The sequence below is a fragment of the Populus nigra genome, chromosome 19 (assembly GCF_951802175.1).
Source record: "Populus nigra chromosome 19, ddPopNigr1.1, whole genome shotgun sequence".
Lineage (NCBI taxonomy): Eukaryota > Viridiplantae > Streptophyta > Magnoliopsida > Malpighiales > Salicaceae > Populus > Populus nigra.
This window is the reverse complement of record NC_084870.1, coordinates 9,527,398-9,593,343: the sequence shown is the minus strand read 5'-3', so window position 1 is coordinate 9,593,343 and position 65,946 is coordinate 9,527,398. Positions and strand designations below refer to the sequence as shown.

At 34.9% G+C, this 65,946-nt stretch overlaps 7 protein-coding genes and 1 long non-coding RNA gene across 14 annotated transcripts in view; 5 read left to right on the top strand and 3 right to left on the bottom strand.

The window, feature by feature from the left end:
• The window catches only part of LOC133679113 (uncharacterized), a 3,827-nt gene extending 1,522 nt beyond the window's left edge, over positions 1-2,305 (top strand). Inside the window, exons 3-6 of the long non-coding RNA XR_009836105.1 lie at positions 749-851; positions 1,067-1,676; positions 1,776-1,862; positions 1,977-2,305. This is a non-coding gene — a long non-coding RNA (uncharacterized LOC133679113). The remainder of the gene's footprint in view (positions 1-748; positions 852-1,066; positions 1,677-1,775; positions 1,863-1,976) is intronic.
• Positions 2,306-14,921: 12,616 nt separating this feature from the next.
• On the top strand, positions 14,922-16,604 carry LOC133680682 (U-box domain-containing protein 26-like). The gene has a single exon (XM_062103717.1). The coding sequence runs from the start codon at positions 15,162-15,164 to the stop codon at positions 16,401-16,403; it is 1,242 nt and encodes a 413-aa protein (XP_061959701.1). The 5' UTR covers positions 14,922-15,161; the 3' UTR covers positions 16,404-16,604.
• A 2,989-nt stretch (positions 16,605-19,593) lies between these two features.
• On the bottom strand, positions 19,594-26,309 carry LOC133680586 (E3 ubiquitin-protein ligase MBR2). The gene is made up of 7 exons (XM_062103603.1): positions 25,905-26,309; positions 24,213-24,337; positions 22,167-24,029; positions 21,448-21,498; positions 20,334-20,432; positions 20,114-20,257; positions 19,594-19,987 (listed from the first exon to the last, which is right to left on the bottom strand). Exons 3-7 carry the CDS (start codon positions 23,925-23,927, stop codon positions 19,856-19,858), a joined length of 2,187 nt encoding a protein of 728 aa, XP_061959587.1. The 5' UTR covers positions 23,928-24,029; positions 24,213-24,337; positions 25,905-26,309; the 3' UTR covers positions 19,594-19,855.
• Positions 26,310-31,612: 5,303 nt separating this feature from the next.
• Positions 31,613-33,167, top strand: LOC133680529 (caffeoyl-CoA O-methyltransferase 1). Its single transcript, XM_062103533.1, has 5 exons — positions 31,613-31,823; positions 31,926-32,005; positions 32,118-32,262; positions 32,372-32,503; positions 32,663-33,167. The coding sequence occupies exons 1-5, from the start codon at positions 31,731-31,733 to the stop codon at positions 32,954-32,956; spliced, it is 744 nt and encodes a 247-aa protein (XP_061959517.1). The 5' UTR covers positions 31,613-31,730; the 3' UTR covers positions 32,957-33,167.
• A 5,973-nt stretch (positions 33,168-39,140) lies between these two features.
• LOC133679809 (protein IN CHLOROPLAST ATPASE BIOGENESIS, chloroplastic) lies at positions 39,141-43,102 on the top strand. 5 transcript variants are annotated; one of them, XM_062102510.1, is made up of 13 exons: positions 39,345-39,462; positions 39,597-39,763; positions 40,538-40,670; positions 40,851-40,958; positions 41,092-41,166; positions 41,274-41,316; positions 41,444-41,501; positions 41,736-41,903; positions 41,967-42,029; positions 42,116-42,210; positions 42,305-42,386; positions 42,486-42,596; positions 42,715-43,102. In XM_062102510.1, the coding sequence occupies exons 3-13, from the start codon at positions 40,571-40,573 to the stop codon at positions 42,853-42,855; spliced, it is 1,044 nt and encodes a 347-aa protein (XP_061958494.1). In that variant the 5' UTR covers positions 39,345-39,462; positions 39,597-39,763; positions 40,538-40,570; the 3' UTR covers positions 42,856-43,102. The 5 variants fall into 5 exon arrangements, with proteins under 5 accessions (XP_061958492.1, XP_061958493.1, XP_061958494.1 ...); XM_062102511.1 differs by having other exon boundaries at positions 39,348-39,462; positions 40,837-40,958; XM_062102508.1 differs by lacking the exon at positions 39,597-39,763 and having other exon boundaries at positions 39,141-39,462.
• A 269-nt stretch (positions 43,103-43,371) lies between these two features.
• On the bottom strand, positions 43,372-48,061 carry LOC133679808 (filament-like plant protein 7). 2 transcript variants are annotated; one of them, XM_062102507.1, is made up of 6 exons: positions 47,475-48,061; positions 47,069-47,187; positions 46,584-46,725; positions 44,565-46,458; positions 44,398-44,455; positions 43,372-44,225 (listed from the first exon to the last, which is right to left on the bottom strand). In XM_062102507.1, the coding sequence occupies exons 2-6, from the start codon at positions 47,165-47,167 to the stop codon at positions 43,743-43,745; spliced, it is 2,676 nt and encodes an 891-aa protein (XP_061958491.1). In that variant the 5' UTR covers positions 47,168-47,187; positions 47,475-48,061; the 3' UTR covers positions 43,372-43,742. The 2 variants fall into 2 exon arrangements, with proteins under 2 accessions (XP_061958491.1, XP_061958490.1); XM_062102506.1 differs by having other exon boundaries at positions 47,069-47,178.
• A 2,313-nt stretch (positions 48,062-50,374) lies between these two features.
• LOC133679303 (probable E3 ubiquitin ligase SUD1) lies at positions 50,375-56,453 on the top strand. Of its 2 annotated transcripts, none has more exons than XM_062101849.1 (9): positions 50,375-50,811; positions 51,263-51,955; positions 52,431-53,198; positions 53,300-53,511; positions 53,616-53,975; positions 54,661-54,818; positions 54,908-55,071; positions 55,148-55,294; positions 55,653-56,453. In XM_062101849.1, exons 1-9 carry the CDS (start codon positions 50,488-50,490, stop codon positions 56,151-56,153), a joined length of 3,327 nt encoding a protein of 1,108 aa, XP_061957833.1. In that variant the 5' UTR covers positions 50,375-50,487; the 3' UTR covers positions 56,154-56,453. The 2 variants fall into 2 exon arrangements, with proteins under 2 accessions (XP_061957833.1, XP_061957832.1); XM_062101848.1 differs by having other exon boundaries at positions 54,658-54,818.
• A 1,376-nt stretch (positions 56,454-57,829) lies between these two features.
• On the bottom strand, positions 57,830-61,974 carry LOC133679868 (polyadenylate-binding protein 8-like). The gene is made up of 9 exons (XM_062102586.1): positions 61,422-61,974; positions 60,912-61,030; positions 60,141-60,797; positions 59,980-60,057; positions 59,818-59,907; positions 59,510-59,644; positions 59,182-59,355; positions 58,905-59,108; positions 57,830-58,264 (listed from the first exon to the last, which is right to left on the bottom strand). The coding sequence occupies exons 1-9, from the start codon at positions 61,654-61,656 to the stop codon at positions 58,025-58,027; spliced, it is 1,932 nt and encodes a 643-aa protein (XP_061958570.1). The 5' UTR covers positions 61,657-61,974; the 3' UTR covers positions 57,830-58,024.
• Positions 61,975-65,946: the final 3,972 nt, after the last annotated feature.

The window sequence follows — 65,946 nt, the reverse complement described above, 5'->3', positions numbered from 1 at the left end:
TTCATTGTTAAAGAATAAAATAAAATAAAATAAAATCAATTAAGAAAGAAGACCCAAAAAAAATAACTCGGATTAACAAAGATTAATCTATCAAATTTGCGACTTGAGTTATAAAAACTAGAATAATTCAATAAAAAATAAATTATAAAATATAGCTCCCACTCAAGTTAAATAATAAAATAAAATAAAAATCAAGCTAACCGTTTAATTCTTTCTCTTTACTTAAGTCTGCAGTAACATGCTTGTTTTATGCTAATAAAAAAGCAGAGGAATCTCAGTTAGGTCATGACCCTAAAATAAAAACTTAGCCTGGGGGATGAAATAATAATGTTGATGGTGCTTTGCATTCGGCCAACGTGTTTTGTAACAGTTGCCCATAGGTATAATTGTCTGGCAGATGTGTTATGAAACAGATGATGGAATAATTAAACCAAGTACTCTTTGTAATATGTTCCTAATCTTTTTGGTGGCTAGTATAACAGACATTGAAAAGTAAAAGAATTGTGGCTCACATTTCTTTTTGATGATCATATAACTAAAGATTTTCGAATTACTGTGGCTCGTTAATTGGATAGTCGAAGCCGCTGAGGAAGATTATTGTAAGGAGGTGTTTTAGTTTGTTAGACAACCGCTTGACTAATGCCAATATTTTCTTTTTCTCCATTGATCTGGTCTGTTTTTGCAGTTGTTCATGCGTGGCTTTTTCTTTTTTAATTAACGTATACTTAAAAGTGGTTTTCTCTTGCAGAATGGCATTAGAGAATTAATTAATGCTTGATATGTACGACTTCCAGAATGACATCTGGTTGTGCCACTCCTTCGGAGGAAACTGCTACAACATTGCAGCTTTTGTAATGTTCATAGAATGCTCTGGTACCCACATAAAAGGCATTCCATTCATCTCACATAGACGTCTGATACGCAAGACTAGTGAATCTGTTTTCAGATTTTGGAAAGATGAGACTAAAGTTTTCTAAAGATTTCAGGATTAATGCCTGACCATTTATATATAGTTAGTTGTTCTATAAAGTATTGGTCAATCTGAACTTTGCTGTTCCGGTTCCAGCAACCAGTATTAATGTTCTGAAAGAGATTCAAGCATTTCACGAAGCCAGCCCATCAGAAATCATCACCATTTTCATCGAGGACTATGTTACATCACCAAGAGGCTTGACAAAAGTGTTGGATGCCGCTGGCCTAATGAAATATTGGTTTCCTGTATCTCAGATGCCAAAAAACAGTGGCAAGTGGCCAACAGTTGATGATATGGTCCGGAAGAATCAGCGTCTAGTGGTTTTCACTTCAAAGTCTGCTGAGGAGGCCTCTGAAGGAATTGCCTATCAATGGAGATATGTTGTGGAAATCCAATCTGAGTCCTATTATTTTCTTGAATTTGGAACAATTCACTGGCTAGTGAGAACAAATCAACATTTATGGGTGGGGAGATTGCAGGTGAAGATGGTGAAATGATTGCTGGTTCATGTCCAAACCGCGCAGAATCGCCTGCCTCGGTCGCAACATCAAGGTCACTAGTTTTAGTAAACTATTTTCCTGACAAGACAGATGTTACACAAGCCTGCAAGCATAATTCTGCTCCCTTGATGGATACGATGAACACATGTTATCAGGCTGCGGGTAAACGGTGGCCTAACTTCATTGCAGTTGATTTTTATAAGGTACGTACACTTCACTTTATCATTCGTAATCTGTAAAATTACGTGAAGAAAGCAAACCCAGTTAGATAGCCGTGAACAATTTTCATATGCACATTTCAGAGGAGTGGTGGCGGGGGAGCCCCAGCTGCTGTAGATGTCTCGAGAGGTCATATAGTTTGCGGATGCGGAAATGTTGCCACTTGCAAGGTCTGCTTCAGTCTGAATTCCATTTATTTTACCTGGTCGAGTTCAGATTAAAAGCTCAGCAATTTTGATATTGATTTGATGAAAAATAATTCACTAACACTTCTTTATTTGCAGCCAAATATGACCTTTGGTGTATGTAACCTAACCTGCCCGAGCCAATTATTGCCAATTCAAGCTTTGCAAACCTACCTGGTGGCATTTTTCTTCTCGTTGCCGATTTAAATTCTGTACCTGTGTTCTTTGGATGCACTAATTACAGAAAAGATATGCCTTTCTAGCCAATAGGGACGTGTACGCAAAAGTTCTGTTATTCCACATATTTTCATTTGGATGCACAAGTGTTTCAATTGCTAGGGTTGGCTGTATTGAACATGTCTGTTGGCCACCTACCTTCCTTTCCGAAACAGATAATCTGGTGAATATTGAATTGATAACCATCACTACTGCCTGCTTTCTGCATGTTCTTAAATCAATAAAAATGACATATCATCATATTCATGAGCACCCACCATGTGATGGTAGTAACCTTCCAAGCAGGGCATGCTTAAACTAAGAGCTACTTGGACAATGATCCAAGACCCTCATTTAATAAGACTTCAAAAATAAATACAGTATATTTTTTGTTACGGAATTTATTTCAATTATAATACGGTGGTTGCATGCTCCAACCACCTAATTTCCCATATTTAACAAGGGCGTCTTAAGCTATTGTACAAGTTGTTGAATCATCGAAGTAAAGTTGATATAGTAATTTATGAAGCAAATTAGAACCACGGCACTGGTTATGCAGATTCAACAACATAAAGCTTTATTATCTCCAGAAACCAAGTGGATGGAAGGAGAGAAAATCTGGGAGTTTACACTTTACACAGTGACATTCATTTACTTGGACACACAATAATATTCTTCTTTTCTATTTTACTAATGGCCAATAAAAGGCAAGATGGGTTCTGTTATATATCGGGTTTTAGTCGGTTCTGATGAACGTTTGAGGAACTCCCATTTTGTGGGCTGGTCTGGTTTGAAGGTCAAGCCACAGGCCCGCACCAATGCAAACTAAGTTGCAACTTTTTTAAAGCAAACCACTGAACTTTTTAGGCGTAACCGAACTTAGCTTATGGTCCAAAAAGGGAATGGTTTGGCTACTTTTCCCAAAAGTCTGAATCCCCACTTATTTAATTTTCATGTTGAGGGGAAGTTTGTGATGTTGAAAAAGTTCGATGGTCACTTCATTTTTACTTTATCCCAAAAAAAAAACCCTTGAAATGTCAAATTCATAGGGCGGTGCGGTAGAGTTAGACATAAGCACTGAAGCCTCCGTACCGATCAACTAGGCTATTATCCCATGTTATTTATTATCCCACTACCTTTCATTTTATTTATTATCCCATGTTATTCACAATGATGTTATTTATTATCCCACTACCTTTCATTTTATTTATTATCCCATGTTTCACAATGATTTTTCCTGAAAAAACAGAGACAGAGCCTTTTCTCTTGGGCCTGATTTCAAAACAAAGCATCGGCTAGTTTACAAGCCTAGAATGATCAGGTTAGTGGACCTCAACTTGGACTTTGACCCCTATGAAAGCCTGCTCAGCGGCTAGAAATACAAGCAAGTCTAGGCTAATCTTTTGTCCGAAGAAAAGAAAAGAAAACAACCTGGCATCCTGGGTCACCGTGCCAGAGGTAATCATGGGCACTCAACTTTAAACAAGCATTTTTTGTAGCCGGTTTGTGCATGTCTCAAGGCACCATAGTCTCTATAGTTTAAGCCATCCAAGGTTAATGACACATTAACATATATCATGCCTTACTCAAATCTCTCTGATCAAGCTCTCTAATCAAAGCAGTCAGCCCCTTATCACTGTCCTTTACGTATTAAGAAATGGAATATACGATTTGTAGGTTGATAGGGGAATCCGGCTAAAGTGTGTCTTGTGGCTAGGGAATAAACAATATGATGGGAAGTTGGCGTTTTCCAAACATCTTCGTTATCTTGTATTTTAATTGAACCAGAGTTGCATTTTATACACGTAGTGATCCTTTCGTTTCTTGTGAATCTAATCTTTGACAAACAAAACAGTGTACGAACAAAATGTTTTGCCTGAATGCTCCACTGGATTGGATTGTCTCACATCTGCCTTGGTGCCTTGTGCTCATAGGTCTAGATGACCGCATCAATTTGCTGCAGCAGCGGCCCTAATCGTTGCTAAGGCTAAGTTCCATATATTCTGCTTCGCCGTGATTATTCCAAGACTCTCAAGTTATTGGCATCTACCATGCATTTACAACTTAATTTCCCAAGAATAATGAGAGCATGGGCCATTTGAAATATTAGATTTTGCAATATGGTGGGAATGCCAAACATAAATAGTAAATCAGAAACAAGGAATGTTAATGCACTGAAGTAATCCAACAAGTTCAATTGTGGCTGAAAGTAAGCGTGAACAAAGTCCATTTGCACCGCTCTGTCAATATTATATATATATAGTCTCTTTATTATCTTCTATCTCGAGTGTGAATGAAATCTTAACTGTTTGAAGCGTGCATTCAAGGTTAAACCCAGAAAGGAAAATCTGCTTATTTTGAGGGTTAATTTTATATCATCTGACTAGGAATTTCTGCTGAGTACCTTGAATATTCCTTTGAAACAATAAAAAAATATCCCATTATATCTGTTGTGCCATCGAAGCCTTTGATAATTCACGGATGTAGATGTGTCCAATTTTATTCTATTTGAAAGATCAAAACCATACATATATCAATATATATTCAGATCCAAGCCACCATTTTTCAAGCATGGTTAGTGGAATATGTAAAATTTCCACCGGCTTAACATTAAATATAAAATGAAGTCTGTGGAGAAGAAAAACTCGAGATTCGACGCCACCAACATCTTCTTCTCTTGATCCCTCGCTAGTGTTCTTTTCACTTGAAGGAGTAACTTCTGTTTCCCGTATAGGCGTGCGCTGAAGCCAAAACTTTAGGCCATTTCTTGTGATTTTGACATTAATGGGTGTTCTGTATGTGTAATACATTTTTGCTGAGATGATGTATTGATGATGAAATATTTATTGAAAAACCCTAGCGTAGCAGCGGCGACACCAGAAATTGTCGTGTCGGGCAATATAAACGCATGTCCCGCTGAAAAAAAGTTACGCGCATGCCAAATGTTACAAATTTCGGGCAATTAAAAAAAAAAGTTGTGATGCAAAATGCTCACACTTCCATCTCATTCATAATTAACTTAGTGACTAGAGCTATATTTTCTATGACTATATTCTATTGTTTTAATTGAAAAACTTGCTTGAATTATACGACAACGTCATCAATGATTAAAAAGAGATTATCATTCGAAATATGTAGAAGTTTAAAATAGGAGGGAACACTATTGATCATTGGATGAATTGTAATCATGTTGAGTTTGTTTATCCATAAGAAAAATAAGAAAATACAATAAAATAAAATGATTGACTGTCTCCTTTAATTAAATTATTGAAATGGTTTTCTAATTATCTTAAATCCCTCAATTCCTAAATTTTTTCTTTTTATTAATTTAAAAATAATTAAGAATATTTAACTTATTATTTCCATAACACTCTATTTTTTTCACGCACACCTTGAATTTATGATAATTTCAATTTTCATAAATTTAACATATATTAACGGGGCTTATTATAATTGTAGCCTCATATACTTATCAAAAAATCATCATTAGTAAATAATTTTAATTAATAAATAAATAAATTTTAGGTTTAGCTTATAGCATGTATTTGCTACCATTAAAAAAGCTGGTAAATAAAATATTAAATAAACAATAAAAATAATAAAATCGAAGTGTTTAAAAGTAGTCGGATAGGTGGCTTCAAAATGCTTGGTGGTAAGGCATAATTAAGCAATAAACTTAGAATTAAATCAAGGTTCAATTGACTTGCTTTGATAATATGCAAAAAAATATATATATTATTATTATTTAAATCTGATAAAATATTAAGTAAGACTACACCAATGATTTTATATTGATTATTTTAATATATCCTTCAAGCAAGTTTTTGAAATTTAAAATTTAAACGGAAACATTAACATATATTAAAATTGTAATTTAATTTAACTAGGAAGAATGAAAGTAGTAAAATCTAAATTCGTGATTATTTATTATAAAATACATTAACTTTTAAAATTTATACGAGTTAGTGAGAAAATTATAAAAATAAATCACATGATTTGTTAGAGTGGTTAGAGAAATTGACTGATTTATTTTGTAATAATATGTTTGATTTATTTCCATTTCTTTATTACCATCCATCGATCCCAACATCTTCAATGTTTCACCAACTGAGAAACAGTATACAGTGCCTTGTGACTTTTGTGTCCATGGAGGAGGCCACTATGACCAAACCATATAACTAATTAATTAATTAATTTAATTATTTCTTTAATCTTTATGGTCAATTGCTTTTATTATTGTTATAAACTTTTAGTATTTACCAAGCAACCTTCTATAGGTTTTAATGGTTTCCCAACCACATTTCTACATCAATCTTTAGGTTTAAGGAATTTTTCTTTCAATTTTTAGCCACCTTCAATATTTGTTTTCATAAAAATATTGTCGGATGCAATACGATAACTTTGTATGATTTGTGCTCGAAAAAACAAAGGCAAAAATTGTATTAACTTTTCAAAATTATAAGAATCAACTGTGAAATTTTATCAATATAAATCACAAGATTTATTGAAGTAATTCAAGGGATTCACTTATTTATTCTGTAATAATATATATATATATATATATATATATATATATATATATATATATTTAATGTATATCCATCAAAGAGTCATTTTTCTTCGGTGCATTATTTAGCGGTGAGTAAAAAAATAAAAAAACTAAGAAAATTAAAAAAACTAAAAAGAAAATAACCGAAAAAACCGAACCGTGAAAAAAACCGATTAAAAATAAAAAAAAACAGTCGTTTCAGTTTGGTTTCGGTTTTATAAGTCTAAAACTGAAAAAAATAAACCGAACCGAATCCAAACTGAAAAAACCGAGCCAAACTAGTTTAAACCGGTTTTTATTCTATAAAAACCAAACCGAACTGAAACCGATTTTAATATGGTTTCGTTTTAAAAAAAATTAAATTTGATTATTTTTTTTTATAAAAAATAAATCAAATAAAAAATAATCATCCCTGATATCACAAGACGAAACATAACATGAACAAGTCCTTTATGGTTTCCGTGTTTATAGCTAATTACATTAATTTTGCAAGGAACATAATTAGGTGTATTGCTTCGATTTATATCCGAAGGGTTTTTTTTTACTGTATTTATATTAATGCCAGAATTTAAGATATTTATCATAATAATATTAGTCAAACACAAACATGTTAAAATTCAAAATAATAATAATAATATTTTGTAGCTTTTTCCTCGTCCTTCGTGAAATATTTTGATCTCATCCACCTCGGGCCTTGGGTTGAATTTGAATTAATACCACATAGCATATACACTCTCACATGCCTTTAGCTTTCGATGAACAAAACGTCCACGTGGAGAACTCCACCACACAATACTATAAAGAAGTGACATTGGTTATGGACCACGTCGACATCACAGTTGGACTGGATACGTGGTCAACAACAATACAGCCCACGTGGAAAGTGGTTCAGTGATTTGATTATAGGACCACCAAAATAAAATCCGAGTCCGAATCACAAATCCAACTAGGTTTGCCTCCTTTACACTCTAATATCTTTTAGTATACGTCGTGATGCAGATTGTTTTTAAAATATATTTTATTTAAAAATATATTAAAATAATATTTTTTTATTCTTTAAATTTTATTTTTAACATCAACACATTAAAATAATTTAAAAACAAAAATTATTAATTTCAATTAAAATAATAATAATTTTTTTAAAAATACAGTTCAACCCTATAAATATAAATATATTCATTAACATCAAAAATATATAAATAGAATACACCTATGCAGATTTCAGAGGTTCAGCACGATGTGTTTATATGGTACTGAGGTGTCTGTTCTTTTTTTAAAAAAAAATATTTTAATATTATTATTATATTAAAATAATTAAAAAATATTAAATTAATATTTTTCAAGTCAGAGATGCCTTTAAAATGGGGTAAATAATAACTATAGACTGAAAACCATGAAAAAAGCTTTGAAATCTGATTCTACAATACTGCCACTTCTATCTATCATAGCGACATCTTGATTTGTATAATTTTCTTTTCATTTTCCCTTGAGAGAGATATAATTAATTTACGTTTTTTTTTCTATTTTCTTATAATTGATAACTGGCACGTAAAATCTCATGGGTTATTCGAAATCAAACTTTAAGCAATAAACGTAAATTAATTATAACTTGATTAATTTCTCTTCACAGTAATAAAAATGAGCCGCAGGATGTCTGCCGAACGAGGACAGGCCTTTTGGTAGAAATTGTTATTTTGTTGCATGGAGGTACCGATCCATAGAATGACACGAATCATTAAATTAGTATGCAAACTAGTAAATTATCAGGTTAATTATTTTATTTAAATCATGTGATTTTATTTTTTTATTAAAAGAAATTTTTTTTTATCAATGATCCCACAATTTGTTTTCATGCCAAAAAAAAAGAAGGGATGATACCCAGAAATTTTTTACACAAGAATCTAAATCAGAACATATAAAAACAGCATCAAAACAATGAATTCATTTATGATTATACAAACTGTGCAACTTAATATATATATATATATATATTTGCAAAGGCAGACACGGGATCATGCATGTGTGAGTTAGAGAATAAAAAAATGGAGACTCGCTTTGAGGCCAAGTGTCGGCGGTAGATATACAAATCTTGGCAAGAATATTGTAACAGAGCCTCCATGATATGAAGCCGTCCCCCGGATTGTAGTGGTGGCTCACGTTCACCCGTGTCAGTGTGTACTTATCCACTCACAAATTATAACCATTGGGACATGATAAAAAAAAAAATGCAAATTCAATTAAAGTATAAGACTCTCGCCATCACTGGATTCTGTTTGGTATGTCGGAGCACAAGTAAGAAAAAAAAAAAAGTACACAGAAATTTCATCGTAATTCTCCCCAGTTTCTTGTTTCTCCTGGGTTAATCTTATTTAATTTCGTTACTTTATCATTTTTTTTATCCCTTCCAAGAGATAAATGAATACTCGTTGATGGTTACCGGTGCTTGGTTTATAACAAATGTTGGATGATCGAGTTCAATTAATTTGATTTAGTTTTGTAACTAAGATATTTAGAGGTTTGATACTTGAAAAAAATTATTTTTGATTCATGTAAAACGATAAATTAGTAAAATGATAAAATATAATGATATCATAAAGGGGTATACTATAAAAATATATGTGCTATAAATATTAAAAATAAAAGGATTGTGGGATTTCTTATGTATTTATACATAATTAGTTTTTTTTTAAGACTAGATATTTAAATGTAATTTTATTATTATGATATTTTGAGTTGTATTATACTTGAAATAATATGTATTTTATTAATATAAAATATTTGAGATACCCGCATCAGGTCCTGAAAATTTTATAAGAAAAAGTCGAGCCCGGATAAGTTGCTTAAACCCATTTAAGATGAAAAATAGACTTATACGCGCTCTCTAGAACAAGTTAATGGAATTGGACTCCTCTCTTAAAACAAGACTAAGGAATCGAGCTCCTTTCCTATGATAAGGCTAAGAAGTTGTCGTGTTCAAAGACACTGAATAAAAATTTTTAAAATTTATTAAATTTAAATTTATCACTCATAATAAATTAAGTATATAGCGTAAAAGATTGCATGTAATTTATTTTTAAGATAAGTAAATTTATGTGTTTTCTATTTTGTTATTCTAAGTTTGTAATTTAAGAAAATTAAGTTAGTGTCATGGTTCTTGAAACTAGTCAATGAAGGGGTCGTTAATAATAATAATCTCTTGAGGACATGAATCAACCATTATTTTAGCAAGATCTTAACTAATTTGAATTCCAAATGGTTCCATGACACACACCTAAAGGAATCCCAAACAGGATATTTTGTCAGGCCACTGTGAAATCTAGCATGGAAACCAATAACAAGTCAAACAGGCGAGCACACATGTCTAGAGAGTGGCCAGTCATTCAAGTATGAAACCATTGGATAATCGTGATAAATGGAGTGGAATTCCGTACTTGTAAAAATAAATAAATCCTTGTACATAATTTGTAATTACAGCAAGAAGAAAAAAAAGAAAAGAAAAGGTAAATGAGCTGGAAACACGTGCGGGGGTGCACGTGCAATGGTGCTGGGCTGGAGAGGCAAGTGTTGCCTGGTTGACTGGAGACATCCGGGTACAGGACGGCGTGGCTCGTGGGGTGCACTGTCTCTACAACCCCCACGCTTGTGTGTTTAATTTGCAAAAATACCACTATACGACACCGCCTCCTTCTTTCCTCTTCTTCGATCATACCACGACTCGGTTTCCTCTTTGTTTCTATTAAACTACTACTGCTACTACTCACTGCCACTCTGCCAGTTTTCAGTTTTGTTTGTTCTGTCATGCAATGCAAACCCCCAGAAGAAAAACCACTGGACAGACAGGTTCCTTACAGTAAGTACCCTCTAACCCATGCGACAAGTTTAAGGAGTTTCACCTGTGTGTGTGTTTTTTTTTTTTAATATATTGGACACGCTTTTGAAAGCGGGCCACTTTCAAGAGCTAATTTACGCAGAAGATTATTCCAACCAAAGATCCCTGCTAATTACATACTTGTATAATGTAAGTCGTAGGATATAAGCCTGGAATATCACCTCCTTCATACTCATTGCCACTTTACTCGTTATTAAATTTAACGGTTTTACTTATAGAAATTTATGTTTGTATTTCCGCTCAAAGTCTTTTGATATATATAATATCAATGGGTCCATAAACAAAGATAATTCATTGAAAATACTCCTTTTGGTAATTTATAGTTTGAAGGTGAATCCGTTAATAATAAACACACCTATAAATTTTCAGGATGACAAAGCATGTCAAAAAAAAATTATTTGTTTCATTCCGCTAGTATCTCAATCGATAAATTTAACATATCTTCGGCAGAGAAAACATACGTAATGTTATTAGTATTTTTATTTATTTGTCGGTATATTCATCGGTAACTATAACATATCAACAATAAAATATCATCTGTAATTCTGTTGGTGAGTTAATTATAGTAGTGATATTTGCGGTAATTTTTTTTCAACTCTCTCTATAATATATCGACAGAGTTCTTCCTTCGATAACCCCCTTGGTAATGTTTTAAAAATATTTTCTTTTAAAAAAAATTAAACAAAAGTAGAAAGTAATTAGAATAATATAAAAATCAAATATTTATTATAAATTTAAACATTTATACATTTAAATATAATAAATTTAAAATAGAGGCAAAACTGAAGGAGAAGGAAGTTGGTCGTCACTAGGATTGCGGGCTAATTAGGGGGTGTACATGTACCACCCATTTGTGATATAATATTCATTACCAATCGACATAGTTCTTTATACTCGGTAGTGAGTCGTTCATATTTTTTCATTAAGATAAGTCATCTAAGCCTGTACTCGTTGATCTAACATCGTCACGAACTCTGGAGTTTGAGTACTTAAATTTGATTGCGAGCATCTAACGGTCAAAATACTATAGGTCATCCACAAGTTCTCGTCCATAGTATTAGAGAGTCCGTACACTCGATTTCTATCGGGCCCACCAGACAATCATTCCTCTAACCATAAATTCAGATTGAGATCCGGATGAATCGAAGAATCGTCCTTGTATCCTTTCTTGAATTGATTGCTATATGTATTATAGAAAGAAAAAATAAATTTATCGAATTCAAGGAAATAATACAAAATAGTAATGCAAATTGAAAAAAAAATCAACAAAAAATGCAAAAATTATTATAAGAACAACTAAAATTCAACACAATTATTTCTAAGTGATGATATTTTTAATCCTAAATTTACAAAAAAAAAATAAAATCTAAATGGAATAAATAAAAAATAATAATTAAAATTAATCATATACATTTAAATGTAAATGAACAACAGATTTGAACAACAAATTAAGATTCAACAAAATAATGCAAAAGGTATTTTTATAGCAACTAAATTCAACACATTTATTAATTCATAAAACTATTAAGATCACAAAATTGAACAAAAACAATGCAAAAATAAAAAAAAAACAAAAAAATGAAAAAAAAGAAAAATTCTTACCTTAATTTCATGTTTACTTTAGTTTATAACAGTAAAAAAAAACAAAACAAAACAAAAGAGATTATCGATAAACCCCGCAGGAAAAAAATAAGAAGAATAATGAAAAAGAAAGATATTGTTAATAAACCCAAAAAGAAAAGTAAACCGTGAAAAATTTCCCTTCAGCATTTTTGCGGACGTACTTTATTATCAGGTTAATTTCGTCAGTGATATCATTTGTAAAAGTTACACGATATTGTATTGTTTTTTTTTTTCATTCATTATTTTTCCATTATAATCCTCTCAATATACACTAAGAGAATTTATATATTGGTGTTTATCGATAGATACAATGGTAGAAAATTATGCCAACAAAGATCATCGCAATACACCAAAAAAAAATTCTCAGTAAAGGTCATCATAGTATACCAATAAAAAATCCATTAATGTTTCTGTTAATATTTACTATTTCTTTAATAATAATTATTGTTAGTCAAGCTACTTGCTAAATTACAAGCGAACAATTGTAATCAAACTCAATACAATATTATCTATTTATTATATAAAAAAATAAAATAAACAAGGATTTTATTCTCCACTAGTCTTGAAATCTAATATTGAGAGAGGAGCATACTCTTTTCTCTATCATGTCAATAAGATTTCATTTGAAGACGCAATTTCTTATTAATTCTAAATGATTTGTCCTGGACGGACCATTTGTACTTCACGGTATGGTTTAAGTACACATAAATTGACTAAAAAATTGATAATACATTTGTTTTCTGCCAAATTATATATACTGTGGACCTGTGGTATAGTTTTCGCATGCAAATAAAATGCGAAAGTAAAATATTAAGTAGATGGATAAAAACTAGAGAAACGTGCAATACATTTTTCAACGAAGAGGGAATTTAAAAACGTATGCTGTGCACAAAATATAAAATGTCGGTACTTTAAAAATTAAAATAGCGAAGACTGGCAATCTGGGATAAGCTAGGAAGATATATATTAATATTATTTAACGTACGTGATAAATGTCCCAGCTAAACGTGCGACTGTTCAATGTCAATATTGGTGTCTCATAACGACGGCAAGTGAGTTGCATGTCTCGAGATTGACAAAAGGATATATAAATTGCTTTGATCAGATTTAATCACACTTGGCAGCCTTAATTCTCTATTTATTATTTTTTAAAAAATAATATATAGATTTTTCTTATCCGTGATTAGGAGAAAAAACAGTAAATATTCATGGATTATCCAATTTTGATTTTTGTGTTAATAAATGAAAAGACTTCTTAGCTAGCAACGCTAGCACTTGTGCTAGCGAAAAGAGTAGGTCCCGCTCAATCAATATCGTCCACTTGATAGAGGGACCCATCTCCATCAAGGAACCACCACCTTACTAATGTTATCCATGGAACAAGATTTTATTATTTTTTTGGTTTCGAATAAAGCGGTGGAGAGACAACCTGGACCCGCACATTCCTCTGTTTTTTTATGTGTTTATCTTTGACCTTTGACTGCCCTAACCACTGTAACACAAACAGACAATCCTGACCTAATTATGTTGATGGCTTCTTTGTTCTTTTGTTCTTTCATTTTAGGTGATTTCATTTATTACCATTCTTTCTTTCGGCAGGTTTATTGCATTCTACTACAACTTGCAACGAAGTCACGGGCACGCACGCGTTAGCCTTGTCAATGCAGCCAGCCACTCACTTTGCTTCAGAAAGTTAACTTCGGTTCGTAATAAACCTAGCCACACAGCATAAATAATTATTACAGATATTGGAAAAAGAAAGTATAATATCATTTTTTCTTGCGGGCTACGATACAATAAATAAATAAATAAATAATAAAACCACATGTTTTTCCTGTATAAACAAGAAATTACAATATCATCCTCTAAAAAGAACTGAGAATTTTTTTTTTTTTATCCAGTCCTGCGTATATAACACCGCACATCACCCATGGGTTGGTTGCAAATGAGTCCTTCTTTTTAGATAACACATACATTTTTGATAGATTTGCACGGCATTAATTAATTAATTAATTATGCACAGAGTGAGAATTTTTTTTAGTACAGTAAATGTACTAAGAGGAAATTCAACGTGGTTTTCGTCCATTATATTATTTTAAGGTTTTACTTGTGAAAAGAAAAACTTTTACCTTGACACGTAATGATACAATTTTGTAATTAAAGAGTGATGCGAAAAGCTGTCTAATTAAAAAGTAAAAAAGCATAGAAACTTTGGAGATTTGGGGTTGCTATTTGATCCATCACCTTTCCATCGCAAAGCAAGGATTTAACAGACCGCCAGACTGTAAAGGATGTATTAACATAATGCTGCTGCCCTCAACATCCATAATTGACAGACGCCCAAAAAGGAAGACACCGTAAAGTTATTCCTCTTCATCCAGTAAGAAAGAGAGGGAGCCACTCTACCACCAATAATAATACTTAAACACTGTTTGGTACTGTGGAACAAATAAAAAATAAAAAAAACTTTTATTTTTTTTTAAATTATTTTTAAAACGCATAAATAAATAAATAGTATAAAAAGCAAGAAGACATGGTTTGGCCAATTACCAAAATACAAAGAGAACAATACCCAAAGCATTGAAAAAAACAAAACTACAGGGCCAAAACTGAAAATGCCACCCGCCCGCATAGTTTTACCTCATCTTTGATGTAAACAGGAGTTAGATTTTAGAGCCTGTTTTTGTGGGTCCCGTTCAGTCCTCACTAATTTCATTTGACCAACAAAAAAATCATTTCCCATTTCCCATTTCCCATTTCCCTCCCCCACAAACCAAGCAAATTCCATGACACGTGTGGCAAGGAGTCAGATAAGACCAGACCCCGACCAGCACCCACACACTCTCCTTGCTAGCTTCACGCTTCTCTGTTCCATTTCCGTCTCGTATAAGAGAACCCAAACCACAACTCACAGCCTAACAAAGCTGTTACAGGATTTTCAGACCTCCTCATATTTCCCTTCTCTTCTTCTAAACAGCCAAATTAATTCTACTACTCTTTTTTCCCAATGCCTGGAAGCTTGGAGCCTTTAGATTTAACAGTTCAGATTCCATACCATTTTCGGTGTCCGATCTCTCTTGAACTAATGTGTGACCCAGTCACCGTTAGCACAGGTCAGACTTACGATCGTTCCAGCATAGAATCATGGGTAGCTACCGGTAATACTACCTGTCCTGTTACCCGAGCCCCGCTCACCGACTTTACTTTAATCCCAAACCACACCCTTCGCCGTTTGATTCAAGATTGGTGTGTTGCAAATCGTGCTTTCGGCGTTGAACGAATTCCAACCCCGAAACAGCCTGCCGAACCGAGTTTAGTTCGTTCCTTGTTAAACCAGGCAGCTTCCGCGTCAAATCCATCTCACTCTCGCCTCTCTGCTCTCCGCCGACTCAGAGGACTCGCTCGAGATTCCGATAAGAACCGCTCTGTCATTTCCTCTCATAACGTTCGTGAAGTTCTTGTCAACCTCGTGTTTTCAAGCTCTCAGTCGTCGGACTTGAGCCACGAGTCACTCGCGATCCTGGTTATGTTTCCGCTCACTGAGTTCGACTGTGTGGGGATATCTTCAGAACCGGAGCGGATCAGTTATTTAGCTAATTTACTATTCCATTCATCAATCGAAGTCCGAGTCAACTCAGCTGCACTCATTGAAAATGTTATTGCAGGAACAAGATCATCAGATCTTCGACTTCAAATTAGCAACACAGAGATTATCTTCGAAGGAGTGATAGAGATTTTAAAAAATCCTTTATCATCCCCTCGAGCGCTTAAAATTGGGATAAAAGCGCTCTTCGCTTTATGTCTAGTTAAACAAACAAGGCATAAAGCGGTCACCGCCGGAGCGGCGGAGACATTAATCGACAGACTGGCAGATTTTGATAAATGTGATGCAGAAAGAGCCCTGGCTACAATAGAATTACTTTGCAGAATACAAGTTGGTTGCGCAGCATTTGCAGCGCACGCGCTGACTGTGCCGTTGTTAGTCAAGACTATCCTGAAGATATCGGATAGAGCGACGGAGTACGCGGCGGGAGCGTTGCTGGCGCTGTGTTCAGCGTCGGAGCTGAGTCAGAAGGAGGCGGTCTGTGCAGGGATATTGACGCAGTTGTTGCTGTTAGTACAGAGTGATTGTACTGATAGGGCTAAGAGGAAGGCGCAGATGTTGCTGAAGTTGTTAAGGGATGCATGGCCTGAGGATTCTGTCGGCAATTCTGATGATTTTCTTTGCAGTGAAGTGGTGCCGTTTTGATGATTGTTTTGGTGAATGATGATTACTTTCTAATTCTATTTTTATTTTTATCTTCCAAGTTCTAATTAGTAGAAGACTGGAAATTGAGGTTTTAGATTTAATTTGGTACATAGAGGAATTGTAATTTTTGTATGTAAGAATTTTTGTTGAAAAGTTTTTTAAGGAAAGTCGAAAAGCAAATGGAAAGTTAGATCTGCTTCATCTTCGTCGTCCTTTTTTTTCTTTTCTATTCCTTATTGTGCCTTTGTTTTTTCTATTTCTTGGGGTGCCATTGGCGACATCGAGTTGAGATTTATGATTATTTTATGTGTTAATCTTACTATATATTTTCTTTGGATACACTCCTTTGAAAAGGATGACTTTGTAGCTTAATATTTGAACAAGTTGGTGGCTGGTGGTTTAATTTGCTTATCCATGCCGTGATTGACAAAGTTTTCCTCGAAATCCGATTCGGGCGTCGGGAAGCAGAGAACTTGACTGGACTTCCTTGGATTCAGGGATCTCATCTGGGAGGGTTAGGGTTTAGGAACTGCAATCCTTTGAAACCCAAATGCCGGAATTTAAATCTGGGCAATCACGATGATTTACTGAGTTCGTTAATTGCCGGAGAGATGGTGCTCATGGCTACCGAGAGCAGGGATGACCTGTTGAGTTACCGTACCCACAACACAACATGGAGATGAGCTAAAAATGTTTCCATAAATGGTAATCTGTCACAAGATACCAGTGTGTTTCTCAAAGATCAAAACCCAAATCTTGTGACCTTTTACCATAGAGTTAAGAGCTTTTCTGTTAAATAATTTCTTGTAATTAGTTCTTGAAGACTGTCATCAGGTTGTTGTCCTGGTTAGGAGTGAAGTCATGAGATTATTGCTCGTGTTTTCTTCTGATGTAGGAGGCATCATATGCTGGTAAAGGGACGGAACACCTTGGTTTTGACTCGAGACTAACAAAGACAGCTCCATTCCAGCGTGCTATAGGGATAGGGATGTGTACGTGAAAATTTTGCCATGGAAAAGAAGAACAGCAAGGCAAAGGAGGTGCTCGAGGACCCACAGTTAAATTGGAAAAGAGGTGTGTGGTTTGAAGATGCAAGAGATGATCTTCACATGTCTGTGGAGTGAAAACCATGGGACTTGATCACATGGTCTGGTTTGTGTTCTCTCTCTCGGGGATGGCTACTAGCACCCACCTGTCTGAACCAGACTTCGGTTTCCTCTTCAAGTCACGGCTAGCAAGAACAAAAGGAAAGTTCGTTTGTCTTTGAACCTCTCTGATGTGCAACATTTGGTACTCAATAATTAATGTTTCTTTCGGCTGTCAAAACCCTCTGGAAGCACTCATGAAGCTCTATGGGTACCCACCGATCCATGCTTCTAGCGATGACAGTGCAGTTGATTTGATTTTCATCCACTACATTTGCCTTCTCCTTGTATCATTTCGCAGTGTTTTTATTTGTTCAGTTCTCTATTTTGTTGCCTTATACAAAAGTCATGTACCATGCCCCATTACTTAGGATATGTCTGTTTATTTTCTTGTAAAAAATATTTTTTAAAATAATTATTTTGTTTTTATTTTTATTTTCTTTAAATTGATTTCTTTAAATATTTTTATATCATTTTGATGTTAAATCTTTAAATATTTTGTCACTCACACGTGAGGTGTTGTTCTCGGATATCACTATTCATTTCAATCTCTCTCTCTCTCTCTCTCTCTCTCTCTCTCTCTCTCTATATATATATATATATATATATATATATATATATATATATATATATATATATATATATATAAACATTTAGTTTTATTAAAAATTAAATTTTATAATTTATTATGATTTGCTTTATATGTGATTAGCTTGGTGTTATAACCCGTGTCACGAGTTTAACAGGCTAACTTGATTGATTCGAGTTTTTTTTGTTTTTTTAATTAATATTTTTTCAATTTCATCATTCAATATTGAGTTAATTGAGAATTAGAATTCATGATTAATTTTGGTTTACTTTCTATGAGGTTATCTTAGTTTTATGATTCAAGTCACATGTTTTACGAGTTAACCCAAGTAGACTCAGTTTGTTTTATCATGTCCTATTTTTAGATTTGATTTTTTTTTTAATTTTAAACTTGCAATAATGAATTTATTGAGAATTATTTTGATTTGTTTTCTATGAGTTTGTCACATTCTCATGACTTTGATCGCAGGTTTGATAGATTAAATCAAGTTAACTTAAGTTATTTATTTTATTTACTTTTTATAAGGTTATCACAATTTCATGATCTAAATTACAAATTTGACAATTCAACTCATGTCAATTCTTCAACAATCTAGTAAGCTTCTAAACCAACAAGTATTTTAAATGATTTTTTTCTTCAAAATATAAATGAATCTCAGAGTAAAAAGAAAGATCATTTTCAAAATTATTTAAAAAATAAATAAAAAAGAAAGAAAGAAATAAGCAATTAGATGGTTTGATGGGTTGAATTAAGAACATCGAGCGAGAGAAGGCGCCGATGTAAAAAATGGGCCTATAAGTTTATATTAAGACGGATCCACACAAATGGGCTGAGTATTTTTCTAAGACAGTCACGTGTGGTGGGGGCCTATAAGTTCATGTTTCCACACGTTCTAGGGGCCTGCTCAACGCACACAAATCTAGATTTATTCTAAGCGTACTCTGTCATTAAGATCGGTTTTTCAGACATCCTATTTTTACATCTTTAATTACCTGGAATTATGTTCAAGAAAAAGAAAAACCAATGAACATGCATGTAGCTTGCCACCAAATGAAAGAGGAACTTGAATGGTTTCAATATGTGAAACTTTGCTTAACAACATAATACCAAATTACCAAGGAATAAGTTTATTATAGTGTTAGTTTGCATTACAAGAAAAAGTAATTTGAAAAACAAAAAAAGGTAATCCAATTAGTATATTAATTTTATATGGTCAACGGGCGGAAAAGTTATCAGCAAACAACGGTTCCTTGAAGAATAGTTAATTTAGCCTTAATTATTAATTAGTTACTATAATGTTTGTATCTATATATCAAGAATTTGTCTAATTAATGTAAATCAAGTTGTGTGCATTCTTTAAAAAAAAGAATACCCGTATATAATTATTTGCCAAACATCAGAGACATAACTGTATAATTCTAAGCATTCAGCTAATTGGAATCTGCATCCTGCATCCTGCTAAAAGCTATGATAATGTCATAGAATTTATTTCTCATGTACTCATGAGTTTGAAGGTGGAGAACAGACCCTCTTATCACTCATGGTGCAATTTATAACATACAGCTGTTCGGCTCATCAAATTATGCAGTTCATGAGCAAATAAAATGGGTTTAAAACCAAACGAGGTGTATAAATAGGATATCATCTACCCAGTTTTTGGATATGATTGTCTGTTTTTAAGAAAATAAAATTCCCAGGACCTGACAATATCTTCCCTCTCAAGTGATTAGGGCTGTCATCTTACAAACGGGACAAAGGTTTTTCTGCATTAGCCACTGTTTGATGCAGTTGGCATGAAAGTCATGTCCACAATCGATTATTCCCATATCATCCCCGTCCACATACTCTTCCTGCCATTATGAATAATGATAGTTAAAACAAAACTAAGAAACCAGTGGAACGGCCAGCGGAAATGAATAAAAGTAGCATCTGTTTCTTCTCCTAATTTGTATATATCAACAGTAAGTAGCTCATACCTGACAGATACAGCAAGGCTCCAACTCTGCTGGAGATTCTGTGCTAACAGGCACATGCTTTTGCTGTTTCATTAACTTCAAAATGGTTTCCCCACTTAGTCCAGTGCTCACGTCTCCTATGCGTTCTTCCAATGCCAACAATTCCTGATATTCCAATCTTTTCATCAAGGAAACAACCTTCAGAGAATGACTATCAGGGGAATTAATTTCTCAATCTCACCTCATAGGACATGTTATCAACATCGAGGCGCATATCCCTATGCTGATCATGCATTTCAGCCATCCCATGATAGATCAACGGGTCAAAAAGCATATAATCCTGAGAGGTTACCATACCAATAAAACAAAATTCCTTAGATACCATTTCAAGTTAAAATGTTACACAATATCATCGCCAGTTCTAAAAGGCAAATGCCAAAGCTTTCCCCTCGGCAAATAGTGCATCTCCTAGTGGGGCATTCATAAAAAAGAAGCTTAGAACTGAAAGAATATATGCACTTTTCTTCCATAAAACATGTTAGCAAATGTAATATGCTAGATGGTGTCCTTAAGAAGCGGTCAACAAGTCAAGAAGCTAGGTCAATGGCCTATGGACATCATAGAGTTGGAAAAATTAAAAGCAAAACCATAAATTTCATCCCCAAAAAATTTCAATTACACTTAGTTTAGTCCCGGCTCTTTTTAAAAGAAATTCCATTCTCCAACCTATTTAGATAATTTCAGTTCCAAATGAGGGGGAATCACTGATATGAGGAAATTCTAGAGCCTTATGTCATTGATCAACATATTCTACATCTCCAATTTTACTTGAATACAACTTACAAGTGATACTCTAACTTCGACTAAAATAGAAAATCTTTAAATAGGACCACATCCAAAACAAAGCTTTCAGACATCGAGGACAAGACATTGTGTTTGCCAAAATTACAAAACAAAGACCTCAACGGTATACCTTTTCTATCGTTATTTTCCTTCTTTTATTTTGAAAACCTAAAGAGTGTACGTGAAATTTCTAAAAAGAGTATCTGCTGAACTGATCATTCTTTTGACATATTATCAATATTTCAGCTGGTACTCACAGCGTACAAATTTAGCTGGTAAAACATAAACGAGTATTGTAAAATTTTTAATCAAGTAGAGAGTTCTTGAAATTTCTTAAACTAGCATCCGTTCCATTAATGATTCCAAGTTTGTGTAAAAGATTGTTTTTGACACTGTTAATTGACTTGAAACCAAAGAGATGGACCGGTATTACTAACACACTAAGTTTACAACATTAAATAACAGCCACAATGATATAAATAAATATAGATCAGTTTAAGAATCAATCAAACCTCAACTCGAAGGTTTTCACCCCTGCGCATGGCATTCAACACTTGACGAATCTGTCACACACAGAAGCAAACGGGCTATTATTTCAAGCATCAGTTAATATCTAGTTACATAAATGATAAACACACTTTCCCAAACCAAACAGATACCATAACTAGATAGTGTCGTTATAACAATATTAAATTTTTAATAACTATGCAAGCATAGTGTATAAATTTAGCTAAAAGGCAAAGCATCTGATACTAAAGTTACAAGCTCCAAGTCCTGGGAACTGGGATTTGGACAAAGTTTAAACCAGCTAGCAACTATTGACTGCAGCAAAATGTGAAAACCAAATACATCGTCTGTGGCACAATAATTCAGAGATCAAGCACGATCAAACAAGTTATTTAAGCACCAAGCATGCATTCAATTCTAACAGGCATGCAAATCGCAAACATACTATCATGTATTTTGGATTTCTGAAAGCCATAAGTTGCATTAAGTATGGAAAATGAGGATAGCAAGATTCAAAGCAATGCTTAGAATTGAGCTAGTGCAACGTAGTTACTACAATTCAATGCCACTTACATTCAGAATGTCAGCATTACCGCCATTCCACGTTTAAATGAGAAAATACCACTCCTAAGAACATATCCTTTATAGCAATAACACAAGCAGTAAAGACAAAAAGCAGCACATATATACAAATACAAGGAAGGAGGGAGAGATGAATACAAACCTCAGATATTAGTCGATGTCTCCCTTCAATATCAGCAGCTAAAACCCTCAATGAACGGGGCATACCAAGAATGTCATCACTTTGTTCTTCCATGAGAAGTGCTGACCTTGGAAATGGTGGATTATGTCCCTGGCTATTAGATCCGGAAGAAATCACTGTGTCCTGTGCAGAAGAAGAAGGACCAGAAGACAATGGGGAGAAATGACCACTATGACCTCCAGGTTCTGTGTCCATTGGTGGGAAAAGAGACCAAGTAGAAAATTCTGAGAATCTTTGCTGATTATGTGTTGTAGGGTTGCGATGAATCCATCGAGGAGTGGGAAACGGACGGACACTTGAACTGGGGCCAATTCTGGTAGAAGAAACACTACCTGAGGTGCTCATGTTCCCAGTGGCCAAACCCCAGCGTGTTGGATCTTGTATCATGCTTCTCATTTCAGTTGCAGGTGCAAACATTGGATGCTCTGCATTATTTCTCTGAAATCTTCTTGAGTTTGTTTCTTCTCTTAATGTAGCACCTAGCTCTCCAGGGATGAGGGAACTTGGTGAATTTCCAACTCTTGAACTTGAAAAATCATTCCACCGAAGCATGCTTCTAGATAAAGCAGATGGGTTGATGGCATGAAGCTGGCCCTGAGTAGCATTTGAATTTGCAGGTTCTGGTGATCTTGACTCCAGATAGTCACTAACTGAGACAGGTCTGGGAGGGTGCTGCAAGGACCATCGCCTGGAACCTCCTGTTGTTGATACATTGAAAGCGGCAGATTCCTGTTGAAGTCCTGGACTTGTCCTCCTATCAAAATTTCTCAGAGTGTCCGCATTTCCACTAACATTTGATGAAGGAAACGCATCAGAAGGTGCTGCTCTCATTCCATAACCAAATCTTGGGTTCAACTGTTCAGGAGGAGTAACACTAGGAGCATTCCAAGTGGGAGTGGATAAACTTAAGCTGCTAGAAACATTATGATTATTGGGGCCATTATGCCATGCACTGTTTTCAGCTTGTGGAAAGCAACTTGAGCTTGCACCAGGAAAAGACTGTCCAGAAGTACCTTCAAGGGCCTTTCTCTTGCAGGATAAGCCCCAACCCCCCAGAGAAGATCCTGAACCGCCATTTGTCTCCTCCACTATACAACCAGAACTTCCAGATGAAGTGCCAACATCATCAGAAGAAACACCAGAAGATGATGCCAACTCTATTTCTAATCCACCAGGGTTGAGACGATTAAGGCCTAAGACAGCTCCTGTAATAAGCCTGCCATTAATGGTGTCTCCAATATGACCAGCATTTGGAGTTTCATTTGGTGGGATATGATTAGAGCTGGAGCCCTGCAAGAATAGAGGTCCACTCCTAACCTGATTGCCACTGATCCCCATATTGCCTCTACCTGGAAAAAGGATATCAGTTGTTTCAAATAGCCTTTCATCTGATCTTTGACCAACTGCAGGGTAAGCATTGACTGAAGAAGACCACCTTTCTTCCATTTTTATCTCATCATCATTCAGCTGATTTTGCAGACTTAAACTTGAGCTAGATTCACCTGAATTCCAGCCACTGAAGTTCTGGATATCATGAGTCATAGCATTTGAACATGATACATCGCCAGAAGATACAGCATTATTTGACAATCTGCTATCTACTGGATTTAGCATGTTACCAAAAGAAGTTTGCTGACTTGTACCGATATTGTCTGAAACAGATCCCTGATCAATGTCAATAGTTTCAGAAAAGGTATGAAATGCACCCCTTTGCCTATGCATCAGGCACAATGTGTTCCCCCTAATATAATGTATAAGATGCTGAAAAATACTCCAAGTTTTCAGCAGGAACGGTGCTTCATGTTATGCCCTAATCAGCAATACCTATGTGTACATAACAGCAGAGAAGGATAAAAATCACACTTTAGTATCTCGTAAATTAAAATTCCAGCGCCTGTGACAAGATGGTGTAAATTTTTACATATTATTTCCAAAAGAGTAAAGAAAAAATGAATGGACCGCAAAGAGAAGAGGAGCGAGAGATTAAAAAAGGCAGTCTTTGCTTACAAATGTAGTGGTAAAACTCTGCTTTGCCATCTTGTTTCAATGCTGACAAGAAGACCAGATGCATTTAAGCATGTGCTTAAATAAAATCCCGCATTTGTCCCCCAAAACATAGATGAATTAGCATCCTAGCCGCAAAATTTGAAGCTTTAGAGCATCTTTAAGCATTTATAGAAATTTACACACCACAAAAAAGTAAAAGAACCATGTGTGTTTCAACAACAAATTGACAGAACAATCAGACAAAAAAAGATACTATTTCAGATCTTTCCACTTGTCTCACAAACACCGCATCATACAATATAACAATCAATTGGAATTTTGCAAAAATTATAAACCGTAACACATAATCAAAAGATATGATATCAAACTTTCCACTTGGATCTCTCTCACATCCTAAAAACAACAATCAGTTCTTCCTACCTTGTTCGGGAAAATGAGTTACTCATCTGCCTTTAAGGAATTTATTATCATGATTTTTTTCTCCCAGATATTTCTCGAGGAAAGATGAGTGGGCTTACATAGACAAGATTCAGACTAAACAGATTGCCTCTGGCATTCAAATGCCAGACTCCAGGTAGTAAATCTACTTCGACTCCCCATAGTGGCAGCACCCATACCCCATCTCTTGCTGCCACACGTCCCAACCAGTCTCACCAGCTATACATGCTAAATCTTTTTGTTTAAAGACTATCAACATTATCGTTATTCTAGCCACATTACTAACTAAATTCATACCAATCTATTTCTAGTTCTTTTAGCACAAACACTAGACATCAGCCATTATATACTCTGATGCTGAACTGCAATCATGGGCACACTATATATACAGATTCCTCTTTCCTTATATTTCTCCATTCCATTCCTAAACTGAAATATATTCCATATCCAGATAGCTCCTTGCTAGGCAGCATTGCATAAGGTCTCACTTATCCACGACATCATTTCACCCTTTTGGATCATATTTAATGAAAAGTTAAGACAACGCCATGGCAACAGCTCAGCCACACAGATATCGGTGCAGTATTCTTATTTCTGAACAATTTTCTTAACTATGATGCTAATGTGCAAGCTCTGTAATAGAGAGTAATAACGTGTACTTAATGAAAAGTTGCATCAAACGTAATGTGCTTGCCAATAGTAGATTAACAACATTCGAAAACCACCAAAAGGAGAAGATTTTAGCTTCAGCTCACAGATTTCAATACCGAGATTAGAAGCCAACAACTTGAACCCAAACCCATAAAAGTGTACAAATCGAAATGTATGCAGAATCAATATTTTATATCTTTGCGCAACAAAATTTATCACACTCAACACTCTCACAAGACCAAAAGAAAACCCAAATTTCGAAAATAAAGAAACAAAATAAAATTTTGAAAATGGCGAAAAGCAGCTACTCCACCCTAGTTTTTTTTTAAAAAAAAAAAAGATAAAAAAGGTGCTAACAAAAGACCCATAAAAAAAAAAAAACAACGATCAAATGCATGCACAATCACAAAAAAAATAAATCCAACATGGGTCAGCCTGATCTTTCTTCTGCCACAAACACCTAAAACTAAACACAGCCGCATAATAAAAAATTCCGGAAAACAAGATTAAGAATGCTGATTATTGCAGCCATGAATAGAGATCAACTAGAAAATTAAGATTATCGAAAGAAATTACAATAATTACATAGATCAAGAGAAGTACCTGAGAGGAAAAGAGATTGAAATGAGAGAAGATCCAAAATGAAACTTTAGAAAGATCAAACGGGTTTTATAAATTAAAAAAAAAAAAAAGCAAGCGGAAAGAATTAGAAACGTAAAAAATCTCCCTTTTTTTTGTTTTTTTTTCTTAAAAAAAAAAACTATGTTCGTATGGCTTCGGTTACTTTAAGAAAGAGATAATTGGAAGGGATGGAAAAAGAGGAAAAAATAAAAGACAAAACAAAACAACAATTGGGCAATGAAAGATTAAAATGGGTGAAATGTCTGTAATCTGCGCACTTAATTTTTTTTTATTTAATATTTAATTTGGTGATGGTATGTGTGGTGATGGGGTGGTTCTCTTAAGTGCTTAGAGGGCAAATTTATTGTTGTACACGTAGCTTTCATGCATCACCACGGGACCTTCCTCTCTCCATCTTGTTCATTTATTTATTTATTTTCCTTTATTTTTTTTTATGTGGGCAGGAAAATGAGAAGTTGAAAATGAAAGTGGAAGAAATTTGGGAATGGGCAAAGACAAGTAGACACACCACTCTGAAAATGGGGGGATACATTGGATTCGAGTTTGTGTTTTTCTTTGCATTTGTTTGGTACAATTTGCCCGAGTTCTTACATCTAACCTCATTAGATGTGATCTGTTTATCTATTATGTTTTGTGGCGAGCGATGATGTTAACAGGAGACTGCAAAACCGTCAGGTCATGTCCAGGCCCAATCTCGGATCTTGGGCTGGTTTTATTTATAGAATGTTTTTGATCGACCTTGCTGGCCCAGATTGTGATGGTTTTATTCTAGTGAAGCCGAGGATGTCGATACATGGGGACGGAGTCAGCTTTGGATTCCTATTAATCAGAGGGCTTTCATCCACGGGAGACTTGATGGGTGCTATGCTTCCAGTACATTCGAATTAGTTTGTATTCAAATGGTGATAATGGACAAGTTGGACTAACCTCAACCAACACCACCGCTGTTTGGTTGTGTAGTGGAAGAGAAACTTAACGTAGAGTGGAGATGAAGGCAGGAGCAATTCTCTTATTTGTTTCTAGTAATCATGCGAAGAAAGGATCTTCGTTTCTAGACACTAGTTAGTTTTTTTTTTTTTTAAGGTATATCAAATTCCTGTTTCTTTTCTCATACCACACACCCATGCAGGAGAGCGAATCACTAGTTAGGTATTATTATTTTTTAAAATACTTTTTATTTAAAAATATATATCAAAATAATATTATGGATTTGAACTTGTTTTTTACATGTTCTTGTTTTAGTGCATGGATTGGGCTTTGGCTCGATAGCATAAAATGTGGGCAAATATGATGCATCTAGCATTAGATTGGTGATCCGATCTGAACCTATTGGGCTTCATTGATACCTTCACCGTGTCCTGCTAGTTCCAAACAACGTTCAGCATGTGCAATCTGTCTACTTCTTTCTTTTCATTCTTCAATGATAAGTGCTTTCGCAGTTCAATTTTCGCATAGGGATCTCTGTTTCTGTTGAAGTTTCAAGACGGTCATGGACATCTCGACTAACTTGCAAATCGACTTAGTGAGTTGAACCGAGTTTCTTCTCATCTTGACTCTTTCAAAACCGCCTTCAGAAGGAGCTCTTCAACGTTTGAATGGTTGTCTGGTTTGCTTGAATCGTTACTAGAGTGTCATGACCCAATTGGAACAACGATAAACCTCTCAACCGAGCTCTGGCTAGGCATCGGTTTGTTTAGACTGGCCACTGGGTCAAGTTACATTGAAATCGCTGATAGATTTGGGGTTACTGAGTCAGTGACTCGGTTTTGTGCCAGGCAATTGTGTAGTGTTTCGTGCACCAATTTGCGCTCTCGGGTCGGGTTCCCTTCTCCTACTGCTTGTTAAAAGAAATGATTGCAATTCAGCATCAAATGACGAGGTTCAAGATGACAGCATTGCTGTTCAAATTGTTGTCGATTCATCTTCAAGAATTTTGAGTGTTGTTGCAGGTTTTCGTGGCGACAAGGAAGGCTCTGGGATACTAAAGCCAACAACTTCATGCCATGATGCTGAAGGGCGGAGGCTAATGAATTCAACTTTTCTTGTTCATCTCCATGCGTTCACTTTCAGGGCTTTGTGTTTGAAAAGGACTTTATATCAAAGTTTTATCTGTCAGATGAATGAATTTGTTGAGCGTGGAATTCTTGATTGGTTGTGGAAATTTATGTCATGTAAGAAGTCATATGAGAGGGAGAGAGGAACAGGAATGATTAATGATCTCAAAACTTGCACTTGCAGGCCACTTTTGTTTAGGACAGACCGATAGTAATTCAGTTTTCAGTTTACCTTTTATTCAAGCAATTCTGAAGTAATTACAGCCGTTAGCATCTCTATGTTAGCAATCTCACTACCTCTGGAAGCAACTCCGAAGGTCAAATAATGGTCCTTGCACCCACCAGACCCAGAGGATAGAAATTATCAAAGAAGAGTGCTTCAGCGTGGCCCCTGGCGTAAGCACGCATATGATTAACCCTGCAATCCCTGAGAATTCCACCTTCCCTCTTTTCTTGCTTCAGGTTATCCCTCGCCATTAGTCTTCTCTTTGAAGAGTACCTCAACAGCAGCATTGTTCCTAAGGCTTCACACAAGTTTCTGCAACGCTCAAAGCCTCCAAGCATCAGAAAAGAAGAAAATACTGTCGATAGACCTCGGTAGCTTATCTGTCTCGTACCTACAGTCAAAATATTGTAGATGGTAGAATCAAAGTTAGCTTCTCTCATTCCCCTGATATCATCTTCCAATTATCAATTTCTTGATTCTAATTAATGTGTATTTCTCATCAGGTTACCTTTTACCATCATTTTGCTCCAAATGGCCATAGATAACTTAAACAAAGTGATAAAAGCATTGTCAAAATGGTATAAATTTCTGATAATTTCGCTCTCAAAGAGTAGGTCTTTGCTGTCTGCGTTTCGCAGGTACCTAGCCACCTATCATAAGGTTGATTTTTATCAGATCCATGAAATCTTACCGCGATTGAGTTGGCAGTTGCACTGCATTGTGGACAAAATGATGCTTCCTCTTCCATTATTTTAATTTTTCTAGAACACGATTAAATCAAGCAATAGGATTTCGTACTTGCTGCAAGTATCTAATGCTTTTTCTTCGCATAGTACATGTACGGTTTTCTCATCAACGCTCCTAGGTCTGGTGATTTGGTGTTTATATTTCCCACCACTCAACCGTGGTCCAGGCATTGGCATCAATAAAAGACGAGGAAAGTTCTCTCCCCCCCGTTTTCTAGTATGTGGTTTTGCCAATTTATTAGCATGTCCCATGCTGACTTGGTGGTTGTTATGGATGGATGAAAATTACCTCCAATTTGGATTTTTTTTTGGGGTACTTCATTGTTTAATATATTTATTTGATTCATGTGATGATAATTTTGTGTCGTAGCATACTTAATTAGCATACGAATAGTTGTTAGACCTGGTTTTAGGGTTGACTCTGTTAAAGGATCGGGTTCCGGATTTTATGGTTCAATCCGGGTTAACCCATAAAACCCGGGTTATTTAGGGGGTCGGTTAGGTTAAAGTATATCTACACTCTTGGCTCATTAACATGCTTTCCAGGACAAACTTGTCTGTTTCTCTATCACTTTAAACTCATTTTTCACTCCTTCCTTCTTGCTTTCATTTAATGTACAGCAAAAGAGCTCAACTTTCTTTGAATCTGCCTCACCTCATCCTTGTTTTTTGAAAGCCTTTCCCCTAGGGTGAACACCATACATCCTGTTATATTGGGACGACTACACCTTACATCATAGTAGAACGACCAAATAAAGGCGGAAACCTCGACCCTTACTGCAGCTCCTATCTGGCAAAGAAACCTTATTTCTGGGCTAATCATAGCTCTTTTACATGAATATGCTCTTATTGCCTGCTATTGCATCAGATGCAAGTCTTTTGAAATGCCTTAGTAACCTCCTTCATGCCATTGTTGGCATAAAGGTTCTTTTTCTTTTCTTTTCTTTTTCACAGGTAGACTGTGAAGCACAATCCTTGCTCCTTGATGCCCCCATGCTTTAAAGCTTAAAAACACCATAAGAACCCTCTCTCTTTTACATCTTTCCCCTACAAAATTTTATGGATTTGATGATGGTAATAAAGCCTGTGGTGCTAATATTGTTACCTTGTCTCTCTCTCTCTCCCCCCCTGAAAGTGTGGTCTCATTTAACCTTCAATTTCCTTTAACTTACAGTCATCAATTGTCAGGGCCAGAAGGAAAAAATGGAAACCCAATGCCAACCCTCAAGATCTCCAAACCCAGATCGAACTCCAAAATGCTGGGTCTCTTCTGGGGTTGCCGGGTCATGGGTCGACCCGCCAACAGTTAAAGAAAACATGGCTTGTTTTCCTAAAAATTTATCTATAAAAAAGGAAATTCCTTTTAAAATAAAAAAAAATTCAATTAAAAAACACTTCGCAGCTTCGTATGTTTCTATTATACTTTGGAAAACATGTGAAAAATGTTTTATTAATGTTCACTTAAAATTATGGTTGTAGTTGTTTTTCAAAGTGTTTTTTACTTGGAAATGCTTTAAAATGATATATTTTTTTATTTTTTAAAAACCATTTATGATATCAGCGCATCAAAATAATTTGAAACACTAAAAAAATATTAATTTAAAATTAAAAAAAATAAAAAAATATTTTTTAAAAAAAACACCTTTTAAAAATAAACAGGGTTGAATTTACACAGGACAAGTGTTATTCTCCTCGTTTAATAGCGGGAGATGGTAAGAAAGATGCTAAGCATTCACAGTTTTGGATATTGATTATCCATGTGTTACCCTAAAAAATGCCCTTTTCCATTTCATGAAATCCTCATTTAATAGCAATTCTTTAAAGGAGGAGACTAGAGACAGGTGGCTGCTGTCAACCTAGTCGGTGAATTTAAACTTCGACCGGCACATGTATGCATACCAAGTATACCCTTTACATCTGGCCTAATTAAGACTGTAAAACGGATTTGGATTTTTGCCGACAAAGGCTAGTTTGTGGAGAAAAAACAACGAAGATAAATTTTTAGATGACAAAGTCAACAATAGTTTGAGAGATTCTTTAAAGGACTCATCCGTTGACGTAGGTGGCCATAAGCTACCACCTCTTGGACGTGGAGTCCTCTTTGGTAATTTCATTTTCACCCATCCCTCACCCAATTTCTATTAGCAGTTAGCACATGTAACCATTTCCAGCAACAAATTGGTGAGCCCAGCACAAATCTTTTCCAGTTAAACACATATATTAATTTATAATTAATTGTTTAATTCTCTCCACTCTTAACAAATTAAATTATACATGGCATAACATTTTAGCTTTTGATCTCGATAATCTCTACCCAACCATGATCTTATTTATTGTTCAAGAATCTTAGAAAAAAGGAGGGGGAAAAAAAATGCCCAATAAATTATTTAAGAATTTGCACCGAGATTTGGTGTCATAGATCCCAAAAATGACGTCAGCGATGCCTCAGGGAAGGAGTACCACTAGCCCACAGCACGATACGATCACCAACAAAGTAGGTCCCATATTTGGTGGGCCAAAAACCCACGTTATCCTTCGTCCTGACTCCAGGGACCTCACCAACCCCCTCCCGGTTGGTAGCCGGTCCAGCCTCCGCGCTACTCCAATTCAAACCGGGCTCTCGTTTCCAATAAATACCACCCGCCCTTTACCATTTTCGATCAGGTTAGGCATCACTACCATCATCACAAAAATATATATATAAAAAAAAATTCCAAGGCCCAGAAAGAGATCGTAGTTTAATTAGAAGATATACACAATAATGGCCACCAACGGAGAGGAACAGCAAAGCCAGGCAGGAAGGCACCAGGAAGTTGGCCACAAGAGCCTTTTGCAAAGTGATGCTCTTTACCAGGTAATTTAAACAGGAAATCCTTGTTCTTGTGCAAGTTTTCCCCTTTTTCTTGTTGTTGTTTGCTTTTTAACATTTTCTTTTTATATTTGGATTATTTTTTAGTATATTCTCGAGACTAGTGTGTATCCAAGAGAGCCTGAATGCATGAAGGAGCTCAGGGAGGTGACTGCCAAGCATCCTTGGTATGTTTCTTGATTTTCACATACATTTAAATACATAAACATAAGAGATTTTGTCTGATATTAATGCTTATGGTGTGATGTTAATAAATTTGACGTGAATGATGGGAAACAGGAACATCATGACCACATCTGCTGATGAAGGGCAATTCTTGAATATGCTTTTGAAGCTTGTCAATGCCAAGAACACCATGGAGATCGGTGTTTACACTGGCTATTCTCTCTTGGCCACTGCCCTGGCTATCCCTGAGGATGGCAAGGTAAACTAAAAAATTAAAATGTCTCGGTCCCAAATCAAATTTTATTCAGTAAAAAAAATAAATAAATTCATGTGATGATAAAAAATAAATGGGATTTTGTTACTTGCAGATCTTGGCTATGGACATCAACAGAGAAAACTATGAATTGGGTCTCCCAGTAATTCAGAAAGCTGGTGTTGCGCACAAGATTGATTTCAAGGAAGGCCCTGCTCTACCAGTTCTTGATCAAATGATTGAAGATGTAAGAAATGCTATGTTCGACAAAAAATGAAAATGGAAGAAGGAAAAACATCCTTTTTTGTCTACTTGTATGAGAAAAAGAAACGATGCTCGTTTTTTAACTTGATATATAAATTATATGACTATTACTAATCTTACTATTCTGTGTGGGAAAACGCAGGGGAAGTGCCATGGAAGTTTTGATTTCATCTTTGTGGATGCTGACAAGGACAATTATATAAATTATCACAAGAGGTTGATTGAGCTTGTCAAAGTTGGTGGACTGATTGGGTACGACAACACTCTATGGAATGGATCTGTGGTGGCACCACCTGATGCTCCGATGAGGAAGTATGTGAGGTACTACAGGGACTTTGTTTTGGAGCTCAACAAGGCACTTGCTGCTGACCCCAGGATTGAAATTTGCATGCTTCCTGTTGGTGATGGCATCACTCTCTGCCGTCGGATCCAATGAGGGACCTGCCAATATTATTATCTGATGTTGACCATTGAAATGGTCACTTACAAAAACTAGTGAGATGTAATAATTGTTTTTACCCACTTTGTATTTCAATGGCTTATAATTTGTGTACCTGAACAGAATGGTGTATGATTGAGAAATTCCTCTCTTAAATTTCTGTAAGTGGATTTTTTATGCACTTAATCAATATTGTTCGGTGGCTAAATACTTGTTATGCGTTGCTCAGATGGATTTCTCATCTATTTCAGGCCATCATAGGTTAACCAGTTTACAACTAAATCTCGAGAAAGGTTTGTTCCAACCAAGTGTTCTAGACATTATGAATGATTGTATCTAAAATGGTTCTAAAACTTCTACTCCGTTGGACTTCTTTTTGTGCAAAATGTTTTTGATGTTTCAAAGATTGTTTTGTTCAGACGGTGAGAAAACAAGAAGCGTGGACGTTGTACCTGCTACCTAGTCACTTTAGAGTTTAGAGACACACATTGAGGCTGTGGCGAGGAAAATCCGAAAATTAGAGCATCAATATCTTGTAAAGAAGTCTTAACTTTTCGCACGAATGAATTTAATATTTTAAAATAATTTTTTATTTTTTTAAATTATTTTTCAACATCAGTAACATTAAAATAGTTTGAAAATATATAAAAAAATAATTTGAAGCAATTAAAAAAAATGAAATTTTTTCAAAAATATTTTTGAAAACAAAAAGGCTATATTATTGCAAGAAAAAATTGTTTGGAGTGCCGACTTTAAACTACGAAATAAATAGGTGACATGGCAGGGATTCACCACCATATTCTAATCTACCTTTTAATTTGATGTGTATAGAAAGCAAGGATAGTAGGTGGAAAGGAATAATATAATTATGATTATTTATTGCAATCATAGCGTGCATGGTTGTGGCTTTGTCGGATTGGCGTGGTGGCTCCATCCTCTACCAGCCCCACCAGACAACACCTCTAATATTTCAAGTTATAAATCCTCAAATGTTGACAATAAAAGTAGAAATCTGGAGACAAAACCGGTCATATTGATGGTCGGGACCGCCTTACTTCACATTCATAGCATTGGACGTTTCTTTTCCAAACCAAATAAATCTCGGGCCATTAAAGATTTACTAGGTTGTTACATTTAAATTTTGAGGATTAATTAAAATGAGTGTAAATTAATTTGGATATTCACGGTTATATCGAACGTTTCTTTTCCAAAACGTTTCTTTTCCAAAACAAATAAATGAGTGTAAACTAATTGTGACCTATCGAACGTACTGGTTCACAACCAGCTCAATACAATTTCTAAGACAAAAATCAACCGATACAAGAGCAAAAAATAGAAATTATTAGAGATTGCGTAACGGAATATGTCTATAACCTCCGCATAAAATACTACTCCTAAACCGGTCTCTCTCGCCATCAATAGACCAGAACCCTGATTTCCATGACAATTATGCAAAGTAATCTCTCCCAGCTATTGTTAGGTCCGGAATCCAAACGATCTAAAATCTTGATTGGATTTCAGATAGGTAAAACTTACACTTGCAATTAGCTTAATCAAACTCGAGTGACTTATTAAGTCAACTTAAATCCCTAGTAATATTTATTTATTTTTATTTTACATTTTATTAATAAATTTATAAAATATAAAATTAATTTATAAATATTTAATTTCATATATTTTTTATAACTTACGTGCACTGGAGTACTTTTTTTCCTCAATATCAACGTAAAAAACAAGGATATATTTATCTTAAAACAACATCTTTTTTCATAAATTCTATGGATGGGGTTGTTTGAGTAATTTTTGCTATACGAGGGATTCAATTGGGAATTTATTTTGGTTGGCAACCTAATAGAGAATCACATGATAGTTGGAGACAAAATATGTCCGTTGTCCTTCTTTCCTTCCTACAATCTGTTACGTGTAGCCTAGCATGCGATTTATTATTATTATTATTATTAACACTAGCGTGTGTCAATTTATGTATATTTTAACTAATCTCACGGGTTTTAAAATTAACAATCATATAAATCTTTAATGATCTTGAGATTTATGAAACTCGAACTAATAATATCTATAAAACAAATTCATGACCTAATTAGTTGAATTACATCCTCCAGAGTTTATTATTATTATTATTAAAATGGGTTGATGACCATGCAAAACCAATTACAGCATGGGTAATTCAATGTGAGACTTTGACGCTGTTTGGTAATGTAATTGCGGGTGAGATTCACCCTCAACCACATATATCAGTGTTTAACAAGAAAAAATGTGATTTTTCTTGGTAGGACCTACCAATTTTCGCTGTCATGCCACAGGTTTGGAGAAGCAGCATTTTTGCAGCTTCTCGTGGTGATTTTCCAATAAACAGTGGAGCATGTTTCATTGTCGCACTGTTCACGTGAACATTTTTTTTTTAAATCAGTGCAGTTAATTGATTTTACTCAAACTGTTCACGTGAACATGAACAACAATTTTTTTTTTGTTTTTTTTAAATTAGTTTAAGGTCAATTAAATTTACTCGTACTGTAATCTCAATTTTATTCCTGATAATATTTTACCTAATTTTATTGCACGCTCAAAAAATCATGAAAACTGTAGTTATTGTCGAATGAATTTTGTACGTAATGAAATTGTAATTTTTTTTTAAAAAAATTGAGTTTTACTCGAAAAACTAGTATTTAATATTATTTAATAACACTACATAAATGAGAAGGATATCGCATGATGACGTAGCATTTGTGGAATTTGATTTCAATTCCAATCATGTTCTTGCCGGGTTCGACCCAGTTAAAAAAAATTCAGTTTTTATTTTTATTTTAATTGTGTTTTATTCAAAAAATTAGAAGGATATCACTTGATGACGTAACAAAAAAATCAGTTTTTGTTGTTGCGTGCTTAAGAAACCATGAAAAATATAGTCATTGTTGGATATATTTCGTATGTGATGATATTGTATATAGTTTAATGGAATAATAAAAAAAATTTGATATCAATATTATTTATTTCATGATGTAATAATAGTAGTTAAATCTACAATATTTAAATTAAAAATATTTTTTTTCAATTATTTTATAACCTCAATTTAAAAAGTATTTTTTTAATCAAATACATTAAACTACTTTTTATTCAACCTCAATTTCAACCACAGTTTTAACTAAATATATATTTTTTCAAACCAACCTTAACTAAAAATATATTTTATAAAATAACTTTTTTAAAATCACAATTACAACAGTAATTTTAATACCAAACACAATCTTATTATGGTCCTCCAGGGATGCTTTTGCCCTTGTTAAAACAGTTAGCATTTAAAATATATATATATATATATATATATATATATATATATATATATATATATATATAGACACACACACAAAAATTGGCCAAGTGATTTTCAGAAATTGCTTTACTTCTACGGATTGCAGTTGACGTTATCGTGATGTCAACATTGCAACTCCGATAACGACGTTGCCTAATAGTTTTTGGTCTGGAAGAAAAAACACAATTCAGGCGATGCCGTGATTGCTCTACTTCTGCGTACTTGTGGGCCAGTGGATATCATTACTCCAACGTCCGTGATTTCAAGTTTTCAACTCCCCGTGAGTTCCCTATTTGCTGCTCAATCTAGTTGAGACCTGAAAATAAAATAAAATAATATATATATATATATATATATATATATATATATCGTCTTCGAGCGTAGCTTGTCAATCTGTCGACGAAATAGTGCTTGTCACGGTTCATTGTGATTGTATTTTAAAAATATATATTTTTTTATTTTAAAAAATTTATTTTTAATATTACTATAAAAAATGATTTAGAATTAAAAAAATTAATTTTTCAAAAACATAATAACACCACAACAATAAACACTACTCAATATATCAATCGTAACATTTATATAACATTAATTTTTTAAAATTAATTTACTTTTGTTATTATAGGGAGTTTTATGTTTTTCTTTGATATTTTATGAGGAATTTGGATGGAAAACTCAATTGGAATTTGAAAAATTCGAGAACCCATTTAAGATGAGCAATTCTTTGAAGTTTAGTTCCTAACAAGAAAAACACTCATTTTATATATATTTATGTTTGGTATACAATATCTTTAACTAGCTTTTTCATACATCATGTTTGATATTATAATAATAATTATTTTTTTAAGTATTTTTTATTTAAAAATGTATTAAAATAATATATTTTTTTAATTTTAAAAATTTATTTTTGATATTAGTATAATGAAACGATTAAAAAAATACTAAAAAAAAAATTAAGTTTTTCAAATAAATAGCTGGAAAGCGGAAACAAGCACACTTTTTGTTTAAAACATACTATCAAACTATTCACGGTTTTTCCTTAGTTTAAAATCCTATTGACACTCGTATGATATATCAGCCATACAACGTAACATTTTATAATTCAATACAATGCAAATTTGTTAAAAAGATATCATAGCATGACCATGATATTCTTACAAAGTCAAATGATCCATTGACTGAACATTAATAAAAATATTTCTGAATCAGTTTTTATTTATTAAAATTAAAATTAAATTTATTTCACTTGAAGTCTTAAATAAATCATTGTTATATGTATTAATGTTTTTATTGGGATATTTGTTTTTAAAATTCAAATCCTAGTTAACAATGTTAAACGCAATCCCAACTATGACCTTACAAAAGGGCAAGTTTCCATGGATGCACGTCACTGAATATGCTATTATTGCTAGGGGTGCTATTATTGGAAGGGGTGTTTTAAAAAACCAATTAAATAGAGATAACAGAGAAGAAAAAAAAATCAATTATAAAAAAAATTAATTAAATTAATTAAAATTTTTAAAAAATCAACTAGTTTTGTTTTATAAATCTGAAATTGAAAAAACCAAACCGAACTCAAACTAAAAAAACCAGAAAAAACCGAGCCAAACCAATTTTTATTCTAAAAAACTAAACTGAAACTGATTGGTTGAAACTGGTTTCGATTCGTTTTTTTTTTTTAAATTAGTTTAATTATTTTATTTTTTTATAAAAACAAAAGCAAACCAAAAATAATCTTGTTTAATTATTGCGCTGAAAAGAAAACATGCCTTTTATTGAAAATACTGTGTCTCTTGTGATGACGCTTTGCAGAGACCTTCACAGGTCGCATGAACCTAGACAATGTCGGGGTTAATTGGCGGAAAAGTATTACTGAATTTTGGTTTTTATATTAAATGTTCTACCAAGAGTGACATGGCTTAAAAATTGAATGGATACAAATTTTATTTTCATTGCAAATTTTTAAGAGTGGTTTATAAATAAAGTAATGTTTATTTAAAAAAAAAACGTGAAGTTAAAAAAGAAAAATTAAAATTTTATATTTAAATGTAACATTTTCAATTTAAAAAAACAAAAAACTATTTTTTCAAAGGTTGTTCAAAAATAGAAAAGAATTTCCATTTTCTAGCTTACGTTTTCAATGAAAAATTGAAAAACGTATTATTTGATGAGAATTATCTAAAAAAAATAATAAAAATACAACTATTTTTTATAAAAAATAAAAATATATGATATTCGTCTTAATATTTTATATTTTTAATACAATTATAAAATATTTTACTTATTCATTCAAATTAAAAACTATTATGAAAAAGTTATGTAGTTAACTAAGAAATTATCTAAGTTATATTTATAATAAAAATTAAATTCATGACACCCCACAAGCCCCCCCACACACACATATATTTATTTTATATTGTTAAAAATAATATGCATAACAAAAAAACTGTATTGTTCATGATATTTTTATTTAAAAAACAATGAAAAAATGTAAAAAAAAAGTAATAAAAAACCTTTAAAATATGTTTTTCAAACTCAATACAGATTTCTTAAATTTGGGTGGAAGAACATGTTTTGTTAATTACAGCTTTTTAACAAAAATGCCAACAAGAATGGACGGGAACACTGGAAAAGAACAGATATCGATGTCGATCAACACATCATTACTGTAAACAACGAGAGTAGTTTTTTTCTGGTCACGTGACGACGATGATGTTGACAAAATAGTGAATGCCTATTTAGCTGATTTATCAGTTACTATTCCACTGAACATAAACAAGCCTTCATGGGAAATCCATGTCTTGTTGGAGCAAAAGTGTGCTCTTTTAAGGGTTCATCACGCGTTGGGAGATGAGATTTCTTTGATGACATTGTTCTTGGCGATCTGCGGGAAAGCAAGTGAGTCCGAGGCCATGCCTACTTTGGTAACTGGGAGAGGGATTGTGAGAAGGAAGGGAAACGGCAGGATGGGAGAGGGTTTCTTTTGGGAGTTCTAAAGATGGTTTGGTTTAGTTTGGCTTTTTGCTTAGTATATATACTGAGAGTTTTGTGGGTTAGTGACAAGAAGACTGCGATTTCTGGTGGTGATGTAGTGGAGCTGCGACCGAGGAAACTGGCCACCGCTAAGTTTCTGATCGAGGACATGAAGAATGTGAAAAGAGCTGTTTCTAGTGCAGTAAGACAAACGTTTTTTTTTATTTTTTAGAAAAAAATACAGATTTTGTTATTATTCTACAATTAGGAAAATATTTAAATAGTAATTTGCTTGTGGATTAATCATTAACGGCGTGTTTCCTTTTGTTTTCACAGCTTTGTCTATTTGATTCGTCTTCCAACCAGAACAACTGTCGGATTAGATCTGGGAACAATTGATAAAAAAAAAATTTGTTTTAGGATCAAATTCATATTAATGGCGATGGACGGAGGGGTCCTTCATATAATCAGCGATTAAAGACCGTCTTAGGCATATTAAGAGAGTTAGTTTACCAACCAATCGGAGCCTTACGCACCTTCCCTGTTTACGTTTCAGACAATATTACTTGTGACATTTCAACTAACTTGTAGAATGGTCGAAAAATTTTAGAGTAACATCATGGAGTGCTTACGTTTCAGCTAACATCACGGAGCGATGCATGTCATTTTCGTTCACGATTCATCTTTACACACTTAAATTAATCTTCATGTGTGTTAGTTTTTTTATTTGTATTTTAATTATAGTTTAATGAGTGATTTAGGTACATTTTTAAATTTTTATTAATTATTCCTTACCACAAAAAATATCAACTGTTGCTGATTTTTTTTTTAATCGAGTGGAGGAGGGCCATGCCAGAGTGGGAGGATGATGCTCATCCAGATTTGCAGCAGTTGAAATTTTTCTGCAATATTTATAAATATGTTATAACCTTTTCTATTATTTATTTGGAAAAATTTAATATATAGCCTCAACGCCTGTAGTTTAAACTTTAAACCCAAGATCTTGTAATTGTAGACAAAGCCAATACAAGCAAATTCAAATTCCATTAATCCTTGGGACAAAATGGCAAAATGTTCACACCAGGCCTGCAACTGCAAGCTAGTACAAAGGGCTCAGCCATGAAAAGTAGAACTGAAAACGCCCATATCCAAATGGGACACTAGGCCTGGCCCATTCCAGGAAAAAATCCAGCCACCACCAGCAAAATCTCTGTTCCTTTTTTTTGTGTGTAGCCGTTGTATATTTATCTGTCGAGCTCTTATCCTGAAATACACAGGTGGCAACTGAGTGGAGACTGAAGAGAGAAGCTATGAAGATAGGAGTGCTGGGTGTGGCGCACAGAGTCCCTTCCACTACCACTCTCCCTCTTCGCCAAGTCAGAGCCAGGGTTAGATGTTCTTCCTCCTCTGGTAATTCCACGACGACCCTTTCAATATAGTTTTGACTGTCAATTCTTGTTGGTCAATGTAGATGATACATAATTAAATATCATTTACTTGCAAGCTATTTCTATTTTCAGCAAAATTTGGTGAAGATGGGTTAGAGATTCTATTGACTTCAATTGTTAATTGGTAGTTTATGGCATTTAGAGAGTTTTGCAAGTGAAAATGCAGGCCACATATCATTCATAGAGGAAGTAGCTGCTACTCAACCTCCTCAGCATCTCCATTACTTGCTCAAAATGCTTCAAACGAGAGGTATTGATCATTGATATAATAATCTTTGGTATTTGAAAAAATCCTGAAAACGTCAAATGTGCTTTTCTTTTCTTTTTTCCTTATGGTCTTTTAATTCACGGCCTGCCACGTTTTGTTATTTGTTTGGTTACAGGTGAAACCATCATTTCCCCAGGATCTAAACAAGGGTTGATTCCACTTGTTATTCCTCTGTCGGAGAATCTGTCAGGTTAGACGTGAATTTGTTTGTACAGTGTGTTTTGATACATGCACTCATGAGTCCTGGGCAGTTCAAGTGGAAACTCAGTTTCATATCATACATATGTTTGCCAATAGGTTCCGTAACTGCACTGCTGCGCTGGCCAACAGCCCCACCTGGGTAAGATATGTACATTTTCTAGTCGAGTGTTGTGTTAATTTTCTAGCGTGTTTCAGTGTTGTTAATGGCAATTTGCAAACTTGTTTATTGCTTTATTAATCTACACAAATTGATGCTGTTCACACAGAATGGAGATGCCGGTTGTGGATGTTCGCAAGCATGGGGTGTGGCTTTTAGCCAAGAATGTAATACATTAAACTGTAAGCATGCATCAATGTGCATAGTTAGATGGAGAATATAATAGCATTATACATTTGTGTGCATAATTATTTGTGTGCATAATTATGTTGATTATTCATTATATCAAATTCAATGCCACTCGAAAGTTTCACTTTTCTGTGCGTGTTGGGCGGTGTCTCAGAAAATGTGTCGATTAGTTGGACAAGGACAGCTTATATTCTATAGCTCTTGCAATGCAGGTAGATCAATATATGCACAGAATTCTGGTTGAGGAAGATGCCAACAATTTCAACGAAAGTGATGGTGAACTCTTTCATGCTGCTTCAGATGTGGGTGAGAAACTTTACAGAAGGGGTGATTTTGCTGAATCTCAGATTGCAAACCTCGATGGCTATCTTCTTAAAGAGGTAAAGTTGTAAAAGTGAGTTTGTAAATGAATCTACATGTTGCAACTTTTTATTGTTTTTCAGGTTGGGCTGTTCCCAGATGTCTTAGAGCGTAAAGTAGCTCGCCATTTTGAGCAAGGGGATCATGTAAGTTATATATGATTTTGGCCATCAATTGTTACCATGTTTAGAGCTTCTGCACTTGACAAATTCTTCCATACTGTGGGTGGAAGGTTTCGGCAATGGTGACAGGGGAATTCTATACAAAAAAAGATCTATTTCCAGGATTTGGAAGGCCCTTTGTATTCTATGCAGAGATTTTGAAGAAGTTTGTAGAAATCTTTTCAGAACACTTCCATGTATTTCAAGTCTTACACTTTTTTTATTTCTCAATCAAACCTTTTCAATTACTTTCTTTTTAGAGTTGGACGTACATCAGAAGCTAAAGATGCTGCAAGGGTTGCTTTAAAATCACCATGGTGGACCTTAGGTTGTGCATATCAGGTATTGACCCTTCTTCAATTAGAACTCATCGTCTTTTAGATCTATTATTTTCCTTCTTCTGATTTTCCCCTTATCTTGATTTTGGTTAATCCTGATCAGGAAGTGGCAGGCATTGCACAGTGGGAGGATGAGCAAATTGAATACATTAAGGAGAGGGTGAGTGAAGAGGGTAGGCAGGAGGATTTGAAGAAGGGAAAGGCGGCTGCTCAGGTACCACTCTAGCAGAATAAATCTTTCTGATAAGCAAAAGACTGAAGTTCCATTAGAAACTCTCATCTATCTAATTCACGTGGGCGGATTTTGATGCTTACATTGATTTGGCATGCAGATAGCATTGGATGAGGCTGCTTTCTTGTTGGATTTAGCTTCTATTAAAGGAACCTGGGATAATGTTTTGGAGCGTATTGCTGAATGTTATAGGGAGGCTGGATTTGATGAAATTGCAAGATTCATTTTGTACAAAGATTAATAGCCAGTTAGGTGAGAATCATGTGTTTCATGGTCGTAGAATCTGCTATCTAATCTATTCTTTGATTTCTATTTGTTTCAGCTGTTCTCTTACTGGAAGAGCAGTGTGAAAGTAGTCCTGTATTGCATGGTTTTTGAGGCATCTGCATAGAGTTATTGTAAGGTATATAACACAAGAAGATGTAACACTTGATACATCTTTTTTCTCTTTAATTATACATTTTGTCAACGAGCATGTTGAGCCTGCATTTCTCTGTCCAATAAAAGAATATCTTCTCTTTGGCTGAGAAAAATTTGGCGGACTGGCTGGTTGTGGATAATAGAGATGATCAGATCATTACTTTGGAGGAGGTTAGAGGTGATCAGCTAGCGGATTTGTTGCGTATTCATCAAACGAGATCATTAACCATGAATCCTTAAGGTTCGTGTGTGTCGACAGTGCATGTCAAATTTACTAGTTTAGCAGCACAGGATCTGAAATTTCTTGAGTTTTAGTCTCAATCAATCACCACCATCATTCCAAAATTTAGAAGATACTATAATGTCAAGTAAACGAACCACGTGCACCAGCCATATCAATGACAGCATATGCATATCATCCCATTCTCAGTTACAGGTGCCACTTTAAGCTCTTTAATTTCATCAAACCTAGATATATGTACACAATACTTAAAGCCAGTTACATCCCCCCCCCCCCCCCCCCGCCCTCGAAAAGGAAAAAAAAGATCTGATACCCACATTATCAACATCGCCAATCATCAAGAAAAGAAAAGGAAACATTAAATTATTCAATCACAAGACCATGAGCGCAGTGGCTCTCTAGTCCAGTTTGAATTGGTGCTGTCATGGAACAGCAGTTTCTTCCAACTGGGCTTCAACCACTTTTTGTCATACCTTCACCAAGGATCGTGACTTCTTGCTAGCCCCTTTCTTCCTTCTCATTAGAAGGCTCCTCAGCAAACCAAATCCTTGCTTTTTACTAGGAACAATAGCCAGAGCCCCAACTGCAGCATTACCGGATTTGTACTTTGGTCCAAAATATGCTTCAGGAGCACATACCAGGGCATTAGGACTGATCAATTCATTACCGTTATCTGTGTGGTTAAGAGATGATTTTTGTGCATCTTCAGTTGGAGATCTGAGAATAATTGCTTTGGATCTATCTTCAGCTATCATTTGATCACGCAAGGAGAAGCGCCTGTTCATGTTCTTGATATTGGTAGCAGCGGCAGTGGCACCAGTAGTAGTGAAAACCTTGTCAAAGAGTGCTGCTTCTCTTGGTGAAGCCAGAGCCTTCAGTTGCTTTCCAAGATTAAGGATGGTTTCTTGGCATTCTGCTAACTTTACAGAAGCTGCCTTGATCTCCCAGCCCTGCAAATTTGACCATCAGATTCAGTACTCGTGAAATAAAACAATTATCTATGGTGAAGTATTTGGATTATCTTGTTATTGCTATCAAATTACTTTCCTAGCTAAGTTGTCGAGTATATATATCTGATAAGGGCATTTTAATTAACACAATAAGATGTGATCAGTAACTTACATCTTGTGGTTGTTTTCCCTCTTCATTTATGCCACAGCTCAGGGTTTCCTTTGCAGCACTGTTTAATCATTGATGTTGCAAATAAATGAGAGTTCTCTTTCAATCTAGGAAAGGGTTTTTTTTTTTTTGGTAGTCAGCAGAGAATATTAGAAGAAAAAACTTGTTACCTTTCCAGCTGAAGTTGAAGCTCAAGACAAGTTGCTTCTAATTCTTCACAACAGTTACTTTTGTCCTCAAATTCAACTTCCAGAGATGAGAACTTGTGGAAGACCTCATTCAATTTAGCTTTGGTAACTGTAAGCTGAGTATCAAGATCTTCATTGATTGACTTCTGATTTTCAATTTGATCCTCAATCATTCCTTTTGATTCCTTCAAAATTTCCACTTCTGCTTGTAACCTTTCAACACTTTGTTCTGATTCCCGGAGCTTCATCATCAGAGCCTCCGACTTATCAGTTGCAGAATGCAGCCTGGCTTCCATATTATTCAGCTCATTTTTCAGTCTATCATTCTCTTCTTGCAGATCAGTCAGATTAGATTGATCGTGTTGTTTGCTTGTTTCTTTCACTGGGGTGTCGGGCCTGGAAGTTTCATTCAGTGAATCCACAATCGAAGATTCACTTGGAGACTTCCAAGTGATGTAACCGCTAATATCACACTCCACAGGAAGCCTTGAGAATGCTGATGTATTAGGTTCGCAAACATTTGGATGATTTATATAACCTAAAGCAATATTAATGTCCTCCAGGAGTTCAGTTAGACTTCGTTTTGAAATACGCTGCTGTTTGAATATTGCATTCAGAACAACCTGAAGCCAGTCGAAAGACTTATCAGTTGAATCATCTTTCATGTGGATCTCTTGTTTCCCTTGTTCTACGGGAACTAGTTCCTTGCCAGCTGAGGAAGGGCGATTCCCTCCTGCAGAAGGTGTTTGTGTTGAAACCATAGCTAATTTCTCCATCTCAACAAAATCATCCATTAAACTCATGTCCATAACTTCAATGACTTTATGTCCTGACGGACTCTTGAGTTTCCCATCTCTTAAATGTTCCAGTTCTGAGATTAGAGCATTAGCCCATGATCCAGCATCAGAACCTGTAATTGGAGATAAGAGGTCACGTGATGATGATGATGGGCTATGCATTGTCAGCTCCACGGATTTCTGGTCTCCAGAAAGCTCCATAACCTGAGCCTCGACCTGAGATAACCTTGAAGCAGTTCGTGAAAACATGATTCTCGAAGATTGGAGTTCAGCATTCTTTCTGGTCATCATTTCTCTGAGAACTTTATTCTCCTCTTCCTTACCACGTAATTGGTCGATCAGGAAATCAATGTTCTTTACAGGAATTTCTGGAGAAATTTCCATGATGGGGTCTCTGAGTACCAAATCTCTGGTGAGGTTCGGTTTTCTTCTTAATTCCATCGGCTCCTTTCCCAGCATTTCGACTTCACTCTTGATCTTTGAGAAAGCAGCAGGACCGGGCAGCCTTTTCCGCATCAGGGTGCGAAGTCTCTGACATTCTGCTTCTAGCTTCGTGACTTTACTTACACTCTCCAAGTGTTGCCTTCGCGATGCATCAGAAGACCGACGGTTATATTCCAGTTCCTCATTTCGAACCTCATGTTCCTTCTGAAGCATGTGAAACTCGTACTTCAGAAAAGCATTTTCTTTCTCTGTGGAATCTAATCTAGCCATTAGTGCATTGAATTCTGCAAGGGTCTGAGATGCACGTTTATGCAGCTCTTCAACTAATTTCTCTTTGAGTAAAAGGGCATTACTCAAATTTGTGTTCTCAATGGCTAAATTTGTAAGCCTTTTGCTTGTCTCCATCAACTTCCCTTCCAAAGTTTTCTGTGCCCTCTCAAATTCACTTGTTGCTTCCATGACAGCATCGTGTATCTTTTGCTCGTGTTCTTCTCGGAAGGAGTTCAGTTGCTGCATGCATTTCTTTAATGCGGCATCTGAGTGACTTAATTCTTCATTTGCAGCTACTCCCTGATTCGGAGCTCCATCCAGTTCTTTCTTTAGGCAATCTACTTCTGCTTCTGTCTTTTCCTGGCCTACAAGAAAAATATTCATTCATTGGATTAACCAAGAGACCACTAGCCAAGCATATAAAGAATAAGGATTATCAAAAGTAATACAAATACAGACACTAGAAGCAACTGATGGATTGATGAATCACCTGCAGTGGCTCTTTGTTCTGATTTTTCATTTTCTGTCACGGGATCATATTTTGCATGACAATCAAGAAGCACAGAAGCTAACTTTTCGTTTAAATTTCGTCTAACTGGTCCTGATCCATTCCCAGCCGGAATATTCTGCGTCTAATGAAATGAAACAAAGGAATGCATGAGTCGGATTTCACATTTTCACAATCAAGTTCGTTCAACATCTGCACAAGTAACCTTCTCGCACTGAAATGCAAGTTTCCTCTTCCATCGAAGAATCAGAAAAGAAAGAAACAACAATAATAAAGGTGTATGCAAGATTGCTACAGGACTGGATCACACAATAGAAGGCTCATAAAGGTGTTTTCCAGTCTATTTTGTAATGAAATTCTTTCAATTTTTAACACCAAAAAAAATCATTAGAAGGATTATAATGGTGTTTTCACATAGGGGAAGGGAAAGCTGCTATAGAAATTTAAAGAGAAGGCCCTGTGGTTACCTCTTCATCGATTCCTTTCACAGAAATGCCAAATTTGTTCGCTGCCACAATCGTCTTTTCAGAAGATCTTTTCCTCCAAAGCCATGTCTTGTTGTCCATCACTACACTCTCTGTTTATACTTATAAAGTAAATTCATAACCAATAAACATTGTTGTGAAGATTTCTAGTTAAAGTTTTCAGCTCCTAGCTAGTCTCAGTTCAATAATGCAATCATTGATTTTGGAAACAATCTTCACTTAATGCTCAATCATTTGATGAAATATATACACAGATGAGCCTACTTGAATCATCTACTAATATAAGCAAGCATCAATTACCATATCTAGTAGCTATCTCCTATGATGTGGGCTACTATCTTCAGAAAAAGAGGGGGGGGGGGAAGCAAGCATTATAGCGGTTGCTCACCTGAGCCTGGCTTAGCAAGAAGATGTTAACAGCTATAAAGGATCATTCACCATTAATGTTCCAATCAAAGCAGCTGAGAGAGATTGCGGGTGGGGGTGTTGCGACTTGATAATGTAGAAACTGTCAAGACTTGAATGCAGCAAAGCCTTGACGTGGAAGGTAGAAACTGTGAATTGGAAAACAGTTGGGTGTGGAGTATAGACCACAAGAATTTGAGCCCATAAATATCAGGTGATCTTATACAAGGACAAATGTGAGCTTGGTATTTTTGCATAGGATGCTGCGCTACTGCTCCACCGACAACTATACCAAAGTATGCAAATTATATTAGAGAGAGAGCGGAGAGATAAAAGGAAAAGGAGAAAAGAAACCATGAAAATTGTCAAAGGCAAGGCAAGAGAAAGATTAGGCCAAGGCTGTCATTTTCTGGTTTCGTTTTCATACTCTGTCTAGTGAGACAATCAAAAGGATGGATAGATGGTATCATGCTAACTAAGAGGAGGGGTCGTGTGTAGCACGCACTGTGGATTTGAGTGCTTAGAAATAGCTTCAGAGGATAGTGGGATATGAGGCCTTCTGAAAAGTGAAAATGGACTCTGATATAATGATTGTATCTTGGGTATCATTGTCTATATATATGTTTAAAAGATATTAGGTGCTTTTGTAGTGTTACATTATAATTGTATTTTTAAAAATTGATATGGTAAAACTCCACTTGACAAATAAAATTCATCCACACCAGAAACGACAAATTTTATTATTGAAAAGTGATCAATCACCCATTTTTTCTCTTAAACTTGAAGGCTAAAATATAAATAAGATAGAGTTTTGGACCAAACTATTTAATTTTCAAACTAAAATAATCAAAAAAATAATTTGACAAAATCCAAATGCACAATTAATCAAAAAGGTACTGATACTGTATTTTTAAAAGACCTCCCATTTGATGTATGTATTATTTTTGGCCCCCTTATTTCTAATCTTTTTCAAACAATAAAATCAATTTTTTATTGTAAAATTAAACACCAATTCAAGGACATGATCTTTTTTTTTTTAAGATTGAGATGGCTACATAAAAAGTTGATCAAGATAAATTATTAACTTCAATTCTAATTAATACAATATTAAATAATTAAATTAAAAATAAAAAATTAATAACAAAAAAAAGCTGACATCACAATTTTTTATAAACAAAAAGCTTACTAATTTTTTTTAATTTTGATCCTTCATTTCTATTTCCTTGCAAACAACAAAATTACATTATTATCTTATAAAATTAAATATCAAATCAACACAAAGTTATTTTCTTAAAATTATGATAATTATATAAAAAATAAATCAAAATAATATGAAAGGAAAAAAATTCGATAATCATAGCAAAGAAAATAAAGGACATGAAAGGCAAAACACTATACGAATCCGCGAGTGACTGTACGAGACCTTTTTCTTCTAGTTTTTTTTCTTAGTTTTATTTAAAGATTTCTTGTTCCAGGTAGCTAAACTCCGTTAATTGTTTCGTGGGCCCTTCAAAAAAATTACTGCCAGGTATTTTGTTTTTTTAACAGCCCAGTTGTTCGAGGATAAGTTTTCACGGGCCGACAATAAGTTTTTTCCATGTCAAGTTTATACACGAGACGATAAAGGACGGGAGCAGAGAGCGAGCCCATTTATCATTGGGATAATGTCAGGTATTTGTATTTTTTTTTTATTTTGAATACTTGTACTGATTTTCTCTATTTAAGCAGTCGTATTTATAAAATCCCTATTATGTCCTTGTATAACTCGAAGGTATTTTTGGAAAGAAAAAAACGGGTATTAATGCGGGCATGCCAATTTTGTGATGAAAACCTACAGAAGCACTTGATTGATAAAATTCTATGAATGTAAGTACTTAAATAGAAAAACATTTGGTACAGATGCTAAAATAAAAAAATCACAAAGTACAAGGACCTTACTAGGAGAATAAGAAATATTAAAATAACATTAACCTAAAGATTAACTATCACATCAACATTTCATTAACAAAACCAATTAAAAAAAACTTGCCTGATTAAATTTCACGAGTACAAGTATGAAAACATTAATACAAATACTCAATCTGAAAAAAAATAAAAAAAAATATAATTACTTTAATTATTTAAAAAACAATAGTTTGAACATTAAAAATCAGTGCTGCAGGATGAATAATTGTAGCGAAATTCAGAATTCTTAAAAGAGATTGGGAAAATTTGTAAAGACTTTGGGTTGAAAACTCAATCGGAGTTTTCGGAAAACTTAACTTGAAAAAAATCAAATGAGGGCTAATTTGAGGTTTGGCAGGGTTCATGCTTGAGTTTTCGGGTTTTTAGAAATGCGATATGAGTTATTTTTTATAGTAGTTTTTTACTTGAATATATATTAAAATAATATATTTTTTTATTTTTTAAAAAATATTTTTAATATTAACATATCAAAAAATTTAAAAAAATTAATTTTTTTAAAAATACAATTATAACTGTATTTTCAAATAATATCTTAAAGTGTATTTTTTTGTATTTAAAAATGTTTTAAAAAAATTATTTTTTTTTCAAATTAAATTTATATATTTTGAATAGTTTTAGTATGTTAGTATTAAGAATAAATTTTAAAAAATAAAAAAATAATATTTTTTAAATAAAAAATAATTAAAAAATTAACCACCCATTCGAAAGATTCTTTATGAGCTGCAGAGGTTTAAAACTCACAGGTGAATTGCCTTTTTGCACCTCCACGTAATCTACTTGTCCCTACCGAACCGACCTCCTCGTTATCCTCACTAAATCCACCAGGACACAACCGTAATAAAACCCACAAACCAAGGACAAACGCGTAAAAACACTAGATCCGCGTTGCAATTCCTATTTTTCCAATAAAAGCTCCAGAAAAACAAACTCCGAATACTCTCTCCAATCTTAACTCGCGCCATCAACTCACTGAGCCAACTCCGTCCCTGTTTCGCCTGTCAATTCCGTACCTAAAAGCTTTTCCCTTCCCCATGGAGATCGACTCCGCGGTGGAACAACCACCACCACAACAGCCGATCACCTCCGAAATGGCCACCGACGGCGTAAACCAGACGCAGTCTCCATCGGGTTCGATGGGGAAAGAGGAGAGTGACGGAGTAAAGACGGTGTCGTTGTTGTCGGCGGCGAGGTTCGATGACGACGAGGAAGAGGAGGATGTTTGCAGGATCTGTAGAAATCCAGGAGATGCGGAGAATCCGTTACGGTATCCTTGCGCATGTAGTGGAAGTATTAAGTTTGTTCATCAGGATTGTCTCCTTCAGTGGCTTAATCATAGTAATGCTCGCCAGTGCGAGGTTTCTCTCTCTTGCTATATTGCTTCGTGTGTTTGATTTGTTAATTAGGGGTTTTGTGAGATATTAATTGAAATGTTGAAAGATTGATTGGAAGAGGTTTAATTAGGATTTGGATATTGTTTACTTAATTCAATTTGGTGAAATTAGGGTTTAATTAGTGTCTTCATAAAGAAAAAACCTAAGTGTTTGTTTCCTTTTGGCTTTAATTTATGAAGTGTTTCAATTAGGTTGTTGATTGCGGATTATCATGAGGTTTGTACCGGATATGCTTTTAGGCTCACAGGAATTTTAATTTTAAGAAAACTGGTGAATTGCATGATTTTTTTGGGCAGAGGGTTAAACGCATGATTTAAAGCGCTATCTCTAGTCATTTTTGTCAAATACGGAATGAAATGCATTTCCTTTCTAATGATTTTCTTTTTACTAATCGCTTTCTTCATGTGTTTTGTAGGTTTGCAAACATCCTTTTTCTTTCTCTCCTGTTTATGCTGAGAATGCCCCAGCTAGGCTTCCTTTTCAGGAGTTTGTAGTAGGGATGACAATGAAGACTTGTCATGTTCTACAATTCTTTTTGCGTCTTAGTTTTGTGCTTTCAGTTTGGCTTCTAATTATACCCTTTATTACGTTTTGGATATGGCGCTTGGCTTTTGTGAGGAGTTTAGGTGAAGCCCAGAGATTATTCTTAAGTCACATCTCCACTACTGTTATTCTTACTGATTGTCTGCATGGGTTCCTGCTTTCTGCGAGTATTGTTTTCATTTTTCTTGGCGCCACTTCTCTAAGAGATTACTTCAGGCATTTAAGAGAGCTTGGAGGACAGGATGCTGAGAGAGAAGATGAAGGAGACAGAAACGGTGCCCGTGCTGCAAGACGACCACCAGGACAGGCTAATAGAAATGTTGCTGGTGAGGTAAATGCTGAAGATGCTGGTGGAGCACAAGGAATTGCTGGGGCTGGTCAAATTATCCGAAGGAATGCAGAGAATGTTGCTGCTCGATGGGAGATGCAGGCAGCTCGTCTCGAGGCTCATGTTGAACAGATGTTTGATGGTTTAGATGATGCTGATGGTGCAGAGGATGTGCCCTTTGATGAGCTCGTTGGCATGCAGGGTCCTGTTTTTCATTTAGTTGAAAATGCATTTACTGTAAGTTCAGATCTATATCATATAGTATGGTGTTATTCTTAGCATCTTCCACCAAGTACTTTACTCAATAACATTTGAGTCATTTTCATTTGAATTATATCTTTTGGTTACAATTCCATGCTCTTTTCTCCCTCTCCTTTGTGAATGTCGGGCATAGGTTTAACCCAAATGGAAACTGATTTGAGGACAAGGAATTAGTATACTGGTTCACTTTCTACTTTACTCTGTTTTAGTCAGTCCAATACCAACTTTTTTAAGGGAGTGCTGTAAAAAAAAGAGATATTTTGCAATTGACACAATTTTTTTCCCTCTTGTCCAACTCTTTCTGCTTTCCTTTGTGTCTTGCAACTAATTTGAAGAGTTATTCACTCTGCAATGCTGTTCAGTCCATAAAGACAAAAGTATAGGTTGAATAAAATGGAGCCTCTATTTTCCATGTTGGTGAGTTTTTCATTTTGGTTTTATGCATTGGCAGGTTTTGGCTAGCAATATGATTTTCCTCGGTGTTGTAATCTTCGTGCCATTTTCTCTGGGACGGATTATCCTGTACTACATATCATGGCTTTTCTCTTCTGCAAGTGTTCCTGTGCTGTCAACAGTTATGCCACTTACAGATACTGCTCTCTCCTTGGCAAATATCACCTTGAAGAACGCATTAACTGCTGTTGAAAATTTGACATCTGAAGGTGAAGATGGTGGAGTTCTCGGTCAGGTTGCGGACATGTTGAATGTAAATGCCAGTGGACTAAATGAAGTCTCAAATAACATAAGCAGTCCCCTTTCTGCAGATCTCTTAAAAGGGGCAAGTGTTGGCACGTCACGGCTTTCTGATGTCACGACTCTTGCTATTGGATACATGTTTATATTCTCTCTAATCTTCTTCTATCTTGGTGGTGTTGCTTTAATTCGGTACACTAAGGGTGAACCTTTGACCATGGGGAGGTTTTACGGTATTGCTTCTATAGCAGAGACAATTCCATCCCTCTTCAGGCAGTTCTTGGCAGCAACGAGACATTTGATGACCATGATTAAGGTTGCCTTCCTTCTAGTTATTGAACTCGGGGTGTTCCCTTTGATGTGTGGATGGTGGCTGGATATTTGTACAATAAGGATGTTTGGAAAGTCTATGGCTCAAAGAGTTCAGTTCTTCTCAATTTCTCCTTTAGCAAGCTCGTTAGTTCATTGGGTTGTAGGAATTGTTTACATGCTACAAATCAGCATCTTCGTGAGCCTTCTTCGTGGGGTATTGTTCTCAGTCATCTTATAATAATTCAAATTTGAATAGCTGATCATGTGGTTCAATTGTGTTGATAATCTTTTTTTCTTCTTCATTGCTCTTTGCAGGTTTTGCGCCATGGTGTTTTGTATTTTCTTCGAGATCCAGCAGATCCTAACTACAACCCATTCCGTGATCTAATTGATGATCCTGTGCACAAGCATGCTCGCAGAGTTTTATTGTCTGTTGCAGTTTATGGAAGTCTAATTGTGATGCTTGTATTCTTACCTGTTAAACTTGCTATGAGAATGGCACCTTCCATTTTTCCACTGGACATTTCGTAAGAAGAAATCCGTTCTTTATGGGCACCACTGTTCATGTCTACAGTTACCACAATTGTTTATTACTTTTATTTGCTAACATCTAAATGCACATTTATTTCAGGGTATCCGACCCATTTACTGAAATTCCAGCTGACATGCTTCTCTTTCAAATCTGCATCCCATTTGCCATCGAGCATTTTAAGTTGCGGACCACAATCAAGTCCCTTCTCCGCTACTGGTTTACAGCAGTAGGCTGGGCACTTGGCTTAACAGATTTCTTACTGGCTGGAGCTGAGGACAATGGTGGTCAAGACAATGGAAATTTGGAGCAAGGAAGGCAGGATAGACTACAGGCTGCACAACAAGGTGGACAAGACAGGGCCCTAGTGGCTCTTGCAGCTGCAGATGACCAAAACAGCTCCACTCTTGCAGCCGGAACTTCTGCAGAGGAGGATGAGATTGATGAGCAATCTGATTCAGAGTAAGCACAATGTGCTACATTGACAGTTTAAGCTGGTTGTAGGAATAACACCTTTCTTTGCAGCTTGCTCTCCTTTTGAACACCTTTATTACCTGCATCTAATTATTTTTAAAAACAGTTTATCATCTCTAGTAGCTTGCTAGTTATGCTCGTTCTATAATATATATATATCCTTTTTACCTGTACATTATCCATTACCCTTCTGATTTCTATTTTTCTGATAGCAAGAATTGGAAGTTATTCTGCTCTTTCATAAGGCTACCTCTATGACATCTACTGGCAGTACATCTGTGTGCCATTATTCCATCACCCGTGACATTGCTGCTATCTTTTAGATCAATGTTTGTTCTAAATCTTAAATGCAAGGGCAGAAAGAGCCTTTTCTTTAGGTCTTAAGAATATTTTCATGATATCCTTGTGTTCTTCTGTGTGGCTTTCTATGAATATCTTATGATTTTATGATCGATTATGTTATTATATTGTGCATTGTTTTACTCTTTAATCCTCTAGTGCCTATTGGTATTGCAATTCTGTGCATCATCAACTGCCAAAACTTTCTATTAACGATGCATTATTTATCACTTTAATACTTTTACCATCATTTATTTGTTGTTGCACTTAATTATGATCACTGGGACAAGCTGCATTTCTTGCTTCCTGATATTGGACTTTCATCTTTTAGCAGGTACAGCTTTGTTCTACGGATTGTCCTCTTGCTGGTGGTAGCATGGATGACTCTACTTATGTTCAACTCCACGTTGATAGTTGTTCCAATATCACTTGGGCGTGCTCTTTTCAATGCCATTCCTCTTCTGCCAATAACTCATGGCATCAAGTGCAATGGTAATTGATTGAATTTGCTTAGCTGTCCTTTTGCACCATGCATTTTGGATGAGAACGCTGATTTGTTCTTGTTCTTCATCTTTATTCAGATCTATATGCTTTTGTAATTGGAAGTTACGTCATTTGGACTGCTTTAGCTGGAGCAAGATACTCCATTGAGCAAATTAGAACAAAGAGGGCAACAGTTTTGTTTAGGCAAATCTGGAAGTGGTGCAGCATTGTTCTCAAGAGCTCGGCTCTATTGTCAATATGGGTATGTTATGGTTTTTGTTTCTCGTATACAGGAACTCTTTGACTCTCAACACTTAAAATTGCTGTTTGTTGTCCAGATTTTTGTTATTCCAGTATTGATTGGGCTGCTCTTCGAGCTTTTGGTAATTGTGCCTATGCGGGTGCCTGTAGATGAAAGCCCTGTTTTCCTTCTGTATCAGGATTGGGCATTAGGGCTCATCTTTCTCAAGATATGGACTCGGCTGGTGAGTTATCAAATTGTGCAGTCCCTCTTAAATATTGGCGATTATCAAAATGCTTATTTCGTTCATCCCTATTCTGCTGCATGCTACCATAATTTCCATACAGTGACATGTAATAAATACACTGATGATTTTATCCGAGCATCGCCTTACTGCCATTAAGATTGTATAGTATCATGGTTGGTTGGGATAGTGATATCAAAATGATTTCTGTGTCATATATTATGTTGGAACCTTATCTTTTTCTAAAAAGATAGAAGGTTTTGATTTGAATGTGATATGTAGATATCCAAGTTATGAACTGAAAAAGAATCTTTGAAGGAGTTCTCTTTTCTCAGCATTGGTTCTTGTGCTTGAACAGGTAATGTTGGACCAGATGATGCCGCTGGTGGATGAAAGTTGGAGAATAAAATTCGAAAGGGTGAGAGAAGATGGTTTCTCAAGGCTGCAAGGCCTTTGGGTACTGCAGGAGATTGTTTTCCCAATAATAATGAAGCTGCTAACAGCCTTGTGTGTACCTTATGTCTTATCAAGAGGAGTATTTCCTGTTCTTGGTTACCCATTAGCAGTAAACTCAGCAGTGTACCGATTTGCATGGCTGGGATGCCTCTGCTTCAGCCTGCTGTGCTTTTGTGCCAAGAGATTTCATGTCTGGTTCACCAACCTTCACAATTCCATTCGAGATGATCGCTATCTCATTGGTCGCAGGCTTCATAACTATGGAGAGTATAAAGAAAAGCAGCAAAATGAGGCAGGGACTTCCTCAGAAGCACAGATTTCAAATTCTCAGGGCACGGGTTTGATTGGAGAAGTTGAAGTAGGAGGAATAAGATTAAGACGTGCTATTCGAGAGGAAGCTTAATTTATGCACTAGTTTGAATGCTGCCGAGGCTGATAACCAGTGGTGGGATCCATAGCCTCGTGATGTCAACAGGATGTGCCATCGGGAGTTTTTCAAAACGTGCTCGTAACTTTAGAGTTGTTTTTGTGCATATTATACATGTCAGATTAGAAATTTAGGAGAGAGAACATCCCAAGTGTTTCATTTCAATGAAATTCTGTTTTACGTGTATACTCGATTATTTGCTGTATGCACATGCTTGATGATTGCGGAAAACCCAGTCATCCCTTGTTAAATTCGATGTAACCACTAATTGCTTTCGATCCACATCTCAAAGCCGGACCGACCATTTCGTGTTGCGCTAAGTGCAGTTGAGCTGTCAGCTATCTCTCCAGGGATCTTTTGGTATAAACTTTGATTTCTAAAGCGTGGCAGAATTATTTTCACCTCTGATAATTTTATTGGATTGAAGAGGGGAAATGGTTGTAACTTGGCTTTGGTTGTGACTACCGATCATTACTTGGTTAAGGATATTGGAGGCGGTGTCTAGTGCTAGAGGACTTAATCCAGTCTTCATTACTTGGTGCTGAGAAGCCACGCCGCCACCCCGATAAGAACATTGACTCATCCCTATAGAAAATGCTAGGGAAATATTTCAATGAGCTTATCGAAAATAGCAAAACTACAAACCTTACATTGTAATGGTACTTCTTGCTTTACAGTGAGCTTAGCTCAACTTGTATTGACTGAGTTGAAGCAGAAACCCCGCCTAGCTGACGGCAGGAGAGCAGAGATTATCGTTCTCCATAGCTAGATGCCTAAGTCGTCTGCTGCCACTGCAGAAAATAAATCTAGATTTCTCTCCATCTTAGTTATCAGATCCGGCTCGACAGGTCAACTCGAAACTCGAGTGATCCAAGATTTTATCTAGATTTATTTCATTCTAAAATCAGTCCAGCAATCATTCTAGAAAAAACTGTTAAACCTACTGGATCAACTCGGCACTTGGATGACCTAATAAAACCCGATAACGACGTGTTTTTTCTCCTAATTAGAAACTTTATATATATATATATATATTTCAGTTGGTTATGAACTCATTTTAAAGTTCATTATATAAATATTAAAATATTTTATTTTTTTAATATGAAATTTAAAAACTTTTTAATATATATTTTCTATTTACAAGAAAAATATTTTTTATTTAAAAAACTTATGTTTTTTAATATAAAATAAAACAAAATTGATTTAAATACTTCAAATAATTTTTTAACTTTATTATTATTTACATGTATATATATACTATATTCATATAGATTATTTTTTAATTTTTCTGATCCAGATCATCTATGTAACCTGGTACCCGTCCTCTAGCTGAGTCAACCCCGGGTTTCTAACTTTGTAAACAAGTTCTTTACGGGTATAAGTGCTTTTGTTCTAGCATTCAAAGCTGTATATGATACCTGGGCTCGGAGGTTGATGTAGGAAAAATTATCTAGCCGAAATGTTATTTTTTTGATTATTTACTAAAATCTCCTTTTTGCAGGATAAGGATGAATTGTTAGCGCGGATGATTGCGGAAGTAAAATAAATCCTGGGCTTCTCCGGTACAAAATGGGCCACCTCCGGCCCAGAATAAAATTAATCCAGCTTGGGCTACATAAGCTGAAACAGGATCATGACATCATACGAACGAATTAAAGCAACGGAAATTTGTCACTCGCATAACAAAAATTAAAGCATCAACATCCAAATAAATTCTGAAAGAAACTCATAAGCAAGCCAAAACCGGTGCCTAAGCTACCATGCAATCAAAGTCTAAAATGCATCAAAGCCATATCTAGAATGGATTTCACACCCGGCATTTCAAAAACCATGCCCAAGCTCTCTACCTAGGGCCCAAGATTGTCGTTCAGTGACAAAGAGGCTAGTTGATCAGCTGTGCCAGTGGCCTGCTGCTGAACAGTCCTTAGAACCTCCATCGCCTCATTAACCTTCGATTTGAGAGCTTCTGGTGACTCAAGCAAGTGCAGAACCTCAGTCTGATCCATCTCCAGAAGCATGCCTGTCACTTTAGCTGCGGCTTCAGGTTCCAGCTGCTCCACAAGAGGGTACAGATTTTCTCCCAGCATCTGAAGTTATGCAGAAAGAAAAACGTATTCAGATATTCATTTCATGAAATTAAGTATCAATTACGAACAAACAAGTATCAGATGTATTAGGCAACCATGCTCATTCCACTTCCCTCTTCAGTAGAGGCATTTTTTATAATCCCATTAGGGATTGGGATTGGGATCCTCTCTTGTTCTTTTGTAATATTTTGTCATGTTCCTTAAATCTATATTAAATTCAAAATGAATGAAGCATGATTTTAGTGCAAGATAAAATGGCAGCTTCAGCTAGTTATTTCTCACCTAAATCATTGAATTCAAAACTAATGATGATATTTAGAGCATGATAGATCATGTTTTCCTAAATTCCATTAGGGACACGAAAATCCAAATACTCCTGGTAGACACGGATAAAAATCTACTACTACGTCTAGAAAACACTTTTTCTCAGGTTATGGCCATATCTTTGTTTCTGGTTTGTCCAACAAAAACCCACACCTCCAGATACTAGAAAAAACAAAAAGTGACCTGTTTTGACCAACGCATCCAGAACAAGTGTCTGAACTTGAAAGCATCAGCCAAGGGGCCTACCCATCCTAACCTACTCAATTGGGACAGCTAAATAGAAATGAACAAGCAAAAACATAGGGATAGTGCATACCGTTCTCTGCTGATCTGGAGTAGCATTTGCAAGTGCAGTAGCCAAAGCCCCTATGGGAATTGGCTGGGACAACGCTGCATCACGCATTGGCATACCACCCATGTCATATGGAACAGAAAGCATGCCTCCAGCAACACCAGTCATTGGAACATCAGGCAATCCGCGTCCTGGAGGGTAGCGATAGACACGTCCCCTAGGAAGCATCTGTCATTTATACAAAACCATAAGAAAGGGTTCTACCATCTCAATTTATTATTAAGGAGAAGACACTACCAACCTGCTGCTGCATTAGCGGGACTGGCTGCTGGGATTGCTGGCCAGTACCTGCCCGTCGACCACCAGGACGCTGACCTTGCTGCCCCTGCTGAACCATTGGCACAAAGAAATTTGGCATAGGAGCCCCTCCAGGCCTCATACCAGGCACTAGCTGCTGTTGATACCCAAATCCAGGCTGATAAAGGAACAAATCATTACAAAGAACTTTCAAGTGAGAATGCATTTTTTATCAAATTGGCAAGCGGGTACCAACCTATTAGTAAAAGACACAAACATCCATACAAACAGCTATGCAATTATTTTGCAGCAACATGGGTAGAAAGGATTACCTGGGGTGGCATGATAGCAGGTGGGCCTTGTCCATAGAATATTTGTTGTCCAAGACCGGGACCAGTAGGGGGGTACATTGGCATACGACCAACTGAAGGTGCCATTGCAACTGGTCGCATTTGAGAAAACTGAGCCTGTTTAATAAGCAGAAATCTATCATGCACAAACATCCATGAAAAATAACATTACAAGGAACAAGAACATGATAACTCAAAAGGATTGGCAACAATCAAAAAGTGGAGATAGCATAGCTGGACATTGACAAAGAACAAAGAAAAAAAATATTACGTATGTGAAGAAAACATACCTGCAACCTGGCTCTTCTATCTTCCTTTCTTTGTGCAAGGGCAACATATAGAGGTTTGCTAGCAACCATTTTCCCGTTCATCTCCAATAGCTATCAAAATAACAAAATGATATTAGTGCATAATAGGATCCTCATGAATGCACGGAAAAAGTATCAACTTACAGCTCTAGATGCCTCTTCAGGAGTTGAGAATGCAACAAACCCTGATCCTCTGCTTATTCCATTCGGGTCTCGCATAACCTGTACATGAAAACATGTTTGTGAACAGGTGACATAACATAGCCTATAGGTGGTTAGCTACTCAAAATTCAAAAGCTGCATACCTTGCAAGACGTGATTGTACCAAATGGAGAAAACAGCTCCTTAATTTTCTCATCACCTATGCTATCATCTAAATTTTTAATGTACAAATTTGCACCCTGAAATTTGTCAGCTGCTTCCTTCATGCTCTGCTCAAACCGTTGTTTTAACTCGACTTCCCTTTCATATTTTTTCTGAGCTTTCCCAACAAACCATTCCTTGTCATCAAATTTCTTTCCATTAAGAGCCTCCGCTGCTTTAGCAGCATCATCTGCATTCTCAAAGTTCACAAATCCAAAGCACCTAGACTTTCCATCACCATCCCTCATCACCACAACACTGGTGATAGTTCCAAATTCACCAAAAGCTTTGTTCAAATCCTCCTCAGCTGTCGTTTCAGATAGATTCTTCACAAAAACATTGTTGAATCTTGTCTTGTCAGTGGCAGTCTCCCTTTCCTGCTTGCGAAGGAAAGGTCCCACGTAAACTTGCTTATCATTCAACAGCATGCCATTCAGTTTCTCAATCGCTTTTTGAGCAGCTTCCTCGCTGTCAAACTGCACAAACCCATAGCCTTTTGACTGGCCAGAGGGGTCAGTAGCAACCTTGCAAGAGAGAATGTTCCCAAATACTGAAAATGTGTCATGCAGTGCTTTGTGGTCAATTGCCTTGTCCAAATTCTGTAAAAGCATTCATAAAGTCAGACAACAAACAGAACTGGAACTCTCGGATACCAAAAATTATAAAAATAGCCACGACAACAAGCAAATTGACTGATAATCCAGTACAAATACCTTAATAAATATATTTCCTGCCCCACTTTTGCGAACACTCGGGTCACGATGGGAATACATAACCCTGATTGGACTTCCATTCACTAAAGTGAAATTCAGCACTTCCAATGCCCTTGCAGCTGTCAACATGTTCCATAATTACAGAAGGAACAGATAGAATTTAACACGATACAAAAAGAAGACATAAAAAAAATGACTCTTTTCAATTCAAACAACTCAAAATAGTTCTCTGCATGCAAAACATTAAGGGTACCAATGCATTATTCATTATCAAATTCAATCAAGTCTAAATCCTTACAACATATAAAATTCTTCAACAGTCAATTGAAAAACCCTTCCATACATACTAAAGTTTGGAACTTTACACTCAAATATATAAATCATCATAATATCATTCATACCCACAAATCCACTAAATTATATATAAAATTAACACTATAACCTAACACAAACCGATAATCACCAACTGAAAAAACCAAAACTTTGGCAACAAAAAAAAAAAAAACTAACCATCTTGAGGATTGCTGTAGTTAACATAACCATAACCAAGGGACCTGCGGCTCGTCAGGTCCCTGCAAACCCTGACGGAAACCACTTGACCCACTTGATTAAACAGATCATACAACTGGGAATCAGTCACATTCGCTTCCAAATCACCCACATAAAGCGATGTCGTTACAAAATTTGGGTTAGTAGCCCCTCCATTCACATTCTGTGGCTGCGCCGGTACTTGAACCTGTGCCATTTCAATTTCTCTTTTTTGCTTCTCAAAAAAGTTTCGATTTTTTTCAGGTTTTGATATAACTTCCCTCTCCTCTTTTTATTACAACAATTAAAAAAAAAACACACCAACTGTTTGATAAAATGTCTAGGAGAGAAGTTTAGAATTTTTCTTTTTTCTTTTTGCTTTTTTTTTTTTTGGTTTTTGTGGAGGAGAGGGAAGGGGGTGGAGGAGGAGAGGATATTGGCCGCCGGATGAAAGAGGTTATGGCGGGGCGGCGATGATATTGAGAAAGAGAGAGAGGGTGCAGTGGCGGGGCTGCAGTAAATAAAGGAGGAGTTCTGGGGGCTTAAAGGGGATTATATAGAGAGGGTTATGTGAAAACCCTAAGATGTATGATGGAGAGATATCAGCCATTGGATTTGATAGTTTGTGGGGTCCAGATTTGAGGTAAAGTGGGTAACTGATAGGATAAGGAGATATTGACGCGCGACGTGAGATCGCGTGTGGTAGTTGGTGTCTGAAATGAAAGATTGCTTCAGTTTGAATTTCTTTTTTACCGTAACGGTAAGAAGTGAGAACTAACTGTTCCTAATTGAAATTAGGGTGCATTTGGAAATAAATTCAAAGGAGGAAGAAAATGGAAAATTCGTAATAAAGATCCTTGACTGCCTTAATAAGTTGTTTGAAATATTAATCATTAGTTTATAAATAATTATATATGAAAATAACATGTAGAATTTTTAAACAATTGCCTATAGGTATTCAATTAGAATAAAATATATATTTTATTATTCTTTTGCTTTTAATTTTAAATAATTGTATAAATTTTATTATACTTTATTTTATCATAAAAAAGCACGTAAAAGTTAACATTCATGAAATTTTTTATTAAAAGTTTCTTTCAGGATCCTAATTTTTTTATAGAAATAAAAAAGGAAATGAATATTTTTTTATTTTATTTCATGAAATTATCTTTAAACACAATTATTAAAATGATATTTAAATAATTATATGGTTATTTCATGATTTTTAAATAAAATCAGAGTTATTTTATGGTAATATTAACAATTAATTCATGGATAATTACATATAAATCTAATATGCAGAATTTTTTTTTAAAAAAAAACGATCACTGATATTCAACAACAATAAAATATTTATTCTATTATTATATATTTTTCACATGATTTTCTGAAATTTACTATTCTCTTATTGTTTTTCATAAATGCATGTAAAAATTATCAATTCATGATATTTTTTTTAAATTCCTCTTAATTAAGCTTGCTTTTAAGATGAAGATAATTTTTTACTTAAAAAACAATGTTTATAGTAAAAATCGACGTGCTTTCACAAAGATAAAAAAGAAATGCATGAATAAGAAAAAACAAGTTTATTAAAGAGATATATTTTATTTGTTTTAATTCAAATCATTTAAATTTTTACAAATATTTATTTTAACTACTCTTAGATTTTATTCCAGAAACTACACTGCTAGTAAAAACCCATGTTATCTTCGAAATTAAAAAAAAAAAAACATGAAGAATTTTTTACTGGATGTTTTTTCACAGTTTAAATTACTGTCTTCCTTGCATATATCTATTTTAATTACTACATAGTTAAATGAAAATATATTTAAAAAAGTAACTCACGGTCTCGATCGAGCAAAAGGATCTACTATACAGCTTCATAAATCATTCTCGTGTTATCAATCTCGCAATCAATTTTAACTCCTATCAAATTCCAACTCGTTGCAAGCACACAGTCTTGCATGCTTAATATGTTTTTCTTTTCTTTTTTCTGAAGTTTCCTCTCCTTCTGATTTTATTATTTGGCAATGTCCTCCCGGTCCAATTTTGATTGTATTTATTTACAAATATGCAAGTTTTTCACCGTAATAATAATTTTAAAACAATGCTCAGACCCTAATTTTTGTGCATATATTCATTCTACATTCTGGATACATTAATTTTAAGTTTAAATTATTCATGTTTATTGATTTTTGAAGTAAATACTATAGAATTATATTATATGTGTTAAATTAAAGTTGAAAAAAGCATGCATCAACGTGCATATTAACATAACGTCGACGTGGATGCTTACAGGATAATTAGTGAGTCAGGATATCATATTGACATGCTAGCAAGCAACTGATTAAATTTTACAAAATAATTTAAAAATGTCCGACTTAGCCACTAAGAAAGGGGAGCAATTTTTTAAAAAAAAGGGGAGAAAAAAAGAAGAGCTTTCATGGCTGTCAATCCGTTAATCGATCGGTTTCCTCGTGCACAAGTTGATTACACCGGGAGGCACGACCACTAGATTGTGGCCACCATGGCAGTGGTTTGTTTTCATCGGGTATGTACAATTCCACCCATGAAAGTTATGAGTGTCTTGATATTATTTAAATAAATAATTTGCAATTAATACAAATTATAAAATCAATAGAAAATATACTTTTTTTATCAAAACAAATATAATATAACTCCAGAGAGTTAGTTTATCGAGAAATCCTTGAATATGTTGAATTCTCACCTAGCAACATCATATTTTTCCTTGTCAATGTTATGGTTATATAAAAACCAAGATTGAATTTAATTCAGCTCTCATCAAAACCTTTTTGATCCGTCTCGATCATCATGCCCCCTTCTTTTTTTAGTGTTATCGTCAAATAGCACATCTGAATTAATCACACTCCAGGTGATGTTAAGATTAGCTTATAGTCAAGAGCTACCATGACATTCATATGAGATTTTTAAAAAAAAAAAAATTTTGTTCGAGATTTTAATGAGAAATTTGATGGAAACATTTGGGTTTAGAAGTTGGTTAACTTATGGTAGCTTGGGTTTGACAAGCATGTTAGACTTAGCGAATTTGAATTTGGTAATCAGTGAAATTTAAGGTAGTGTGAGACTAACAAATCTACTACACTCAAAGCATTGAGATTCAACAATTACCATGTTTTACTGCTATGTACCTGATTCTAAACAATTCCTTATAATGAAAGTATTGAAGATATAATAAATTGTCATATTTATTCATATAGAATAATAATTTATATTGATGTAATAATTTTCATACTCATAAATACATAGGGTTCCTTAATAAATCTATCATATTTATTGTTATATATATAAAAGACTTTCAGGTCATTCTCATATCCAACGATGATAAGGTTTAGTGGTATAAACACTCCTTAAACTATCCAGGTAAGGTTTTATAATTTTTTATCCCATGAGATAAATTTTTATAGATTTTAAAGTATTAATTCACTCAAAACTCAAGAAAAAATATTTTTGTTCATTAAATTTAAGACTCTATAAGATATTTATTGTCTTTCTCATGTACAATAATTTTATTGTTGAAGAGTCTTTAAGTCCTCTAATTGAGATTGTTTTTGCAAATGCTTAATCTTTTACTATTAGTTTGGAATTCCTAAGACTAAAAGGATAAAATCCAAGTACTTTAAAATATTAATTAACAACTATCCAAAACATAAAATAACATATTATTTATATATTTTAAATTTTAGAACATCATCAATTGAAATTAAAATTTACACAGAGTGGAATTAAATTGAAGATGAGGGTATAATTAAAAAAAATCAAAGATTTTAGATGAAATTGAAAAAATAAATAAAGGAAAAATTAAAATAATAAATACTGAAAAAAGTTAAAATACAATGAAACCACATACTAGCTCGGACAGCATCCAGAACAAGGATTTTAAGATTTGAATTTTATTTATTATTCCTGTCAATAAGAATTATGTCATTGATTGATGACGGACATGTGAGGCATTTACAAGCATTGTCAAAATATTCTCAGATGTCTAATAATCTAACATCGTATTTTATTATTTTTGAAGTTCGAGCATAACTGACAAGTATCCACATTACATAGTATACTCCGTCGTCGTTGTTTGAGTTCGAGGGACATGGCCGGAACTGGGTTTTCGAATTCGCGAGGTCGAAAATACAACGAAGAAAAGCTATGTCTTTCGAGTGAAAAAAGGAAGAAGAAGTATTTTTCGTGACGTCTAGTGATAGTATTTTTCTGGAAGAAATATTAAATTAAAATGTTTTTAGTATGTTTTTAATATACTAATATTAAAACTAGAAAAAATTATTAAAAGAAATAATTTTAAAAAAACAATCCAGAGGACAAAGCACACACGTTCCCCCTGATAGCGAAATAGGAAGATATGCAAATTGTTTTTTGTTTTTGTTTTGTTATCAAAGGCTTTGAAAATTAAAATGTTGAAAAATGAAGAGACTCAGCCACACGCAATGTTCATAGTTGCCCCCCCACCGCC

Excerpts from the sequence above, each read along its gene's own strand:
- LOC133679303 (XM_062101848.1), top strand. The coding sequence starts at position 50,488 with ATGGAGATCGACTCCGCGGTGGAACAACCACCACCACAACAGCCGATC. Across the intron at positions 50,812-51,262 it reads GTAATGCTCGCCAGTGCGAG|GTTTGCAAACATCCTTTTTC; the intron begins GTTTCTCTCTCT and ends TGTGTTTTGTAG. Across the intron at positions 53,976-54,657 it reads GATGAGCAATCTGATTCAGA|CAGGTACAGCTTTGTTCTAC; the intron begins GTAAGCACAATG and ends TTCATCTTTTAG.
- LOC133679868 (XM_062102586.1), bottom strand. The coding sequence starts at position 61,656 with ATGGCACAGGTTCAAGTACCGGCGCAGCCACAGAATGTGAATGGAGGG. Across the intron at positions 59,908-59,979 it reads CTGAAGAGGCATCTAGAGCT|CTATTGGAGATGAACGGGAA; the intron begins GTAAGTTGATAC and ends TTATTTTGATAG. Across the intron at positions 59,356-59,509 it reads CTGCTATCATGCCACCCCAG|CCTGGATTTGGGTATCAACA; the intron begins GTAATCCTTTCT and ends TTCCTTTATCAG.
- LOC133680529 (XM_062103533.1), top strand. The coding sequence starts at position 31,731 with ATGGCCACCAACGGAGAGGAACAGCAAAGCCAGGCAGGAAGGCACCAG. Across the intron at positions 32,006-32,117 it reads GTGACTGCCAAGCATCCTTG|GAACATCATGACCACATCTG; the intron begins GTATGTTTCTTG and ends GATGGGAAACAG. Across the intron at positions 32,504-32,662 it reads TTGATCAAATGATTGAAGAT|GGGAAGTGCCATGGAAGTTT; the intron begins GTAAGAAATGCT and ends GGGAAAACGCAG.
- LOC133679809 (XM_062102508.1), top strand. The coding sequence starts at position 39,286 with ATGGTTTGGTTTAGTTTGGCTTTTTGCTTAGTATATATACTGAGAGTT. Across the intron at positions 42,030-42,115 it reads ATTTTGAGCAAGGGGATCAT|GTTTCGGCAATGGTGACAGG; the intron begins GTAAGTTATATA and ends TGTGGGTGGAAG. Across the intron at positions 42,597-42,714 it reads AGGGAAAGGCGGCTGCTCAG|ATAGCATTGGATGAGGCTGC; the intron begins GTACCACTCTAG and ends TTTGGCATGCAG.
- LOC133679808 (XM_062102507.1), bottom strand. The coding sequence starts at position 47,167 with ATGGACAACAAGACATGGCTTTGGAGGAAAAGATCTTCTGAAAAGACG. Across the intron at positions 46,459-46,583 it reads AGAACAAAGAGCCACTGCAG|GCCAGGAAAAGACAGAAGCA; the intron begins GTGATTCATCAA and ends TTTTTCTTGTAG. Across the intron at positions 44,456-44,564 it reads CTTCAACTTCAGCTGGAAAG|TGCTGCAAAGGAAACCCTGA; the intron begins GTAACAAGTTTT and ends ATGATTAAACAG.
- LOC133680586 (XM_062103603.1), bottom strand. The coding sequence starts at position 23,927 with ATGCATAGGCAAAGGGGTGCATTTCATACCTTTTCTGAAACTATTGAC. Across the intron at positions 21,499-22,166 it reads GACATCGACTAATATCTGAG|ATTCGTCAAGTGTTGAATGC; the intron begins GTTTGTATTCAT and ends TGTGTGTGACAG. Across the intron at positions 20,258-20,333 it reads TTGATAACATGTCCTATGAG|GAATTGTTGGCATTGGAAGA; the intron begins GTGAGATTGAGA and ends TTGGAATATCAG.
- LOC133680682 (XM_062103717.1), top strand. The coding sequence starts at position 15,162 with ATGCCTGGAAGCTTGGAGCCTTTAGATTTAACAGTTCAGATTCCATAC.